At 32.7% G+C, this 72,089-nt stretch overlaps 1 protein-coding gene across 2 annotated transcripts; it reads left to right on the top strand.

The window, feature by feature from the left end:
• Positions 1 to 14,906: 14,906 nt before the first annotated feature.
• LOC124537882 (U8-agatoxin-Ao1a-like) lies at positions 14,907 to 69,564 on the top strand. Of its 2 annotated transcripts, none has more exons than XM_047114840.1 (4): positions 14,907 to 14,992; positions 67,626 to 67,737; positions 67,943 to 68,021; positions 68,482 to 69,564. In XM_047114840.1, exons 2-4 carry the CDS (start codon positions 67,653 to 67,655, stop codon positions 68,615 to 68,617), a joined length of 300 nt encoding a protein of 99 aa, XP_046970796.1. In that variant the 5' UTR covers positions 14,907 to 14,992; positions 67,626 to 67,652; the 3' UTR covers positions 68,618 to 69,564. The 2 variants fall into 2 exon arrangements, with proteins under 2 accessions (XP_046970796.1, XP_046970793.1); XM_047114837.1 differs by having other exon boundaries at positions 68,455 to 69,564.
• Positions 69,565 to 72,089: the final 2,525 nt, after the last annotated feature.

The following is a 72,089-nucleotide window of genomic DNA, read 5'->3' as shown; positions in this document are numbered from 1 at the left end:
TACTATATATATTCGTCTGCTGGATATCCGACTCGACAATCCGACATATTTAAATAAAATTATTATTTTTTGTCTTACTACGAAAAAACCTCTTTAGTAATTATCCGATTTTGAACACCTATGTCATTTGTTGATGGAACGTGGCAAGACTCTGAGTCTTGCCACGTTCAATGCTCCTGGAGTTCTACTTAATAGCAATTAATATTACATAATGTCAAAACCAAAGGAAAAGGGTACAATGGGACTGACGTATGAACCTGTGTTGGACAAAATAAATAAGAATAAAAAATTGATTATCCAATCGTCCAAAATGAATACTAGTAGAAATATAAAGCCTTAAGATTGTTGTATATTGAATTTATATACATACATTTATCTCTTTTTGATGTCAGTAATTTGATATTCGAAAGAAAAAGACAAAACATTGAAAAACCGCACAACGAATGTACGAATTTTATCAGTAAGGCGATATACAGCTATTTGCATTGGGTTATGTGCCTGCATTTTATGAAAATAGAAATTCAATTTGGCTTAAAGCACGTACGCGAAAGATAAATAAAAAAAGTATAAGCATATTTGCATTTAGGCTTAACGAAACCAATCTTCAGCCGTACCGTAATTGGGAAAAAACATCAGGAAATGAAATCTACTGTAGGCACTTCATAATTTAATCCTAGTTATTAAATTTATATTAAACTAGCTGTGCCCGCGACATTGTACGTGTTTGAATTTAACAAAAAATCAAATGTTTTTGTAGTAAATACGTTACTTCTTATAATATCAGTGTTCTGCCAGTGAAAGTTCCGTAGCTCCGTAGAAAGCGTAGTAGTAGCCGGAACAAACAGACATGAAAAATGTTATTTTGGTATATATATACCGTGTATGCATACACATGCATTGAGTAAAAAAATATTTAATATTACAAACAGACACTTCAATTTTGTTATATGTATAGATTCATTAATGGAGTTATAATTTCAAGGTGAATTATATAGAGAGATGAACCTAATATTAAATTAATTATCTTTTCTCAGCATCGATCAAATTATGATATATGTCATAATATGCTAGTCCGTCTTTCAAAACTCGAACGCAGAAACTAACAAACCGATTTCAATACGGATTTGCTATTGGACGGGGTGATTCATGAGGAAAGTTTTGGCAGATTGTTAATTGCGATTTTCATTCAAGGGTTTCGATAATTGTATTGACTGGGAGTCTGACTGACGTGTGCTGGGTTGATGAAGAATAATATGTAATACATACCCGAGGAAACTGTGTAACAGTGTGAAGTCTGTAAATATACCTTTTAGGCGAAAATTGTATTGATGAAAAACTCAATATGTTAATGATTAAGGCCTTTTTATGGCATAGGTGGCAAACGAGCAGGAGGCTCACCCGATGGAAAGTGACTAGCACCGTCCAACGACACCTGCAGCACCAGGGGACTTGCAGGTGCGTTGCCGGCCTTTAAGAAAGGAGTATGTTCTTTTCTTGAAGGTTCGCATGTTCTATCGGATCGGCTAAAGCTGGTTCCACAAAGTGGTTGTGCGAGGCAGAAAATGTCTAAGAAATAGCGCTGCTGTGGATTTTCGAAACTACGAATTTTGACGAGATACCACATGGTGGACTAATCACTGGAGTAAATCTTATGTGAATATTGAGTGTTGAGTTGTTGTGCCCATGCAAATTTCACTTTGTTTTTATTTGCTCTTTGATATGATAGAATTAATCTTATATTCGGTTCTTCGAACTTCATAAGTTTTGGCCTGAATATATATATCATTATAGTTGTTTCCATATTGAGAAACAATTTTAACTAATTATAACAAAATTGGGGACAGTCTGGCAAAGCTGAGTATGTATCAATCATTTTCATTAAAAGCTTATTAAAGCCTCTCGATGATTAAAAGGGGCCAAATAATTCGTTTCGCTGAGTAAGGAATATAACGCGCCGCGCTGCGTTGTGGAAAGTACCGCCGTTTTGAGGCGTTTCGCTGCATTTTATAATTTCCTTGTAGATATTTTTAGTACTAATTTTGACTCGAAGAAGTTACAAAGTTTGGTTGTGTTTCAATCGTTAGCTCTCGTCAAGATTTTACGTTAGAGCATATTAAACATCGGCTTGACATAGTGAATATATACTATGTTATTTGTAAAAATTAAAATAAATACTTTGAGGTATACCTACAATCGTCAAAAAGACAAATCTAAATATAGGGATTGTAATTGTTTGGAAAAGGCTTCTAATGTGGAATCCAGTGGTACCATAAAGAGTAAAGAAACGGCTTGTACTCTCGGGCCTGGCCTCCATGCTGTTCAAATCGCATTGATTGTTAGATATATATGGCAGAACTTTATTGCAATAAGACATATGCAAGTGTTCTTATAACGTTTTTCTTTACGGTCGAATACGAGATGAAGTAAAATAAAGCATTTAAAAATTACGTGGTGCTTGCTTAGTTTTGAGCTGCGGCATCAGTTAAGATGAGATATCTAGATCTGTCTTCGCCATAAAACACCAGAGATCTGCGTAAAGCGGTGCCAGGAACGTAAAAGAGAAAAGGGACTGGATCAATGAACGCCAATTTGTCTTACATCGAAATTCCACAATAACAATGGGATACACCAATTTGTTTTGTACTTTTCGTGTCACAGACGTAATAAATTACTTCGCGTTTAAATCTAACCCTTAACATTCATTACTAAATTTAGTAAAGGATTTTTTAATTCAAAAATTAATCGTTGGCGTATTGTTTGCTGATGATTCCAAATTAATTTAAAAGTTGTCAGGAAAACATTTAAGTATGATAATATAACAATGCATTATGGTTGATTCAAAACTGTAAGAAAAATTGCGCAGTATTCCTTATCTAATGTAATATTTCAAGTTAACTCTAAACTATTGTGACCTAAATCACTTTAGACTCAAAACTTAAGTGGAATCCCCATTTATCGTCTCTGAAAGAGAGAGTCAGCGCCGCAGCATACGCGGTTACAAAATTTAAACAACTAACTGATGTTGAAACTGCTCGATTAGTATGCTTTGGGTACTTTCATAGTATTATTTCTTACGGTATTTGGTTTTGGGGTAATACTATAGATATTGAAGCTCATCATCTCACACATTTATCTCAGAAAGAAGGAAGAATAAACATGGTTAGGGTTGGCAAATACGCCACTTGTTTGGTAAGGAGTGTATGATAAATTGGTACAGTAAGAAATATTAATTCCTTACATGATCAATATATCACTAAACTTGGGAACTTATGTAGTTTAGCGATATAAATTCAGACGAATATTTGCACGTTCTACCAACATGTTATATGATAGTGTTTTTAGTGATAGTGGGTCGATTTTTGTAAAGTCTGTATTGCTTTTTGCTCGGCCTTTTGGATAGCACAGAAACAAGGCAGTTTGATATGTATCCATTTCGGAAAAACGAAGAAATAAGTTTGATGATTGTTTTCTATCATTTTTCCTAACAATGAGAGACTAAAATAACGTTTGCACGTCTATGGAACACAACACGATGGCAGGCTTGTTTCAAAACATGACTATAAATTCGTTAGTGTCGACAAAACGTCTAAACAACGTAACGAATTTACTCGCTGGCGTTTGGTGATAGCTTTACAACATGCTGGACACGTATACATTGACACGAACATTCGATAATTATAAAGATCTCTCTGTTTTATTATATAAGTCAGAAGCTAAATTTCATAAAATAGAACGATACATTTCGGTCTTTCGAAACTTGACCGTTGGTTCAGGCAACTGTGATAATTACTGCTAAAATACTACTTTATAATTTGTTACTGACTAGCCTGCTGTTTTGTAGCGCAGTTATATACATACATATTATATTATTTTCATCTTATTATTTATACAGACATTCTTGTCCCTCTTTTTTAAGTTTTGTTTTTCGTATTATTTCATCTCATTACCAATACTAAATTGAATGGGGATGTATAAATTAAATTTTATCTTTGATCATTGTGTATCATTTATGTACAGAAATGTATAAATGTCATCACGACTCACGGGAATCCAACAATTCTAAGTAATGGTGTTAGTGGTAGAATATACGATAAGTACCCATTTATACTGGTATTTTGTACAAAACCTTAAGATTTTAGATAATATATAATAATATTAATAACAAAATCAAAATCTACGTATTCGTCCATATACGTATAGAATTCAGCATTAGAATTTTTAAACGATATAAAAAACAGTGATGTCGTTTGGTAAATTGAGACGAATGGTTTTGAATAATAAGGTCAATTCTAAGCTAATTTGACTTTGTCTCTTACGACCTTTTATTTCAATGGTCAAATAAGTAGTGACACCTCTCAAGGAGGATATCTTAACCCAGGTGTGGGAGACATTTGCAGGCTATTATTACAACTACATTCACATATTGTTATATAAAGGTCACGAATGACGTAATATCAACTCAATGCGTTATTATATCAAAAGGAATGCTATTTATACTTATTTACACCACGTTCAGAGGTGCAAAGAGGTGAAGTCTAAAAGACTAAAAGTCTGGGCGTGTAAATAAAAATGTAAAATAATTCTCATTGAAATGTCACCTTGAACTCAGTCTTTCACATCACAGAAGAAAATAAGTCGTATTTTGCGAAGGAAATCCATTAGTGTTATATGCATACTGAATAATAAAAATTAAACTATACTGTAAAAAAAATATTATATATATAAATTATGCTGAAGTCGCATTGGTAGTCATCTTGACTTTGGAGTAGGAAAAATATTTCCAAAACATACTCGTCTTATTGCCGTATCTGATATGAGAGCTGGTTCATTTATCTCCTAGAAAATCGGAATTTTGAATCGCAATTTTAGTTCTGGATGATAAACGAGGTAATGCTTCCTCCTTACCACGATTCCCTCGATGATTTATCTCGACATGATTGTGCTCTATGCGATCTCAAGCGATTGGGATGAGGATCTGAGGGTCTCCATATGTTTGTGAATGCTTTCTAAGCATTCTTTTTGCTTCTTCTACTTGCATTAACAATTTCATTAATTCGACTAATTTTATCTTTATTTGTCAAACCCCAGTTAAGTTATCTTCAGGAAAGAAAACCATCTCAGATGAATTATCTGTATTATGTATATATTATTGACACTCAATAACGCCAAATTATAATGTAATTTGAACAATGGTCGTTTTAACGTAGTGCATTTATAAACTAGGGGTAAATGGTTCTTAAATAGCAAGGAAAACATTTACCTGCTTGTTTTATAGTGAATTTTGGCATTCAAATATATGTGTCTTTTCGTCTGTTCGTTCCGGCTAATCTTTGGAATGGCTGTACCAATATTGACAGGAATTTCAGCTGATTTAATAAGAAGAATTTGATGCTACAACAATTACTTTTTTATTAAATTAGAACGCGCAAAAGGTTGCGGGCACAGCTGGTCTTATTGATAAATTAACAATTCTATTTCAATATTATTTAATATGTAACAGGTTGCTACGTTGGGTTGTCGTCTTTTCCATATCCCCGAAGATTGGCAGTAAAGTAAAGGTAAAGTGCAAACTCAAACTCAAATTCCTTTATTAAATATAGATGCATTACACTTATTTTTTTATGGTAAAATAAGACACTACCACCGGTTCGGAAAAAGGAAATTAGGTACAAATGGGCAATTTTGTATTTTTTATGATAAAATATTTATCAATACACCAGAAACACTTTTCTTCGTACTTGATAGGATTATCGCTTCGAATATTTTTTTAAAATTGTGAGTTTTTTCCTTTATAACAGAGAAAGAAAGACCTCAATATTGGTTAAAGCGCTTACGTTTAAGCTGTACAATATCTAAACAGATTAAATTCAATTTGGCTTAACGAAACTCGTATCGGACCTTAGCGTAATAGAAAATGAAATTAAATAATTAAATTCGGATGTATTTCATTAAACCGTTGTTTTTTATGAAATAATATTGAATTATCTGATGACCTTACAATATTACGTAATTATTATTGTTAAAGTTAAAGTGAATACATAATATGCTATGCATCTCCCGTTTTCGTTCACGTAAGCACTTTATTTACTTCACCAATACACGCTCCCGAATACAATTGAAAAATGACTACGCAATCGGTCCAAATTATTTTGAAGAAGTTTCATTACATTCACACGAACAAAATATTATAAATATATAAAGATGGATGTTTGTATATCTAATTCTTTTTATAGGAAAATGGACCTGATGGTGTAAAACGTCTGTGGTTAAGCTAGTTCTATATCAATATATAAAGTTAAAAAAAGAGCATGCGACGACGTTATTTTTGAACGTCTTCAGTGACTTCGAATGTGTCCCCGGAGACCAGAAACAAGAGGCCCCAGTTATTACGGAACTTCATCCATGAAAAAGTATGCCATAGGGACACTTAAAAATTAATGATCTTGATGGTCCTGCGAAATAGAATCTTCAATCAGAGACGCCAGGACGGAGAATAGCAGTGGATCAATAATAAGTCCATCAAATTTATACTAATATACGGATTTTTATTTAATTTGCAGCGCATTTTAATTACATTTGGTTGTTGATTGGTAAAACAATTCTATAACTTCGGAAATAAAATGACATACCCGAGAAGAACTAATGACAAAAATTAAACAGAATTATATATTTAACTATTAGGGTAGTTTGCTATTTAGTCGTTACGTTTATTAATAGCATTACCTTTTAGTACAAAAAGGCCTATCTGTTTTTTGATGCATTTTGGTTTTGGAGGAAATATATGGTACACTTTTTTATAAAGGATATATTTATGAAAATCTATACTCTGGCGTTGTGGCTTTGCGGTCAAATCACTGAAACGAATTTGATGTAGTTTGTCATGGAGCAAGCTTGATCTCTAAGAAAAGACATAAGCAGACATACTTTATTATACGGCGACAAATAGCAGTTAATATTTTCAGTATGCTTTTTAGTTATTATGTTGCATATTTGATAAATTATTAGCTAAACATCAATTGGAAGGTAATATTTATACACTACAAATTTTTATTGTAATATGTTTTTACTGTAAGCGATTATTGGCAAAGAAAAATGAGTTTGACTGTTATACGTCATATCCCCTGTGGGCAAATACACTGACTCAAATGACAACGACACTCAATGTCAATCTTTATATACTACAAAACAAATCGCTTATCAATTGATACTTTCGTTTGTTTAATTCCAATATGAAAAGTGAGTGAGCCGGTGTAACATCAGATACAATGGATAACCCCTTGACAGTTCATGATATATACCCTCAACAGTTGAATATGAAACAATAGCTGCTATTTAAATCCGCCCCTGCTAGACTCGATAATGTAACGGTTTGTCGAATTTATTCATCATAAAAAAGTGCTTAAATTAATTAAAAATGTGGACATCAGATGTTTTGCTTGTTTTAGTTAATATATTCCATAGTTTTATAGTAAATTAATTGTAGAAGTTATTAATACTAACGATCATTCTATGTTAAGCCTGGTATTCTGGACTACGTCACGGTAACACGCGAAAGCGATCCCGTGGCGCCCGCCAAAAAGCGGAGATGGTATTGGCGCTTTTTTAGTGGGTATTACGGTATACCGGTAAGTACCATGCCCCCCCCACTTTCCATCACGCTAACCCACTAAAAACCAGCGGTACCCTCTCCGTCTTTCGATGGACTCCATAGGATCGCTTGCGCATTCACGCCGTATCCACTGGCGCACCACACTCGTGGTAGGAGGTTGACTCCTCCCGCCGCGCTATCAGGTAGGTAATTACCGAAGCATCCGTGCCCGGTAAGTACCTTGATAACAGATATCATCAACAATCTATTGAAAAAAAAATTGCACCACACATTGACATTGGGGTAATAATATTCTAATGAAACATTTGATGTTACTTATGAAATGTTAAAATATTCATTCATGTATGTATATACCCATATTGTTCACTCTGCAATATTTATATAATAAAATTATCATACAACTCCAGTTGTATGATAATTTTATTATAATTGATGAGTTTTAAGTTAAAAAATACGAGCTTTTAACGTTAAACGTGATAAAACAATAACAAACCACGAACAACCTTTAAAAATAAAAAAAACAGTACTTCACAAAGCCGCGTATGTACGGTCACCCAATACGCACGTTTGTACAATGAAAACTAATCTTTATACCACTATTCATAAAGTATATATTGTAACTATTTTAATTTAGTTGACATTGCGTCGCGTATCTCGATCCAGCAACAAAGGCGAATCCCGCAAACAATTTCTCTCAAAGCTTAACAAAGAATGTGAATAGGGTGTTTGTTCGACCTTGCAGTGAATATTTGTAATATGTATATAGTTGCAATAAATCTCATGTATTACAGGGTAATGAATATTTTATTATTACAGTTATTAGACAAAATATATTTTCAAACGAAATTCCGTATGGCGCATAGGGTGTAGCGTTCAATATCGACCTTATTCAGTAATTCTGAGTCGCATACCGTGTCGGTAAACAGCATGATGTTCTTCTTTTTTTATTTTTAACGCAGGAAAAATCTTCATAGATACCCGACTCCTGGGGGGGATGACGGGTTATGTGAGATTGCACTCACTAAAAACCCTGCGATGGCCGCCAACAGCACGGAAACAGAGAGGCTGTGGGATCGCTTTCGCAGCACGTCCGCTGCCCCTCCCGTGCGTTGCTCCACTCGTGGCTGGCGAAGCCCGACTCAGGAGGGCGAAGATGATGGTCTCCGAAGAAAGAAAATATTTATTTTTAATTTACTTAATTTTTTTTTGTCCTTATCTTTTACTTTCATTTTTAATTAGTTGTCGCCCGTAGCTTCGCTTGCTCTTTAAGGAGTTGATAGTCATGTATTAAGCAAGAACGTAGCCTACTTCCTTCCTTGAAGTTTAAGTTTGCTAAAGCAATAGCATTGATGAAATTTGGTGTAAACACCAAATTTCATCAATACGGTTCATTGGTTTGACCGTGAAAGAGCGACAGACAGAGGTATTTTCACATTTATAATATTAGTATAGATTGTGAATTATGACCTTAGATGACCCAGTGGTTAGAAGGGAACGGAACGGAATTGCGGGTTAAAATCCAGGCAAGCACCACTATATATATGTGCTTAATTTGTGTATATAATTCATCTCGTGCTCGGCGGTGAAGGAAAACATCGTGAGGAAACCTGCATGTGTCTAATTTCTTCGAAATTCTGCCACATGTGCATTCCACCAACCCGCATTGGAACAGCGTGGTGGAATATGTTCCAAACCCTCTTCTTAATGAGAGAGGAGGCCTTAGCCCAGCAGTGGGAAATTTACAGGCTGTTACTTTACTTTACTTTTGTGAATTGTTGCTGTTTACCCTCTAGACTGCTCAAAATGTTTATCGATAAAAATATAATTGCGATATTCGAATTTAAAAGGTTATTCAGCCAATATAATTACGATGATACATGATACAATATTTATGCCATAAATCCCATGGCAGAGCTTTGATTAGATTCATCATCGTATCACGTATCACGTGACCTTTCATTTGTTAATTGGAAAAAATAATATTATACTTGATACTAAGACATTTTAGGAGTAATACTTTTAAACGAATTCAGTTTTTTTTTTTTTTATCTAAATGAAAGAGGTTTGCTGTAACACTACAGATATTGAAACTGTTTTTATTCTACAAAAAAGAGCTGTCCAGTCTATTTATAATATTGGAGCTCGAGTTTCCCTGAGGATGTTTTTAATAAAGTAGGAATACTTACAGTTAAAATATGCTTACAATAATACATTTTGTATAAAATAACGGAAGCCATGTTCCTGCAGCGGTTAGAAGTTCTGAATTTTCATGTGCTTTGTTTATGCTACCTATTGATCTCGTTCTTCCTTGTGAAGGAAAGTATTTTAAGGAAAACCGACAATTAATCAGCAGAGCGCAATACGCAAGAGCTGAGATAGCTCAATGGTTAGAACGCGTGCATCTTAACCGATGATTGCGGGTTCAAACCCAGGCAAGCACCACTACATATGTGCTTAATTTGTGTTTATAGTTCGTCTCGTGCTCGGCGGTGAAGCAATTCATCGTGAGGAATCCTTATTAGACATGCAGGTGTCTAATTTTATCGAAATTCTGCCACATGTGCATTCCACCAACCCGCATTGGAATGGCATGGTAGAATATATTCCAAATCCTCTCCTTAATAGGAGAGGAAGCCTTAGCCCAGCAGTGGGAAATTTACAGGCTGTTATTTTATTTTAAGTCCTTAAATGCATACAAATATGAATTCAAAATAGTATAAATCTTGACCGCTTGGAGTGGTGGCAAAAATGCTAACAGCATTTCACCATTGAATCGCAATTCCGATCCTCTGGGCAAAAAACGAACCAGCCCTCTGTCACCAGTGGAGGCATTAAGGCGAAGTGTTATACTTTTAATGAAGCTTTTTGCACTTCTACCAAGGGCCAAGTGTTTCAACAGTAAATGGGACAAATTATTAAAAATAATAATGACAAATTATTCGTAAAAAGTTTCTGCAGATTTTTTTAACTTGCCTACAAATGGACGGTAGCTTCAGTTTCAATATAATCTTATAATTTGATAATAAACGTGACTAAGCGCCTTCTTACATTATACAAAAGTCATATTTATGATATGAGTTGCTTAACATAGTCAGTAGAAAATACTATTTGGTAATCGTATTAAAATGTATGACGTAATATAAAGTATCCCGTATATTGGCGCCGTGACATATAATTCGCCACCCCTATTTTACCGCCATCCCTCTTGTAACGCTTTGCTTTCTCATTTTTCATGCGCACAGCTTAGGGTGGAATTTTCTTCCGTTATCTGTGTCTCATGTGCACAGCTTAGACTGGAAATTTCCGTTATCCTAACCTAGAAAAGGTTTTGTTGATCCGATTATTTTTAAGGTGAAAACGAATATAATGTATTGCAGGGGTGGGTCTTGGATAAACTTAAAATACGGCATTTAAAAGAGAAAAGCCGCTGAGTTTCTTTCACAGGTTCTTATCAGGTCTAAGATGTTTATTATCGAACCGGTGGTAGATTTTTGACAACTTTGCACTACGAAGTTAAATATATAACTGATTGATTGCAGCGTCAATATTATATTAAAATCACCTTCAAAAAAATTATATAACATAAATTATAAATATTAAAACAGTTTAAATGAAATTAAGAGCAGTACTTATTTATATACATCTTTATTCATAACTAGGCAGAAGTTTTTTTGTAATTCTTAACTGAAATAAATTACTAACCCAACATATTATGTATTATAAACTCATATCAGAATATGCAGCGCATTTCTGAGAAGCTTTTAGTATATAGCGTTATTATATAAGTACCTGCGCTTCCTAATTTCGAGCGCTTTTAATTAAAACGCAAGTTCGTGTTCATCTAAAATCATATTTAATAAAATCGATAGACGTAAAAGTATAAAAGTGAAACTGGATTATACGAAACAAAGACTGGATCTATATCTAGTGTTAAAAGTTAACGAGCCACAAATTGCATCTGAAGAAACAGTAATAATGTTAATAAAATACCTTTTCAGATAATTGAAGTTGGAAATATTGCTACGAGTATATTACGCAGGCTAAGGAATGAGGCACAGATGTAAAAACAGGCGTTACGAAAGCGATGCTCTAAATCTATACTCTTTGACAAAACGTGAGAGTCATACTCTAACACTTACTGTCTTTGTTATAAATATAGTCTATAAAAGTAATATAGCTTTTGTTATATGAATTTAATTGGTGATAGGGCTTTGTGCGAGCTAGTCAGGATAGGTACCACCCACTCATTAGATATTCTTTCGCTAAACAATATTACTCAATATTGTTATGTTCCAGTTTAAAGAGTGAGTGAGCCAGTGTAGAACTACAGGCACAAGGGACATAACATCTTAGTTCCCAAGGTTGGTCGCGTATTGGCGATGTAAGGAGTGGTTACTATTTCAACATGTCATATTGTCTATAAGCGGTGGTCAAAACTTAACATCAGTAGCCTATATGCTCGTCCAACAACCTTAGCCATAATGAATAAAAATATATAAATGTATGACCTCATTTTAGCTGTAATATAACAAATGCTTCTTTGATATAGCTGGTTTTGTTATAAAAATATAAAAAAAGGAAAGTAACTGCCTGTAAATCTCCCTTCCCGGCGAAGCCTCCTCTGTTCACGAACAAAGTTAGCAGCTTAACAGATCTGCTCCAATACAGTTTAGCTGTGGTAGATTTCAATACACCGTCACCGCCGAAAACATGATGAATTATAAACACGAATTCATCATATGATAATTTAAAGGTAAAATTGGAAACTATCATTCAACAACAACGACAATATCAAAAATAGCCTGCAAATCTCCCACTGCTGGGCTAAGGGATCCTCTCCCTATGATGAGAAGGTTTGGAACATAATCCTCCACACTGTTCCACTGCGGGTTGATGGTATTCACATGTGGCGGAATTTCTGTGAAATTAGACATGCAAGTTTCCTCACGATGTTTTCCTTCACTGCCGCGCTCGAGATGAATCATAAACATAAATTAAGCACATGAATATTCAATAGTACTAGCCTCGGTTTGAACCCGCAATCATCGGTTAAAATGCACGCGTTCTAACCACTGGGCCATCTCGGCTCGACCACCAATCATGAAACCATCATCAATAATTAATGTTCTAATGTATTAACTGTAGCTTAAAGTTAATTATTTTAATATTCCATTTAGTTTCTCGCTGTGTACCAAGTGTGTAGCAACTCTTATAATTGTGGGTGTGAAGGATTGATTATCGTAATTTAATTCTGTTATTGAATTTTATTATATTTACTATTGTGTGTATTTCATTAAACTCTCGGTTAATAAAAACAAATATTACCAAATATTTGTTTTTATTAAAGGTCAGTATTTTAATTATTGAAATTATGATATATCACACAAATTAAGCCTAATATAGTATACAACAACAACAGCCTGTAAATTTCCCACTACTGGGCTATGGTTTCTCCTCTTGACGAGATGATTTGGAATATATTCTACCACGCTTTACGAATGCGGGTTGGTGGAATAGTCATGTGGCAGAATTTCTATGCAATTAGACACATGCAGGGTTCCTCATGATGTTTTCCTTCACCGCCGAGCACGAGATAAGTTATAAACACAAATTAGGCACATTAATATTCAGCAGTGCTTGCCTGGGTTTGAACCTGCAATCATCGGTTAATATGCACGCATTCTAACCACTGGGCCATATATGCTCTATAATATAATATAGTATATAATAAAGGAATTGATTACTCCAACCGATAAAAATGAAAACGAGATGTTTGTTCCTTATTACTAAAGATTGTGATAAAACTTGCCTCAGATACACAAGCTTCATCTTCATCAAAGTTTCATTCTGGACCACCAAAAAAAAAAAAACAATGTTTTTGCTTTATCTACATCTACGTATACCCTTAATTTACTCGCGCGAAGTCAGGTTAAGTATATAGTAAATAAAAACTAGCTTGAGTTCGAATACTGGCCGTTAATAAAATGAAAATGGGAAATAAATTAAAAAGTTTCATAATCAAATCGTCGCCATCTGTCGCTTCGTGACATTTCCTCCAGTCGTTCAATATAAATAGTACTTTTCAATATATTCCTTTCCGCTGAGAATACATTAAAACCTTGTTAAAGCGAACTTTTTTAAATAAAACCGGCAAAGGTGTATTATTTTAAAGCCTTAAAAGTGGGTTTCGACGTCTTTTTGAGTAACGAATTTCGCCGGATGATTTATTTAACGCCCATAAATATACTTTTTGTGGACGATAAATCATTCTCATAAGAGATGACTATATTTACCTAAAAAAAATTATTTTATATTTTCCTACCTTAGAGTCATAGACTATATACATACAAGTATATTATCTGTGTAATACGAACAATATCTGTCATTATGTATAACTTCTCAAGGCGTTACATTTTTTTAATATATATACGCATATCCCACGCTGGTCCAAAGCGGGTTGGTACACATGTGTCCGAATTTCAATGAAATTATACACATGCAGGTTTCCTTACAATGTTTTCCTCCACCGAGCACGAGATGAATTATAAACATGAAAATTCAGTAGTGCCTGGGCTTGAACTCGAAATCGTCGGTTACGATACACGCGTTCTAACCACTGGGCCATCTCGCTTAAATTTTACCTTATTAAGTATGATAGTAATGTTTATCACTTGAAGAGTAAATTAAAGCGCTAAACGTTAGTGTTGTATCCGCTTAAGTATTTTTCAGTAGACGGGCGGTGGCGTAGATGACGACTAATAATATTTTGTTGACAACCCGCGGTGGTGTGACAGAGACGGTGTCGAATTAATATCTCTCAGAGCTGTTAGAACCACGTATTATTATTATTATTTTTTACATATCAATGTTTTTAAATATATGTTAATGGTTATATGTCTGATTTATAATAAAAAAGAAACTTTTCTGACTTAAGAGTTATTTTTTTTTAAATTAATGAATAATTAATGAAAAAAAATTGCTTAATAATTGCCGAAGAATGATCACAGTGCCTGCAATTGGAGAGGCCTATGTCCTATGGACGAACATGGGCTGTTGAAGATGATCATGAATAGTTCCATTTTTCAAAGGGTCAATAAAATATTTTCTTATTATTTGACAGCAAATCAAACGTCTCATATAGGAAACTCATATATATGTCTTATCACATTACGGAAGATTATCTGTTTATTATTTATTGTCACACTAATATTGACTAATAATATTAAATGAACAGCTCTCTATAGATCCGCCTACCGCCTTCGTGTTGGGGTTAGGGCGGACGTATAAGGGCGGACGCGGCGCTTCGCCACTCACTCGCGACTCAACTCGCCTCCCGACCACTCGGGGTGGCGTCGGACTCCGAACGACACTACGACCGCGCGCGTACGTATCAACATTTTTCTAATGTTCTAATTTTAAATTTATTTTTTTAAATTGTATGTGGTGTTTTTTTGTTGTTATGTGACAGATCGGTGGGCTCTGTGTGAACGGATAACGCGAGCGTTATTTTATTACGTTTACAAAATAACGTTATATCTTTCGGTAATATTGCCTAAGGGCTGTTCGAGATGTTTTTTGATTGGTTCGTATACTTCAGTGGCTTAAGAGGAATAGGAAATTGTCACCGAATGTGTTCGTTTTTTTATATTATTGTGCTCATTCTGTGTGAGCTTAAAGGTTAAAACGTTCAAACTCCGTTACATATTTCGTTATTTGACAAGTTATTGTAGATGTAATCCAAATTAATTTTAATATTTAAATAAAATAAAAAAATATTTAATTCAATGTTGCACGTTACTAATTCGTAACATTATTTTTAAAATGTTGCCATCACGAAACGTGTAAAACATTTATTAATATTATGTTCGTATAATTTGTTAAATAAAAATATCGTACTAATTAATGATACCCACGACTCTCTGAAGGTCAGCACTTTAATTGGTGACTTGAGAGAGCATAATATTTCGTTGTTTTTTTAGTTGAAAATATTTAAATAACTTCCAAATAGGTTTTAGTTTTTCACGATTTCTCTTAAACCTTAATTATGCTGACAGCGAAATTATATTTAAACATATCTAGTGAATAAGCATTATTTAAATTGATTACACTCTTTCAAAATATGAATTACAATTTTACACGTATTACAATTTGAGAAGGGGTACTCGAGTTATATTAGCTACATTTATCTAGAATTAGCCTATGTGTAATTCCTAACTATAATCTATTTCTGTGCCAAAATTCATTCAGATCCGTCCAGCCGTTCTAACGTAATTAAGTATCAAACCGTACATCACAAACTTTAGCATTCAACATACGTACCACAAGATTACCTAGTAAGATTATCTTATACCTTCGGAATTATCTCTTCAGATATGTTAATATCTATCGTTGTTATATGTCGGTATTATAATTAACTGTTTAACATATTATATTATAACTTGTATATTTATTATATTTAACAAATACATATACTGAACGTAATTGCCATATTATCTTTATTACGATTTTTTTACACATATTTTATTTTTTCTATAGTCAAAGTCAGACAGTATTCTAAGAACGAACCTATAGCTAAAGTTTTTCAAATATATTTTGGAAATTCCATTGAATTTCATTTCAAATTATATATCTTTTTTTTTCTATTGTAATATTACAAAGTTCAAGAAGATATATTGTTATTAGGATAAAGTATTGAATGTGAATCTTCTTGATAGTAATAAATATCGTATTCCGAAAGCATATAGGTAAATAATCTTTTATAATTGCGTATTAACTAAAAATAATAATATAAAAACTTTTTAACTATATTAATAAAAGTACTTTTGTTGAAATACGGATTCATATAAAATACATTTGGTTGAAACTATCATAAAATCATTAAAAAATATGTATAATTCACCCATATTATATTATACAAATCTAGATATATAAATAGTCAAAAAACAGATCTGTTATTTTAACACCTCTATTAGCTGTTTTTTTTTTAATTTAATTCGAAAACATTGTCCATAAAAAAAATGAATGTTTCAAAATTGAAAATTTAAAGATGTTTTTTTCCTCACAATAATGACTGTGGTTGAATTTCGATAACTGGTCTAGCTATATTTAAATCTAAGACTATATATTATAGCTATATATGAATGATTTATATCCCTTCCAATTTGAGTGCTGACGTCACCAGTTCATCAAAGTCCAATGTTACCGCAGGTGTTCTTTATACGGTCTAGGTGTGTATAATGTGGAAAGAGGTCTCATCAGAGCGAAGTGAAGATGCAAGACAGTATATCTTTGCTTATTAGACATGCACCGAAACATGAGATGCGCTAGTTTGCAGAGAGCTATATTAGAAAGACAATTATTTTTTCGTTCTTGGTATAGGGCTTGCTGTAGATTTAAGTCAAGTCAAGGTAAACTCAACTAAATCAACATAGTCTATGAGAGAATTTCTAATTAAAAAAAAGCGATTTCAAAAACAGGTCTCTGACTATTCCTATGAAGGAACATATCGCGAGGAAGCCTGCACATTTTGTTTAAAAATTTGCCCAATGTATATCCATCAAACCTCATAGTAATATTTAAACAATAACTCCACAAGAGAAGGTAGGGAGTAGATCATAGTGTAGAAAAATTTAAACTTGAATATTTCTGGCCAGCATTTCCGTTTTTTATATAACCACTTATAAGTCTTTAATAGTCTACTATTACTAGCTATCCTGATCGTTTGTATTCAATCCAATTTACAAATAAGTGTGTGCACAAATATATGACTGAAATCCTATATCAGACACAGGACTTGATATATCTTAAATTATATTTTAAAGTCCACTTTTGACCCTTTTGAAACACTCATGTTTGGGCTATTCTTGAGATAGTTTTTTTAAAGAATAGTCATGATTTTTACGGGTCTGACTCAAAATTCGAACCTAAGATCTCATGAACTGGTAACCCATAAATTACTCATTACTTGACGCAGGACATCGTATAGTTTGCACAGTTAGTTTTGATAGTTGCATCTCAGCATGCGAATAAACAAAAACATAACTAACTATTTGACCTACATCTTGATCAACTCATTTTAAATCAAAATATGATTTATTAAAACACCGTAAAGTTTATCCATGTAGGCTGACTTTATTACATTTTTTTCAATGTTAAAGTACATGCGATGCTTTACGAGCACTTAGTGTAATAACCCCACTGGAGCTTGGCGACAGATAAACATTTGCGCTATTGTAGGCTTTATTGTATTGAAATTAAAGACCACTATTGCATATATTATTTGTGGTATTGACAATAGTAACGGACCAATAAATAAGGACTGAGTGGATTACACACACATGCATTAGTACAGCTATAAGTATATGCCAGTGCAAATGTGTGCATTCGTAGTCTTACATTTAGTGTAGTGTTAGTGAAATGCTCTGAATGCTTGCATGTACAGTCAGAATAAGAAACCTTCGTCAGTTTTCAAATTCATTCCTTTATCAAATCTTCACCTCTTAGTACCTTTTGAATCTAAACATCAAATCATTGCGACGCAACTTGTAATTCTCGATCGGTAAAGCAGATTATCGCTCATACTGTGCACACCAAAATAGATCTTAAGGTGACGAACCTTTTCTTACTCCGACTATACACTGTTTCCAAAGCTGCAAATCGCAAATTTTAAAGACGATTTGTTCTCCTGCTAGTCTGTCATCTTCTGGAATTACCATTTGGCTATCCCAATTTAATGTAGCAAATGGCACTTGACCAATACGAGTATTGTGTTACAACAAACAATTCTATCGATTGACCACAATATCAACAGACTCGACAGAGGCCGATAGAAGCCGAACGACTTGGTAGAGAAGCAAATCTAGTTGACAAAACTGTTGGTCATCAAATTTTATTACATTTTTGAAATTTTGAATAATTACACGCAACTGCAACTTCATTTAAATTGTCACTGTACTAGTGCATTGTAATTTTAATTGCGTTTCCGCATTAAACTTCTTGTCCTTTGTGTTGTTAATTATACAAATTAATTCATTGTTTGTAATGTAATTTCAAAATTAATTATTTTAATTTCATGTTAGAACTAGTAGTAACTTTGTCTGTCTAGCTGTCGCTCTTTCACGACCAAACCGCTGAACCGAATTTGATGAAATTTGGTATGAAGGAAACTTGAACTCCGAGAAAGGACATAGGACATATATATATATATGTTTTGTAAATTATCCGATGCCAAAATAATACAACACTCGCATTAAGATAAATTATTAAAATAATAAAGTGGATTTTTTACGAGTTAATTATATTATATAGACTTTGATTTCATATAAATCACGTAAAAATAATGATCATTTTTTATTTTAAAGGCATTACGGTGCCTTTAAACCAAATAGTCGAATCGCTTGAAACATTTCGACATTGTTTAATACTTTGAACTCGAACGCATTGCTGGAATACCTTGTGCGTTGTATTCGATACACGGCTTTTGATTCAAATTTCGAATATAAATAACAAAAGATTGTTATTTTTTTTTTTTCAATAATACACCGAAAAATTTATTGTCTTTCCAATTATTCCCCGTTATTACGAACTGTACCTATTGCATGTGGATAGTTTTTATCTTTCAATAATGAGTTACGTAGTGTTTGAGCTATGTATAACTTCGAAGATACCACAAAATTGTTAGTAATTAGATCGTTTAATTTATTTTATATGTAAATACGTTTTTGTTTTTCATTTTAAATTTATAATGAATGATATATAAAGGGTCGTTTGATGCTTCTCGTTTACAATTATAGAATTTAGGAAGTCAGGAAATGCATAATTTTGTTTTCCACCTATAGATTTAGGTGAAAAACAAAATGAAGCAGTTCCTGACTATATTAACATTTTCTTAAAAATAAATTTTTCAACCTTCTATTATTTCACTCTATGTAATTTTATTCAAATCGTTCCACTAGTTTAGCTGTAAAATACTGTCATAATTGTGTAATCGCTAGGACCGATTTTAATGGAACTTTCACTGGCAGAAAGCTGTTGTCATAATTAACTTATAACTCCAACAATAACTTTCTTGTTAAATTCAAACACGCACAATGTCGCGGGCTCATCTAGTAAATTATACTCGATTGAACTTTTAACTGTAAACAAAAGATTAATTACAATTGTCTTAAATAAATACTTATACTAACATTAAGGAATTCCAACCCTTTGTAAGAATGTCTTTGAATTGAATTTATTGAGCAATATATAATTGCAAAATATCAAATACAAACGGATAGTAATCTAATCCGGATCTTGAGTGATAGTCCAATTAAAATTTCAAATCCAATCGACATTTCAATTTGAGCTTTGTTATCTCGGCGAAGAGTTTAATTTCTAATAACGAAGTTAGTTCAGTTATTACAAATGGTAATCCCCCTTTGAAACAAAACATATTGATAAAACTTATGTATTATGTTTGTTGTTGTAGTTTAATTTAAAATGATGTAATATGTTTCAGCCGCTTAATAAATGTAGGTTGTTACATTTTTTATTACATTATTGTTTAATAAAAGCAGGTTCTTGTTTAATTGTGTTAAATCGTCTTGGTAACTAAAGATAGTCTGGTTTCGTATATAAATATTAATAAAAATAATTTGACGAGGCACTTGGCAATAATAATGCCTACCACATTTTATTTACCGCCACAAAAGTACACATATTATTTAAGCAATATAAACATTTAGAATAATTAATTTTAAATATAAATGTCTCAGAATTTGAAACCCAAGGCAGATAGAGCGCACTGAACATTAATTTCCTGTTTATCGATAAACTCGCTGAAGGTCTATTCGACCTTGTAAGTTGTGAGGTTCAGATGTTTGCTGAAATGGAGACGCACCTTAACTTCAGGCGTGGCTTGGTCACACAAGATACATAAACCGACATATCGGCTGTCGGTTAGCATATATGTATTATTACGTAATATATGCACGATAGTTCCACGACTGCATTATTTTTGGCTGTGTGGGAATTGTGGTGACATGCGCCATTATCCCATCGATTATCAGAATAAGGGCATATAAAGTTCAGCTTGATGAATCAAGATGGCCTAGTGGCTAGGACGCGTGAATCTTAACCAATGACTTCGGATTCAAGCCCAGATAAGCACTACTGAATATTCATGAGCTCAATTTATGTTTATAATTCAGCTCGTTCTCGGCGATGATGTAAAGCATCGTGAGGAAACCTGCATGTGTCAATGATTATAAATAGTCTCTCATGAGACGTATCGAAGTGAAACTTGGGATCCTTCAAGAAAAGAGTGAATGTTTATTTTTAAAATCGTACGCCGAAGACTTTTATATTTCCCTTTATGATATGCCAAAAGTTCCGTGAAGATGTCTTAAGTTCAATTTGTCAAATCTTTTACGTCATAAGTCAACAGCGACATACGACAAATGATAACATATCTCAGCTTGTAACATTAAGCTGTCATAATAAGATGTATGGTAGCAAACGTCTCTAAACTTTGAAGATCTTTACCGTAACAATTTGGAAATATTGTAATCCTAAGTCTTCCCTTCTTTTCGACACGTAGGTACCACCCACTCAACAGTTATTCTACCGCCAAATAACAGTGCTCAGTATTGTTGTGTTCCGGTTTGAAGAGTGAGTGAGCCAGTGTAACTACAGGCACAAGGGACATAACATTTTAGTTCCCAAAGTTGGTGGCACATTGACGATTTAAGGAATAGTTAATATTTCTTACAGCGTCATTGTCAACCTACACCAACCTATACCATAAAAAAAAAAAAACAAAACACCGTCAATTCACATGACATATAAGAACATAAAAAATCATGGATTCTTACGCGATTACAAGCATGCCATCTCTGTTTCAACCGATCTCAACATTCTATTGACTCTTAAATAATTACCCACAACTTCAAAATTGAAGACGTGACCGTTACAGCATATTGGAAATGAGAGAGTAAGGATGACGCTAGAACTGACTATATATAGGTCGTACAAAAGTAATTTATGAGCTATTCTCCATTTGGTCTTGCAGTTCTGGATCTGTGCCAGGTCGTTCTGTATTTGAAGGGTGCTTTGGAGACTTATTTTTGAATTCAATTTTTACTATATTGCAAATTAATTTTATTTGCTAACCGCTAAATGACAATTTATTTAACAATGAGTCTAAGTCAGAAAACTTCATTCAATAGGTATGACACACGCTTATTGATTGAATATAGCTTTATTGTTTCAACTTCGTAAACGTCTCAAACCTGAGAAACCGCATCAATATTATATATATGAGCAAAACTCAAAATAACACGAGTTACTCTTTATTCATTGATCTTGACCATGCCGTCGTTTTTCCCTTCTTACTAACGTTTGACCTTTGTTTTGCCTGATGTTAAGCATCGACACAGTTTCCCTTTACCTAAAAGATACGAATATATGTTCGTAAAAGATGGTGAAGCAACACATCATGAGGAAACCTGCATATTTCTAATTTCATCGAAATTCTGCCACATGTGCATTCAAAACCTTAGGATCTGTGATCTTATATTATAGCTATTAGACTAAAGAGGCACTCATCATTATAAACATAACAATACCATCTTTGCTGTACATTTTTTAGTAGTCAGGTTTACTGATCATTTCGATTTACTAATTATATATTAATAATTGACGTTTTTAACTATATACAAGTATAAAACAGAAGCTATTTTCCCCTTTAAATGGCAATCCTTATCTTCTGGGTTAAAATGTATTTAATCGTGTAAACAGTGGAGGCAATATGGCGAGGTGTTATACTTTTAATTAAGGCTGTTACACTAGTACTCTAAGCTTCAAGTGTTTCAACTGCAAATAAAACAAAGGCTTAGAATAAGAGACCAAAGAGAATGAATATATTAATTATATAAAGCGTTATCCAAAACCGTAATAAATATTTAGCTATATTTTACTGATATATCAGAACTTTTTTTGTAATAAGAATGCTTAAAAGAGTAATTACTGAGTTTAATAACAGTCAAAGCAGTAATAAAAATGTCAATACAGTGTTGAAACTTTGATATGTCGATTCAAAATTGCTTTCATAAGCCTTTAAATGATAACTATTTGATTTGTTTTAATTAAGTAATGCAATGAGTACTATGTATATTCTTATTCTATAAATGTAATTAAATAGTGTGACAACAAATAAGATCCGCTGAGCTTCTTTCGCCAGTTCTTCTTAGGTCAGGGTGTTTCCTTTTCCAAAGCGGTGATTAATTTGACCATCAATAAGTAATTGAAATGCTTCTATATTGAATAAATAATTTGAGTTTGAGTGCAAAAACACTTTAGCACTTATTGTGTTACTACGCTTTGTCGTCTTTTGAAACTGACTTACTTACTGAAATGATCATTATGTTTGTGGCATACATATCACCAGGGTCAGATAAAAACATAGGGTATATAAACGTGACCTCTTACGCGTGGGTAGTAAGTGCCTACGACTTTTTTCCTCAGACAAAATAATTTCGATGAAATTACATTAGTTCTTAATATTTTGGGGAGGGTATAAATAATCTTGAATAAATGTTTCAAGATAAAACTTTGATTATTTATATGTACCCAAAAACAACTCTAAAATATTAAAGAAACGAGATCCCATTTATAGATAAAAAACTTATTTAGTGGGCTCTATTTTAAATATAATATACATTACAGTTTTGCTTTAACTTTATCTGTTTGTATGAGTTAAGTCTTGGAATTGAATTTTGAGCCAGTACTGCTTAATTTTTTCAGATACTTGTAATTATTGTTAACAAGCGTTTATTGTATACATAAAGTTTATTTATTTATTTTATAAATAAATAAATAATTAATAATAAGTATGAGATACATCATTTTACTTGGTGGTAGGACTTTGTGCAAGCCCGTCTGGGTAGGTACCACCCACTCATCAGTTATTCTACCGCCAAACAACAGTACTCAGTATTGTTGTGTTCCGGTCTGAAGGGTGAGTGAGCCAGTGTAACTACAGGCACAAGGGACATAACATCTTAGTTCCCAAGGTTGGTGGCACATTGACGATGTAAGGAATAGTTAATAATTCTTACAGCGTTAATGTCTATGGGCGATGGTGACCATTTACCATCAGGTGGCCCATATGCTCGTCCGCGAATCTATACCATAAAAAAAAAATATATGTTGATCTGAATCTAATGTAAGTAGCTAAAGCACTTGCGTTATTGCAAATCAGAAGTAACGACGGTACCACAAACACCCAGACCCAAGACAACATAGAAAACTAATGATAATCTACTGATATTCGATTCGAATCGAATCCGGGACCTCGGAATGGCGTACCCATGCAAACCGGTGTACACACCATTTGACCATTCATTAAATAAAAGCTTTACGAATAATTTTAATTTGTAAATTAATATTACTCATAATAATTTTTATATCTGCAAAAGGTCATTGTAAAGGAAAGTATTAATCCTTTATAGAAGAAAATACATAATTTAAATTTCTATACTCGAAGTACATTTCGGCTTACAAATAGCGGAGTAACGTAAGCCCTAGATTATGTATGGCTTATCTGTGAGTCGATATAACAGCTGAAAACGTATAAAGTGTAGGCGCGACGAGTATTGGTACGTCATAACAAAATTTCATTAAATATATTAACTTTTATTTTAGATTTTTGCTAAAGTATAAAGTGACAGTCAGGAAATGACTGTTAGATGTAATGAATAGAAATTGAAAAATTAAAAAAAAAGCAAATTAACTAAAAACTAAAAAAAAATTAAACAATAAATAAATTTAGGTACTTAGAATTTCTTCAGTAAAGCATCAAAATACATTGAACTCACACGTATATTTCAGGGGGTTGGAACGGGCAAAGAAAAAGGTCATACCTCGTATGCTAAAAAAATGAGCTCCTAGGTGTCATAATTCGGAAAATCCATCGAGGTTTAAGCTAAAATCCTTGCAAAACTTGGCATCGTTAAGAATGTTTATGTATACTCGGTACATATACCAAAATAACATTTTTAAATTTTTATCGTTCTGTCTATTTGTTCCCGTTAATCTCTGGAACGGCTAGACCGATTTTGATGGGACTTTCAGTGATAAATAGCTGATGTAATAAAGATTTTAGAATTATACATAAAATAATAATAAATTACGATATATTGTCAAAATACTGTCTAGTACTGCCCACAGACCTCTTGCATGCCACCACTCGTACGTCACGACGGGTGCGACTTACCAACGACTTACTAAAGCTTGATTAATAAGTTATAGGAAGTCACGGGCACAGCTAGTTTGTAAGTAAATGGCATCCATGTAAAACATACGAACCCCCTAATACGTCACAAATATTCCGTATATATTTACTTATTTTTTTAAGACACTTCTTCTGTATCTTAAGATCCTCGGTAAAAGGATTTCTGAAAGTAGGGTTAGAAGCTAATTTCCAGAAAAAAGCTATACTTTTATACAAAATATCTTAAGAAAATGAAAAATATTTTTACAAAACATGTTCGGTAGAAAATGTAGTTTGTGAAAAAAGTTACGACAGTTATACCCCAGAGGGCATCTGGCAGTTCAGCGACGATAATTCATTTTCGATGGGCAGAAAGTACCCAAACTTTATCAGACACGGTTTGGTAACTCTGTAGTAAACTACAAATTCAATGAAACAAAATATTGGAAGCAGGCACGTGCTTGATTAAACAAATATTATGTTTTTGGTATCAATTTTTATGTAACCTAATAAATAATGTGGCTCTTGTTTGTACGCTATAAGCAACGATATTGTAGCCTGGAATGCCCATAAAAATCTTCCTAGACTAATAATTTATTAAAGAACGATGTATTAGTAGTACAATAGCTAGAAAATCTTATTATATTTTTCGCTTAGATTTTCTTAATACGTTCAGGTTTCTTCGTGATATTTTTCTTCACCGCCAAGCACGACAAAAATTACTAACAAATTTACATGAAAATCGGGTTTTGTACAAGCCCATTTGGGTAGATGCAGTGGAGCAATACTCAGTATTGTTGCGTTACAGTTTGAAACTGGTCTAATACAGACAGGCATATTTAAAAAAAAAAATAGACGTGAGCCGAGGTGGCCCAGTGGTTAGAACGCGTGCATCTTAACCGATGACTACGGGTTCAAACCCAAGCAAGCACCACTATATATATGTGCTTAATTTGTGTTTATAATTCATCTCGTGCTCAGCGCTGACGGAAAACATCATGAGGAAACCTGCATGCAATTTTATCGAAATTTTGCCACCTGTGCATTCCACCAACCCAATGAATATGTTCCAAGCCCTCTCCTAAATGGGAGAGGAGGCCTTAGCCCAGCAGTGGGTAATTTACTGGCTGTTTCTTTACTTTTACTTTACTATTACATACATATGGTACCTACATAGCATAATCCTTCTCAAGGAGGGTAGTATATTAATTATATGAGGGTTGATTATGACATATATGGGAAGTAGTGACCACTCACAAATTGTCCACCAAATGATATGACATAAATAAATTGGCACTGGAAAACTCATCAGTGCTTCTGTGGGGTCATGTAATCATCGGCTAAGGTTCACATTCCCATGCTTTAGCTTCTAAATCATCTCAATTCTGATTGATAGTCAAGGTGGTTCAATGACATGGTCTTAAGATAAGGGGCTGATAAATATCTCAGCACAATTCACTTCACTGTAACTTGTAAGCTCATCTACCTAAGTGAGTTCTATAGGTAGATCAATGAAAACATTTTGCAATGTAAAATAAACACAGATTTTGTAATAGACATTACTGTTGGTTTTGTAATTAAAAGGTATATTGAGAACCGCCGAATACGAAGCAGATATGCAAATAACATAGATTTGCATATTACATGTAAAATTTAATCAAACTTCCGTGTGAAATAGCTTTGAGGATTTTATTCAACGTTACGTTCGAAGTAAAATTAATCTTTTGTCGCCGAATCTGTTTAATATGCGTTTAGTTTTGTTCGTTTTATGTCTCTGTTAACTATTATTGGAAAACTAGGAGCTAGTTTTGTAATAATATAGCGAAACCTTAGCTGGTAGATGTTTTCTCAGAAAATTGATGATCTAACACATCATTTAAATCGGATTTTTGATAAGCGTATTTAAACAAACTCTTCCATTTTATAGAAAAATAAATGTAGAAGATTGACAAATTATAACTACACATGTTGGTAAATACGTCAGTACTGTATCAACTGTCTCGAGATGAAAAAGAAATATGTGTAATCGTGACTCCTTTGGCTTTTGACTTTTCTAATCCCAACCGAAACTTAAAAGCTGAAATAGCATTGATTATATTCGTTTCAAAAATATCTTCGTAACAGTTATCGTGGATGTTAGTAGTGTAGCTTAAAACACTGTACATATACGGGCTTATTGTTATTCAGATACAAAAGCGAATATTAAAAAGTCACATCTCACAAAGCATTATAATTTAAAAAAAGGCATAAAAGTTTTCACATTAAAATTATATAAATAAATTCGTTTATTAGATGATCATTATGACTATTATGTAAGTTATTGAATACATTAAAAGAAAGAAAAAGAAGTGGAGTAGAGTAATCTGAATGAAGAGTAAGATTAATAATTTCCCTATGATTTATATTCAGTTGATTTCATGGTAAGATTTATAATTCAAATCCATCAAGATTTAGATAAGCTTTTTCTCGTGCAAAGGCATGAAATCCTTACAAATTTTTAATAAAAACGTATCGGGAACGAGTACTTTATATCTCAGACATTGATGCAATTAATTTTGAACTTGGAAGATGAAATCACATGTTTATATAAGTACTAGCATCGCACGGGTACTTTATATATTGACTAAATTACGTACAATCTTTATAAATTGTAGCCTTTGCGTTATTCTGATGTATGCCCTATATTACTGTGAAATTTCACCCAAATCCGTCCAGTAGTTTTTTCGTGAAAGCATAACAAACATCCTGACAAAGTTTTGCATTTACTATATTAGTAGGATTAGTAGACCTTCTTTAATCTATTCTAAAAATGTGATTATTTGCCAAAAAACTCAGAGCAGCTCAAATTTCATAGTTCGTGCTTTGAAAGTATATAGCCATTGGTCTTGCACCTAAGTTCTTTCATGTCCTGATAGAACCGTTATCTGATTCATAAAATTACAGGCGCTTATTCCCATATTTATGAATCATGATGTCGCCCATAAAAATTGCTTTAACTAGACTCCCTGCCTCCTCCCTCCTTCCTCCTTCCTAAAACGCTGGCAACTCACCTGGTAGCCCGCTGGTACTGCTGATGTCCATGGGCGGTGGTAGTCACTTTCCATCAGGTAAGCCTCCTGCTCGTTTGCCACCTAACACGTAAAAAGAATAAAATATAACGAGTCCCGAGTATTTCTTTTTCATAGCATTGATATTAATGAAATTCCAGATATACGTATAATTTTCACAATTTATCAATAACATTAAATTTTGTTTCGAGTTGTTACCACAAATAGCATAATAGTATAGCTTATTAAAAATTTCATTAAATCCAATAGGAAACAAACCAAGAAACCAATAGAGCAATACAAATATTTTTAAAAAATTAATAATCGAACAAATTCGATAGCGAATGAACGAAAGAACAAACAATGCAATCGCTCGGGTTCTGAGTACATTGAAAAGGAATTGCCCTTATTTATCGATAGTGGATGGAACACAGAAATTCACTCAGTATCTTTGCAATATCAAAATCAAAATATTCTTTATTCAAGTAGGCACATAAAAGCACTTTTGTATCCTCATGTACATTGGTTGCAGTATTGGATCTAATTTATAGTTATCATTGATTCGGATAGTTAGATTCTATCAATAAGAGCAGTAGTTACAGTATTCCACCATTTGAAATAAATAGCCTCAAAGTCAATAAATACTAAGCGTGATAGTATTGACTTTTTATCTATATAGTCTTGTGTGAAGTAATATGCCTTATTTTCTTGCCAACACAATTACAAGAAAAATATACTTTTTTTTTAAATTTTAAATCAGTAGTTAGTCCTGTTGGTATATTAACAAGTTCCAATGTATAATATGAAATTGACACTCGGTGTTATAATTTTTTTATAAGCCAAAAAATTTAGCTTAATTTATTAAGTTCCTTGTCTTTAAACCCACTGACCCAAATAAGTACTAGAATATTTTGCTAAGCTATCGAAATAATAGGTAATTATACTTCGAATACCTTTATTTGTACGCCATCAATACTTTACAATTGGGGTAAGACTTTCATTCGATTCGATTCGAAACTCCCTTTTACTTGTTTGTCCTTTTTTCGTAAAAAAACAGCTCATTATTGTTCCACTTCTGGGTAGATTTCATCTTCTTTTGATAGGTTTTGAAGTATTTTACACCACGCTTTTATAATGCTTTACAATTTTGATATTTTTACGGTATTTTTTACCTTTTTTCAACCAATACTTTTGGGTTAACTCACGATGTTTCCGCATCACCAAATATGAGATGAACAAACACAAATTTAGCACAGTAAAATTTAATGGTTCGACCTAACTCAATCGTTGGTACTTTACCTTATTTTTATCGTCGAGCATGAATGTTATATCAGAGCATTTCAGTGACACTCTTTTGATTCACTTAAGACGGGTCATCTTTGTCGTAAAGAATGACAAGTTGATATTCGGTTTTCTTTTAGTAAAATATACCATTTTCATTTTATCTTCAGCAAATGGAATTGTATAGGTATAACAAACGACGCTTTGGTAAACCTAAAAGCTATAGTAAAAGCTTTTACTATCTGAAAGGCTGGCCTTAGAAAATAATGAACCTTATCTTAGTGATCGATCAAGTTACTCGTCCATTTTCCTTCGTTGTATCCAAGAATGTCATATCTAAACAAACACATATGTATATATGTATGTATATACCTACTATAGCAATGCAATGCAACTGATATTAAATATTATTTTATTACATTAATACATACATACTTATTTCTTTAAACTAACTGCGTCACTCATTACAGATACTATTTAATTAATCTGTTATTTGTGGCTTTTAAACCAAGTTAAACTAAAATTTGGCGTTTGCGATGTTTTAAAAATAAAAAAAGTAATCGTTGTCTATTATATCGTAAATATATTTTTTTCAATTTTTTTTAGTTCACCTACACTACATATTTTGACGGATTAACATCGGTAGCCTAGCCAGTAACTGATTTGATGACCGTGACGTCATTATGAGGCTGATTTTATATTGACTCATATTAAAGATAAATATTTTATTTAAATTTTATATTTCTCCTATAGTATTCGGGGGATATAGTACATACATATTAACTTGTACATATCAAATAGGTAACAATGACGCAAAAGAAAAGATAAATTTAATTTTTAAACTTTCTCGATCATAACAATTTGCATGAAGTTCGAATAATTTTATAAGTAACTAAAAAACGTGGAACGCATTTAAAAAGTTCACTGACTGTTACCTCGCAAAGAGATCTCGTAATGAAAAATATTTCTTTCCGAGATTTCTCGGCGAATTTAATTCAATTCCAACGATTCGTTCACTGAGACATTTTTCAAATTCCTGTCCAAGTTTACTTTGAAACATTCCAAAAACTTTCAAATAAATGTAATTTATTTTATTAGCTTCCACCCGCGACTCCACATGCTAATAATTAACTGGCTGGAAGGTAACGTATGTGTGAATATTTATTAAAACCTACCTGACTATCATATTTAGTCAGATTATTGAAGTAACTATATTGACTATGTTATGTTTCGTTCAATTTTCATCAATAGCCATAAATATAACTTATAAAGTGGGACAATTAGTATCGTTGTTGTTGTCGTTCTCAAAAATATCAAAAACTGGTTGAATTCAGCGTCATAATGAAAATCTTTATTCCATATAGGTACGCGTTACACTTATTTATTATTTATAAAAAATCTAGAAACAAATGGGTGTTTTATCTTGCTGGATTCCACTGATCTCTCCTACTGGTTGAAGCATGAGGACTAAAATGCCAATATTCTCCAATCGGTTGGACCTCAAAGAGAAATACACATACTCCTACTATTGGATTTCCCGTACATTATAAAGAAAACATTTGTACCCTGGGCATTATAATCGTGTGTCAACACTGCCTAGCCAATCAAGAGAACCTTTTCTAATACATAATATTACGACTTTAAAAACAAAATTAATATTTATCTGATTTTGGAAGATTTTAGGACTACACAGTCCATACATATCATAAAATTGGAGTGTTTGTTTGTAATATTGAAATGTCCACTTTTATACTAAATGCATATATACACGGTCTGTCTATCTGTTGGACCCGGCTAATCTCTTGAATGGATAGACCGATTTTGACGGAAATGTCACTGACAGAAAGTTGATGCGCTAAGGAGTAACTAAGCTTACAAAAATTACAATTATGTAAAATTCAAACGCACACAAAATTGCGAGCACAGTAGAATATATAATTTCAAACGGCCCTAAAGATTCCCTAAACCAGTTATCATAAACGTTATCAACGCTATGCTGGATCAGTTAATGATCACATTCATCCTTTATGTATAAGGGAAGCATTTATAATCAAAATGTAATGAGGGTTAAACCGCGGAGCACAGATAACATTTATTTTACACTATGTGTTTGATCGGGAATGAGTTCGCTTTGAGAAAATATTTTGGCGTTAAATGGCTAGGTTCCGTTTATTGCGTTAGGCCGTAGACTATAACTTCACTTTACGACCTTAAGGAGTGGAGCAGTAACCATAAAAGTCAATATGGTAAATTGTATGAAACAGAAGTGTGTTCCTAACATTGCAATACATATTTACTATATATTGATATTTAAAATTGCTAGGCAGTTTCGTAAATGACCATAAACATTCGCGCTGTAAGAACTATTTCACAAACTTTACAACCTATACGTCTGCTGAGTTTCTTTCGCCGGTTTTTCGCAGGTCCGAGGTGTTAAATTACGAAGAGGTGGTAAAATCAAAATCAAACAAAATTTTATTCAAGTGGGCTTTTAAAAGCACTTTTAAATCGTCATTTAACAATTAAGTGAATTTACCACCGGTTGAGAAAGTAGATTCTACCGAGAAGAACCGGCAAGTAACTCAGTATTTACTCTTTTCCAACATTAAAAAATTAGAATCATATTAGTTAAATACAGTTATATACATATGTATGTAATGTATCCTGCCTGGACTTCAACAGGTATTAAATTCTACGCTTTTTATCATCTACAAAATCTTGTATTGAATAATATGCCCTTTTATATATATAAGTCGATCTCTGCTATTGTAATAATCACATAGTAATACAGGCTTCAAAAATAACATACTGTATAGTTAAAATTAGTATATACGTTACATATAACTAATAATGAATCATCCTTAATTAACTATTTTGTTAGCATCAGATTCGAAGTTTAATTAACTTCGCTTAGGAAATTGGAGCGTATTGTAATTAGGGCGATATCGTGAACAAATTTCTAAAATCGATAACCATTATTAGCTAAAGTATGGACGCTTTTTTATTTAATGTTTATTTGTAACCCTCATTGCACATTAATGTAAAAGGATGCAAAGATGATTGTTATAGAAAAATTATTTTATCGGGCAGTGTAAGTGTGTGTATTAGTAATAGTTTTTCTATAAATTATAGATAGAAATGTATATAAAATGTCAATTATTAGTGCAACACAGAAACAAGTAATAATTATATAGTTTTTTTTAAATAATAGCACTAATACTTAGCAATACATTAATAATATTACAATACTATAGATATAAGTGTAATTCTTCATTATTCTTGAATTATTCAATTAATGCATAAGAAACAGATGAGATAATTCAAAAAATACTTACAGATAAAAATGGCACTCCTGTCGAATATAGATTCATTGACGTTGAAGTTATACATAAATTGTTTGTTTGTTTTATTTATTGTACACCACACAGAAAAATAAAAATAAATGATACATTAATTCGGCCTTAATAGACAATACAATTTTGGTGACCTTATCGCTACATAACGATCTCTTCTAGAAATTGTTGTCAATATGTGAGAAATAAACTTAATCAAGTAGGCTCTGACATACTAGTTACGATAAGTAAGGCCATTAATATGTTTCATGAAATTGCCGACATAATAAGACCATATTAAAATGCACTCAACGATTTGTTGAGAGCGGTTCTTACCGAGTAATGGAAATTATATTTCGGGGTTTTAAAATTGCTTGCAATCTAGGCTCGTAGCGGCGTCGCGTAGGAATTTTAATTTCAAACAAAATTCCTTCTAAAACGTAAACATTAAATGAATTTAAACTACATAATAATCTCAATTATTAATCCAGTCATTGTCTTACCCATTAATATAATTCGTCTTATATCGTCAGAGTCGAGTTGGCCCAGTGGTTAGAACTCGTGCATCTTAACCGATGATTGCGGGTTCAAACCCAGGCAAGCACCACTGATTCATGTGCTTAATTTGTCTTTATAATTCATCTCATGCTCAGCGTTGAAGGAAAACATCGTGAGGAAACCTGCATCTGATAAATTTCATAGAAATCCTGCCACATGTGTATTCCACCAAGCCGCATTGGAACATCGCGGTGGAATATGTTCCAAACCTTTTCCTCAAAGGGAGAGGAGGCCTTTAGCCCAGCAGTGGGAATTTAAAGACTGTCGTTGTTGTTGTTGTTGTTGTTGTATATCGTATTGTGGTTTTATAATATAAATGATTTAGTTAGCGCGTATATTCAAATTGACAGAACTTCCGCTTAGCCGGACAACATCAATGACAAGTAACTGAGTAGGAAATATTATGCTGCAATGGTCTCTGTTTAAACATGGATGCACTTTGTATTCCTGTCGCTCTTATAGTCCGATGAGTCAACAAACCCACACGGTCGGAGAGACTTCAGGCATAATATGCAAAGTAAGGTAAGGCAAACAACTTGACGTGATTTTCCGGGACTTTAAGTAATGCCTTCTATCTAGAGCTAGAACACTACTGTGTGTTTCTTGTTAGAAGAATCAAGTTATGCTGTTTCTTCTTTCTTTTCGGTGACTTCTACTATTATTTTATGATTAAAGTGTTTTTAGAAGTACTGATCTCAGCATCTTTTGAATCATCGTCATCATCAGCCAATCTTCATTTACTGCTGGACATATCACTTTTCTAAAATACGCCAATGCTTTCAATTTTCCGCCGTCATCTTTCGCTTATGTCGATATAATTGGATTTGAAATTGTTCGGTCATTTTTACAAGGAAGGAAAGCAAAAACAGTGTACTAAGGAGTTTTATTTGGAGGAAATATTGACACATTTTTGGCGACCTTTTTATGCACAAGCAAATTTGATTCTTATCATACAATTACAAGATATAATTTCGATCGCCGTCAAGACCATTTATTTCAATCCATTCAGTTCGAAACATTTCCTTGAGATGGCCTTTTCAGCGTCAGCAACTAAATAAATTTTCTGCTAACGATCGAAGTATTTGTTTAAGAAGTCTTAATGATTATTTATTTATACTCCATAAAACAATTTCGAGAGAACAAATGAGAAAATATTTAAAACTTTTTTGATGTATTATATTATGTTTATTTAATATATAATTAAACATTAATATAGCTGGTTATGATTGTTTACATTTACCTTAAAACTGATTTAGGGATCTGCCTCGGTCAAGTCGTGCTTACGAAATTAATAATTAATTATAAAAATGTATACGTTATTTATAATTGCTTATTTGTGTAGTGGCTAGCTAATAAAACTGTAGAAATCGAGACCGAGATCAAAGACCAAGCTCGTTGGCTTTAAAAATAAACTCACTATAAAATTCAAATATTGGACATATCTGTATTTCGTTCACTACAATCCTGCCCAGCTTTACGCAATTAGAAAGGCAGTCTTACAATGAGCTAAAGTTAAGTGACTAGTGCCAATAGACATAGTACGAGTACTGTGAAAATTGTTTAGAAATAATCGACGATGTAAGGCATCGTCAACTAAGATGTTACCTTTCTTACACTTACACTGGCTTACCCACGATTCAATCTGGAACACTACATTATTAATACGTGATTTGATTTGGGGTACGTGTGTGGTACCCGCCAGATGAGCTTGCACAAGATCTACGAAGTAAAAAGTAAATTCCGGCTTCGAATTTAGAAGCAAGGAATGGATTCGAGTATAAAACGCAAACGTTAATTGAATTCGGGTTCTAGAGTGTTCGATTTGATTGAACATAAAGTCATTAATCTGGCTGCTGAAATTTACCTCAAATAACTATTCAAGTCCGTCACAAGCTTTGTTTTCATGTTGCTGTAGTAGAAAAGCAATTACGTAATCTAAATTCATCTAATGTAATATCATAAATGCGAAAGTAAGTTTATTTTTCTTTCTTTATTTAGTGTCTTAACACGTTGGCAGAGGCATATTTCTTTTTTTTTGCGGTTCGGTGTGGCGTTTAAGTCTTCATTACAAACCGTAACGTTTAAGAAACTAAAACTTGATGCGAGGATTTGATGTGATCGAATTTTATTTCATCTCTGCGGTTCACGATCTAAGAGACCCTGTGTTGTAGTAGGTACACCATAGCATTCTGTTTTCAATAGGCATAATGAAAATAGATTTATCACTTTCCTTCACTTTATCAAATGTTACACATCGCACGGCTAATAAATTTAAATTTTTCTAGACGCATCATGTAGTATTATTTAATAGTATTAGTATTCTGTATCACATTTTGACTGTATTTTGGCTAATCCTAAAGACAAAGTTACAGTGTAGGACTTATTATAATTCTTAAGTTTAAAGTGTGTTTATTATATTGATGGTTAACATATACTGAAAGTACATCATTGCACTGAGCAAGATTCAGTATCGAATAGTAAATAGCTTGATAGTATATATCCTATAGCCTTCCAAGATAAATGGGCTATCTAATGCTGAAATAATTTCTCATATCGGACCCATATGTCCCGTAGATAGAGTTTTATAATATTAGCATAGTTTCGGTCTATCGACATTACAAGCGTGAGTTGTACATTCCTGTAAATTAATCAGTTAATATTCTTGGTACAAATATCTCATTTTAAAAATTTCATTAATTCCTTAATTCCCTGGTGTCCGGTGTTATTTATGTCCAGCCTGGAACGCCATCAATCTGACAGGGCTTTACAGTTCTCATATATGGGTCGTGCTTTTGTCAGGCAGCGTCCTCATTTTACACGTCACACACGAATGGCCAGTTAGCCATGATTAAATGCACTTCACATTGTTTTATAATCCTTTATTGTAGCGAAAAGCGATTTGTTATGTCAGCTCTATGTTGACAGTTTTGTTTTTTATATCAAAATCAAAATATACGTTGTTCAGCTTTTAAAAACATTTGTCAAGATTACATCACCGCCAACAGGCATTGTTTTACAATATTTAATCTAATATAACGCTACTTTTGTCCATCTCTTGGACGGTGGTTCCTACCCAGAGAATAATGGCAACATTATGTACTTAAGATATGATAAATTTCTGTAACATTTCTTTGTATGTAATATGGTAGATAAACTGTCAAATTTTTAATTTACAGTATTCATTATATGTAGATAGAAAATAGATCAATGTTTATTGTAAAAGTTAATCAAATCTACTAGTTCGGAGAACTTACTAAAGAAATTTTTTCATTTGGTTTCACAATATCCTCCTGATTACGTTTTATCTTTAATGGATCTTTTGTATTCCATATCCTCCTAAGCCTCCTGAGACCCCTTTTCTGTAAGTGCATATTCAAAATCTACTGTAAGTGTTTTCATATTTTGATGGACCTCTTGGTTATTTTTCAAACCCACATTGTATCCATTTATTTTTGAACTAAAACATTGATTTAGAAATATTACATTGTATTGTATTTTTTACTCTATAAACTGACTTATGTAACACTTACACACTGGTTCTGGGATCCGTCACAATAATTGATTTTAAAAATAGTAATATATTTTTCTTAGGAACTATAAATTTATTTGTATGTATGTATTTAATTTAAGAATAATGTGTTCCTTACCGAACTTCCTCGGTAGAATTAACATTTCGAATCAAATAAGTTAGAATCAATTGATTTATAAAACATGTTTATTCAATAGTACTTACAAAAAAAAGTATTTATAATATTCGGTGTATGTATTTTAGTAATTATTAGACTAAATCTAGGTTGATTAGTTTATTAAAGTAAGGTATAAACTCTGCCTTAAAATCAACGTATATTAATAATACGCTTTTTATCTGTTTTTTATAATGAACGGGGTGGATGTTTTCAGAGAAATTTCTTTCTTAATATAAACGTTGAGTAGCAAGCCGCCATTACTTTGCATTTTATAATATTTCAGCTTCGTCTTATTTACGTAGATTCTTCTTTTGTTTAATTAAATAAAAAAAAAGGAATTCTAATATTGTTATATCAACATTAAAAGACTTATTTCTACGAAATTTTGATTCGTACAAATATGATTCAAATGTTTTATGTTATAACACACAAAATAATTGAATTTGAAACTAAAATTTATTCTTCATTCAAATAGGCGATGATAAGAAGTTTCGAATCAACTTGTTGCAAGATCCAAGAGTAGAGTTGTCGAAGTTATTCCTTCTCTTTTAGACGAGTATTTACAACAAAAGGACATTTACAGACTGACACGTGTTTCCACCCGCGGTTTCCGGTTTCTGGTGTGATAGAGAAGGGGGAAGCTTGTTAGTCGTGTAATTTGAAATGTCAACGCTAAGTAAAATATTTATATTATATCGTTCAGGCAATATTATGTTCTATTATTTAAGGTGAGGTGTCGTGTCAGTGCATAAAAGGTAACACTGAGAACGTTTTATGTAATACGTGTGGATGCGCTAGAAAATTTCCAAGCAATTTGCTTGAAATAAGTACCCATATTTTACATTCAGGGTAAGACGCTCAGAAAATTTACATTTTTCAAGTTTCGAGATTGTTCTCTGTTTTACGTTTTATTATGAGTAAAAAAATATAAATATAAATTTAGATTCGGTTAAAGCTTAAGAGATATAACTTTAATTTATTTTAAAGTTCCTCAAGACACTGATGACAAGTTTATCGTTTACTTAATCAATCGACATTATAACATATATTCTAAGTATTAATATTTAAAATTATGATTTATTTTTAGTACAAGATTTATTGAAACTATAATTTCTTATAATAGACACATTTAAAGAAAATTTAATTGCTTTCATTGTCGAAGAATGCGTAATTAGGAAAAATAAAAATTTCATTTTTCGCCTTTACCTTTGACAACATCCCGACGCTAACAAAAGTTTATCTGATGTTTTATTTTTTATTAAATTTGCTAATTATTTATAATATCAAATAAATTAATTCAAATAAAAAAATATATCACAAAGAATAGAAAACTGGGTAAATCATTGTGTTTCTCTAAAGAGGACGTTTCATTTGATTAGTGTTCAAGCGTCTCTACACATATAAAGAAAATATATATTAGCAAAAATTGTAGAAAGTAACAAAAAAGTTATTCATGCGTTTTGGTAAAAAGTAATACCTATATATGTTGTCTTGGATATAATTGCTTTGAATACCGACTAAAAATAATCGTAATATGTAACCTGTTTTAGAGATATTCAAATATAATTCTTATTTCAAAGGTTTTTAGTTTAGTTTACAGAGAAATCATCGAAAAAAAATGAATAATTCTATTCAATTAATTTTACGCAATATTTAGTCATATGATTCTGAAATTGGTGTCTTACTAATAATGATTTTTTTTATTGATCTAAAAAAACAATGGTTCCTAACACACAATGGTATTTACTTTAGGCAGAGGGAGTGAAAGCTTCTTGAGAATATTCCCAGAATATGAAGAGCCCCTTGATATCCGTATCAACGCTGCTATAAACATAATCTTAATTAAAATTGGTTGCTAAGCTACCAATTATTATGATCATTATAATAACAGTAGATTTAATTATGGATTTGATTATTTATTAACCGACATTAAAAATTTCATCAGTTTTGGACTTCCCTAACTGCCGTATATATTTTATTAATAGTTCGCATATGATGTAGTTTCAATGATTCTTTTGGTTTTTATAAAATTGAGCGGTTATACATATGTATATCAATTTAACCGGATTTTATTTTTAGGAATATCGTCACGGGATTTATGGTTATGGAAAGAACTATAATCAAAGAAAATCATTAAATAAATATGAATATGGGATTGAAATATATAAAAACTCTGCATTTTTGCCACACCAGGTAATCTCGTTATTTTTGGCATACGTTTGGGATTAGACAGTTATATGAAGGCGTCAAGTGGGTTATCGTGCATATGAGTCGGTATGACATTAACGTAACAACATTGTTGAAAGCTGAAATTATCAGTATTTGCTTTTAATGCCCATCGTTAGTCAAGTAGTTCATTATGGTAAAACTTTACCCAGGTGCTCTAAAGGCCGAGTCAGTAAAAATGAATAGGTTTGCCTGTCAAAAACTTCGCGGTGCCATTTTGCACCTCGCAAAGTCGATTAATCGTATCTTACAACCCTTGTCCTTCATGTCCCTCCTGAAGCCTACTTGAATAAAGTATATTTTGATTTTTGAATTTGGTAGAGTCGGATCTTCATCAGACAATGAGAAATAGAAAATAGAGAGAGCACCTATGTACGTTTACTTACATAAATTTTATTTTATTTTATTTTCATTAGGACAACCAACAGTAGATACAATATCGCATACAAAAAATAAATTATATTTCAAAAATATCAAGATATAATCTACTATTTACAGTTAGTCTCATCGTGCATTAGAATATTATTGAAAATATAAATTAAATATTTTTTAAACTGAAATTATATAATAAATAATAAAATCACACTATTAAAATTTAGCACAAATAAAATTCTTTACAATACAATAATCTACGACGACCTCCGTGGTCGAGTGGTGTGTACACCGGTTTTCATGGGTACGCCACTCCGAGGTCCCGGGTTCGATTCCCGCCCGAGTCAATGTCATGTCACAGATTATCATTAGTTTTCTATGTTGTCTTGGGTTTGGGTGTTTGTGGTACCGTCGTTACTTCTGATTTTCCATAACACAAGTGGTTTAGCTACTTACTTTGGGATCAGAGTAATGTATATGATGTTGTTGTCTCATCCATAACGTCGGAGTAGTTAGCCAGTTTTCGTGAAATAAAATTTATAAGAAAGACGCTTATATTGGAAATAGTTTTAGTTATTAGTAAATCTATCGTAATTAGATTTATACACTTACACTGGTAAGTAAGCATCTAATGAGTAACCATGTCACGTATTGGTATTTACAATTAATTAATTTGATAAACATGTCAGTAGCGCTTATAATTAATTAAATTCCGCGAGTAACGCGCGTGATTTTCATAACAATTCATTATGTAATTATGCTTATATAATGATTAACTAAATACAATAGTGATGCCTTAATTAGATATGACATTTAAGCTTATAACAGAATATCTTTATATGAAAGTGGATGTTCGTTGATGGGTTTGGGTTCAACTGATACTATCGTTATTTACGTCACCAATTCAACTAATTGTTATGAATGTTGGAATACTTACAAATTTCCACAATTTTTAATATATATATCTGCCCTAAACTGAAGTATTATGCTGTCAAGATTTAAGCATGTAAGGTCCTTTTCACACCATTTTCTTAAACTACCTGAAAAGCTTTGGATGATTTCATCAAAATCAAAATAAACTTTATTCAAATATACAAGCACTTTTGAATCGTCATTTTGCAATTAGGTGAAGCTACTACCGATTCGGAAAGTAGATTCCACCGAGAAGAAACTCATTAGTTACTCTTTTTTAACATTTAAATGAAATTATAAAATTTAATGGGAACCCAACTATGATATCTTAGATGTCATATCCCTTGAGCGTACATCTTAATCCAGTCATGCTCGAAATTAGTGTCAGGTTTAAAACTCACCTGCAATTAAGGTAAAGGTCTTATTATAAATGACTGTTTGCTCTTCCAGTTAGTAAGCAGTTTTCTAAGTAAGAATAGTCCAATGCCCTAAATTATTAAGGTATTACTGATAGAGCTGAGGCCCAGTGGCTAGAATGCGTGAATCTTAACCGACGATTGCGGATTGAAACCCAGGCAAGCACCACTATATATGTATGTGCTTAATTTGTGTTTATATTTCACTTGTTCTCGGCGGTGAAGGAAAACATCGCAAGTAAACCTGCATGTGTCTAATTTCATCGAAATTCTGCCAAATGTTCATTCCACCAACCCGCATTGGAACAGCGTGATGGAATATGTTCCAAACCCTCCTTAATAGAAGAGGAGGCCTTATCCCAGCAGTGGGAAATTTACAGGCTGTTACTTTTACTTTACTTTACTAATATTTACCCATTCTTTAAAGCTTATCAATTGTGTGACATGACATAGCCTAAGTGGTCAGGATCGAGCTTGAGACATTTTAAAACGCTAGGCTGCTCGAAAAAAATTGCGCAATTAATGTATACAGACATATATCTTAACATTTCACAAACCATGAATGACAGTTAAAGTAACAGTCTGTATCTGCCCTACTACTGGGTAAAGGACAACTGACTTTCTTTCACCAGGCTACTCCAATGATATCAGTATCGACTCATGTGGCATAATTTCATCCAACTAATAGTTTCCTCACTACTTCTGATTGTTTTCGTTCATCATCAACATCAAACATGAGGAAAATAATAAGCAAAGTTGTGTTCATGCAAACTTTGTAATGGTTTTCCAGGTTTTTTTCTTTTTTTTTATAGAATAGATTGGCGGACGAGCATATGGGCCACCTGATGGTAAGTGATCACCCATAGATGCTGTAAGCAATATTAACTATTCCTTACATCGTCAATGTGCCACCAACCTTGGGAACTAAGATGCTACGTCCCTTGTGCCTGTAGTCACACTGGCTCACTCACCCTTCAAACCGGAAAAAAATAATACTGCGTACTGTTGTTTAGCGGTAGAATATCTGATGAGTGGGTGGCACCTACCCAGGCGGGCGTGCACAAAGCCCTACCATCAAGTAACTTTAATTTTATCATTCATTAATTTCTGATTAATATTCCAATCACTTCGAATGTAGGTAATTTTCTAAATAAGAATCCGATACAAGAAATAACTAATTTATAATACATACATATATACTTAACGTATTCAATTCGTACGAAATATTTTTAAAGAACCGAAAAAATTTGATATTTTTTATAAAATATTATACATTATTTTGGATGTGTGGTAAATTTCTAAAGCATTGCTGAGCTAGCACGTCTCAACGGAACGACTTTCGTGTCAACATAATTGAAGATTAAAAACAATTTTATTGTTACACTAAAGTTTTTTATAATGTATATATTTTGATATTTGCCTCTCAGTGTTAGTAAAAAAGTTAATAAACAAGTCACGTGATATCTTTATTGCTTTTAACGTGACTTTACGAGCTCTCGTTAGATTTATTAAAAATGATAAGCGCCCACTTTTTTCGTGCATATTATGATATAAGTATAGTATGACCCAACTTAGATGTAGCATCGGCAAATTCAACAAAACCGATTACTGTCGATTTATATAACCAATAGAAATAGCTCCCTATCGCGCCATTCGACGCTATTCGTCGCTAAAAAATATCTCCGAATTCGTCAGTTCAACCCGAGAAAGCAAGTCCATGCAAATATGATATTACAAGTTATTACGTTTATGTAAAGATCATATTCACATCTATACATATAATAAAATTGGAGTGTCTGTTCGTAATATTAAAATAGCCCTTTTTTACTGAATGCATATGTATCTATACACGATACATATACCAAAATAACATTTTTTACAATTTTTATCTGTCTGTCTGTTTGTTCCGGCTTTCACTGGCAGATAACTGATATAATAAGGAGTAACTTAGTCTACATTTTTTTTGTTAAATTCAAACGCGTACGACGTCGCGGTTACAGCTAGTCAGAAATAAATATTCATAATTTGGGGGAGCGTACTTAATTCGGATGTGATCGGTTTTACGAATTTTGCCGATGCTACATCTGAGTTTTGTCGTACTATATACTTGTAGTTCTTTTGCCCTTGGAAACCCTATTAATGTACAAGGTCAAAATTGTCTTAAATCATCGTTTGTAACATTACGGTGGACGTGTAGATGATAGTTTTAGAATTGTTTGTTTGACTTTTATATTGGGTCGTTTTGGGAGCGTGGAATAAAATTACCCGACCCTTGAGTGCTGGAAGATACAAAGGGTCGAATCAAAAGTTTGATAAGCTATCAATATACGATACCTGTTTTGTTTTTTTTATATAATTTATAAACTTATTTATATTTCTTTTTATTGGTCTGGAAGACATGGCTAATTAACCATAAGTCCGCACATTTTATTACTTTTGAAATCAATTTTTTTTTGTATTTACCTTATTACTAAATTCGTTTATATTTTTATTTGTGTTTAATCCTAAGCTTATTTTGTTTGTGCTATCTAATTTTAGACGAAATTAAAGCATATTTCATTTTGATTTATTCATTCATATTTCCTCTAAATTTGGGTAAATGTCTTTTATTTTTCCGTTTTTTTTTTTCTATTTGGAATTGTATAGTGTAGTGTAGTGGTAGTGTGGTGATTTTATGTCTCCTTTACACTCTTACTATTGATTAAATGCAACTTCAATATTACATAGTTACATAATTAATACAAATTTGCGTCTTTGTAAAACAGATGTAAACTTCGCTAAACATTTTTATGCTAAGTAAAAGCAAATAGCAGTTGCAAGCCTTGTTTATAGAAAGCTCCATATAATGTTCTTAGCGTATAGGCGCTTAAATCGGTACGATAATGTGGACCCAACGTACCGGCAAATGTATTCAAGTTAGTTGGCGGCATGCTTGGGTATGTCGGACAATACTGGCAAGTTTAATAAATTGTGCCGCCATTACGAAATTCAGACGGAAGGTCAAATTTTGTTTCATCATTCATAATTTTGGTTTTTTTATTAGATAGAATAATTCGAAAGGAAGTTTTTGTATATTTATTTATTTTAGTATAATTTTAGAAGTTTCTAATGTGAATAAATAAACAAATTGTGTAGTACAATTAATTACGTTACATCCGTGCGTAGACGTGGCCGGTCGCTAGCCTTACATAAGCTATTGTCTTTAAACAAAAAATAGATTTAATTCAATATACTTGATATTGAAAATCATCGTACTGGTTAAGCTATTGAAAAGTGGCATTTACTTGGTGGCAGTGCCTTGTGCGAGCCCGTCTGGGTATGTACCACCCACTCATCAGTTATTCCACCGCCAAATAACAGTACTCAGTATTGTTGTGCTCCGGTTTGAATGGTGAGTGAGCCAATGTAACTACAGGCACAAGGGACATAACATCTTAGTTTCCAAGATTGGTAGCACATTGACGATGTAAGGAATAGTTAATATTTCTCACAGCGTCATTTTCTATGGGTGATGGTGACCATTAATCATCGGGTGGTCCATATGCACGTACGCCAATTTCTACCAAAAAAAAATTGCAACATATTACATTGGTTAGCTATAAAAAATATTTTTGAAATACTTACGACTTTATAATTTTTAGCTATTAGTATTTCAAACTGGACAATTTTAATGAACGGCTTTTAGTCACAAGTCTCAATATCAACACCTTAAGCGCCTTTGTAAATCTTAATCACATCTTGACCTTTTGTTTTACAAAGGGTTCATTTAATTCGATATGATTTATTCTCGAACTTTGCTTATCTCGTTATTTGACGAGAGTCCATTTTCCATTTAAATTTTAAGTTATTTCATTACTTTCATCGTCTCGTCTAGTAATCTTTCTTTGGTTAAAATATATTTCAGGATAATTCTTTTAGTTAAAAGAGACTAGAGTTACAGACAGCTGGTCTTGAACTGTACGTAACTCATATTATAAGTGCGTTATTGAGTGCTGTTTATCTGGTATTATTTTTGACAATCAATGATAAATAATATTTAAATAGTATTATATTTCACTGATTATTATTAAATTTCGCTCACATGTTCCTCGCGACAACAGAAAGAGACAAAAAAGACAGTTTATCTACAATTCCCCTCGCACACACGCACAGACACACACATAAACAGACATGAGCAAAGCTTAAATTTAATATCAAAACAAAATCATTAGAATTACATATGTGAGTGATTTATTAGCTATTCCGAATCTTATTCAGCACATAATTATTTTAGATTCCGCTCTGTAAATCGTAATTACGAGAATACGAAAAGTCAATTAATTGAAACGTGTAATTAACTAAAATAGAATAAATTTGTTCCTTATAAAGGAAGAATACTCGAATTTTCTTACAATGTTATTCTTAGTTTAACGTAAGAATGAAAATGGTTCAGTGGATAGGACTCTGATCTTTATCGAATTTTGTTTATTATAGAAAGTCAGACTGGCAAAGGTGATAACTAAGCGGTGATTACTGCTCAAGGATTTTAGCACTATACGACATATTAACGACCTTCACATCATCTTGGAAACTAGGATGGCGTATCCATTGGCTCTGTTGCATTTTTTAAAATTTTAATTAGCTTTTAAATACTTTTATTATAGTATTTTATCTTTTATATGACTTTATATCAATTATTGTATAATTTAGCCTTTAACATTTTATTTTACATAGTCTTTAAAATTTTATTTTAGTTAGTCGCGATTGCCTAAAGTAAAGTAAAGTAACAGCCTGTAAATTTCCCACTGGTGGGATAAGGCCTCCTCTCCAAATAAGGAAAAGGGTTGGAACATATTCCACCACACTGTTCCAAAGCGGGTTGGTGGAATGCACATGTGGCAGAATTTCGACGTAATTAGACACATGCAGGTTTCCTCACGATGTTTTCCTTCACCGACAAGCATGATATGAATTATAAACACAAATTAAGCACATATAGTGCATGAAGTGGTACTTGCCTGGGCTTAAACCCGAAATCATCGGTTAAGATGCACGCGTTCTAACCACTCGGCCATCTCAGCTCATCTTGTCTAAAGCTACCATAAAAGAGCTTTGGATCAGGTTTATGTTTTGTCAGATATAATGTTTACCGTGTTAAATTATTTACATGTCCTTCAGCGATCGTTTATTATAAAATGCGTGCTCTATACAGGTTTAAATAACTTTGACGGTTTTTTTTAAACCTTTTATACAAAGTGTAGAATGTTTTCTGTAATCCTGTTGTAAAAGCGTATACATTGTCCGACAAAAGAATCACTAGTATAACCGGTTTCCAGGAGAAAAATGGTTCTTTTTTGTGTCTTAAAGCGTATCCATCACAATTTTGAAAAGAAATCCTCTTAATGTTTGCAAAGATACATATTTTAATCACCCTATTATTTTAAGCACGTTATTAAATAAAGTGTATGTGTATTATATGTTATATGAACATATTACTTTCTTCAAACATTCTCCTCAGTCTATAGGAAATGAGCTTCAAATTAAATGTTTTGTTTAATATATTGTTGAGGTACGCCATTTATCATTGTTAAAGACACCTTAGAAAAAATAATCCAGTTATTCTGACATTATGATTTAATATTTTTGGCCGAAAACAGGAATACATTGCCAAATAAAAAAGAAGTTTATTAATTAATTCAAAAAAAGAACATTTATTTTTAAGCATAAGTCGCCATGCACGAGATCTTTTAATTCAACTCATTGAATACAAGTAGGTACGAGCTGTTTATTACTAATAATAATCTACACATATCAAACCTTCATTATATGATATTGATATCGGAAAGCTGTTATCCATACTTTTGATAGCAACTGATAAAGTTTTCAGCCGCATATTGCGGTAAATATTAGTTGCTTTGCAATCAAAACAACTAGGAATCCATTATCTACACAATCTATCTTTGTAGGAATGATAACATCTGGAATATCGACGATACTGATTGCACTATGTTAAAATATTCAACAAAATTGAATATTCCGTTCGTCGAATAATACGGATATGCTTCTTGATTATAGCCGCATACTTGAAACTGTATTGTATGTCTATTTGCTTTGATTACTTTTACTAGTGGGTTGCCCGGGAAAATTTGCGTTTACTCAAAATATTTTTTAAAAAATTTAAAACCTATGACTCATCTAAACTACAAGTTACTCATCTACATTGTACAAGAACATGAAATCTTTTATAGATGTTTTTTTTTTCTTTTCTCTTTATTGTTGTAGGTATATTTTTATTTCATAATTGCATGTTACATTTGTTTTTCCTGTTAAAATTTGTTACTCTTTTTTTATCTTTTGTATTTATTTAATTTGTAAATGTATGTGTTCCCGAATAAACCGTATTCTATACTATTCTATTCTATTCTAGTACATTTCTCTAACGGGTCTGTAACTTCTTTCCGCTGTCTAAAATTATTTTTTTTGTAAAATAGCAACAATTTAGTAAAAATCAATCTAGAAAAATCTTTAATATCCTGCACATTCCTGGACTACGGCTAGAGCTCTTCAAAATGAGACCATGATCGTTCTTTTTTTTATGTGCAGCTCTCGTCATATAATCCCTTGGACAATTTGCTTACGCTAATAATATATAAGGTAGACTATCAAAGCAGAGAACGCGTGAAAAAATATATGCGTGTATTTAGTGGCCAGTTGTCGTTAGCTGTCACGCACACTAAGATAATAAAGTTGCGTCATTTGTTTTAGTTATTTTGCATTGCGATACTATATCTAGTTAAAAATAAACCGATTTAGAATAAATCACGGAGGCAGACATATCGCCGTATTATGTTTATTTATAGCCGTGTACCCGTTGCTTAAATTAATGATAACAATACAAAGTATTGTTATTCGGCGTTAGAATTACTAGAGAGTGGGGATACCCAATCTCTCCCTAATTTTCTATAACCACCACCAATTTCTTTATGTTTTACATGACTTTACTATAGCAGATCAAAGCACTATTAAAAGCAATATATTTAATAAAACATATATATTCAATGCAGAGAATTAATAAGCTGAATAAATTTAGAAATAAAAAAATGATTATTACCTCACCAATTTTATGGTTTTATAAATAAATCTAGCATTAAGTAAATGTGAATAATGTTCATAAAGAAGTGCCATTTGTCCGTTATAACAAGTTACCTGTAAGGTGTGTAATTAAACCTCAAGATTTGATCTCAAGCCAGATGCTAACATTCGTCGACCACTTTGCAAATGAGGATCAAAAGCCGTGAACCGTGAAATAGGCCTCAGGGAGGGCTTCTTAAAGACCGGGTTTGTTAATCTACCTTCATTAAAACTTGACTGTATTTGATACAACGTTTTCATCGCGAGTTTTTTGCTTATAATCCATACTAATATTATAAATGTCAAAGTGTCTGTATTGCTTTCACGCCAAAACTACTGGACCGATTCAAATGAAATTTGGTACACAAATAGTCGATCAAAAGGGTGAAAAAGGACATTTTGAACAGAAAGGGGGAATTATCCCTTTTTATATCAATCATCAACTTGATATTTTTAGTTAATTTGTAAATATATTCATATTCTACGCGAGCAAAGCGGGTTACAGCTGGGACAATAAATTTTTGATAAAATCACATGAAATAAAACTTGATAAACCTGAAGAATGTGAGGTCTTGGCTTTGATTTCTTATCGGCAAATATAAGCTAATCTGTTCTTCTGATAAGAAATAAGAAAATTCCTCGCTTTAGAAATAATGTTAGTTTTGCATCTAATCTCACTTCGGTCGTGTCGAATTTCCGTCGAATCGAATTGTGACAGAACATCTGTATTTGCACTCACAATCGTTCATTGGGATAGGTACTACGCGGATAGCTTCGATAACTTGGCTTCAAGGATTGAAGCTATAGCCAGACGAATAAAACATGTTAAACGCTTTTCAGTAAATTAACCCAAGTAGAAACAACAACATCTGAAGCTATAACTTCCGCTAATGATTTGGGAATGCCGAAAGGTCTATTTTTGGAGTAAAGACGATTTGCTTTGTCTACAGTTCCAACGCTTGCAATTACTCAATAACGGCCTCTAATTGATGCAAGCAGTTCGCAATCAGTTTGATAAGGATCGTGAAGCGTGAAATAGAGATGTAGGTTGGAACAAAGAGCAGGGTTTAATTACGTCCATGAATCGATCTGTTAACGACAGAACAGCACACTTGATGTTAATCAGTTCTGGGACTATAAATATATACTGAGTCACTCATGAAAATTGAGCCCGGGATTTTTAGACTAAGACTCATGAATATTTTTAAGGTGATTTGAGTCAAGATATCCAGTGTGAATATGTGAATCTCAAATACAAGTTCTGCCGAATTTTTCACGTGAATTTTTGTTTATTTTTTATCTCGTGCTCGTTGGGGACGAAAAACATAGTGAGGGATCTACTAAGCGGATTAAAAACTGTCACGTGTCGATTCAGCGATCCGCATCAAAGCTCTTGAAATAAGTTCCAAACTTTCTGTAAAAAAGAAGAATTGGCTGACTTCGATGGAATATTAACAAATATACGTTACAAAATGTTCATACTTCAACTTCACTTTTCAATTATTTGAAATAAAACCCGAACATAATGACAATACAAATATACTATAGAAAATAGTATGACTATAATTTAATTTCGCGTAATACCAATAAACACGAATTTAGATATCTGTTTTTCCGAAATTATTAATGTAAAATATTTGATGAGTGGGTGGTTTGCGTAAAATTCAACAAGTTGATATACAACCACGTAAATATAATAAAAATCAAAAAGGCCATTGATACAATTAAGAGTTAATATTTAAACAGCAACGAATGCAAACAGTAATCAATCAGATTGCAAATGAGAATCACGAGCTATGAACCGTGAAATAGGCCTCCGCAGTGAGTCTCCTTAAAGCTATTGACTTTAATTACTTTCATTGAGAGATTGACTTGAAAACATTAATTGCACAGACCCACTTCGAGATTGTATAGAGTTAATTCATTTCATATCCTCGTGTAACATAATGAGCTATTAATTGTTAAGTTCATTAGCCATATAGTGCAATGTAATTATGTTAATGAGTAATTGTTGTTTGTTTTTTCTTTTATTCTTTAATTTTTGTTGGATTATTTTTTTCTACATTTAAATTGTTGTTCGTTATTAATCCATATTGGCTATATGAATGCGAAAGAACCAAAATTGATGGATTTATAATAAACAAGCTTGTTGAATTCCAAGAAAGACTGAATGACAAGGACATGACTAGATTAAAGGACAAGAGGTTGATTATTACTATGAAGAGGTGTTGTCTGTTGCCAAAAATACAATGATAAGTATAAACAATAGTTTAATAAAAAAATGGATAGATTTTGTTTGATTTGACAAGTTTATAACCTAAGATATACAGTACTAAAAATACAGGTTTAACGAAAAGTCTTCAGGCGTTTAGTTCATACGAATTTAGGCTCGATTTCCTATTAATTATTAATTCACTACATGTTGACGCGTTGTTGTGTTCAGTCAATGTAACCACTTACCTGCTGGCCCGTTCAATCATATGTATAACGAGGAGTTAGGTATCAGGCCCATTGGTTAGAACACGTGCATCTTAACCGATGATTTCGGGTTCAAACCCAGACAAGCACTACTATCTACATATATGTCCTTAATTCGTGTTTATAATTCATCTCGTGCTCGGCGGTGAATGAAAACATCGTGAAGAAACCTTGCATGTGTCTAATTTAATAGAAATTCTGCCACATGTGCATTCCACCAAACCGCATTGGTACAGCGTGGTGGAATAAGTTCCAAACCCTCCTTAATAGAAGAGGAGGCCTGAAATGAAAATGAATGAAAACATAGTCAGGAAACCTGCATGTGTCTAATTTCATTGAAATTCTTCCACATGTGAATTCTAAGTTAAATATGTTTCAAGCCCACTCCTTAATGGGAGAGGAGGGCATTAGCCCCGCAGTGGGAAATTTACAGGGTCTTACTTTAATTTTTTGTTATCAGGCATGACGATATTCGAAATATTATTCTATTCGTTCACATTCGTATTCTCTTTTTTCGATATTCCCTGAAATAAGACTTTTTGGCTGTCGTGTGTTCTACGTCATATATTTATGTATGTCTACGATAGAGCAATGTCCCACTGTTGGTACTGAGGCTTCAAAACCTTTTGAAAAAAGGCTTGGACATTATTCCACAACTCTAAAGGAAAACCACGCATTATGGTTTTCAAATATATAACAGAGTATATTACACCCAGTCATTTGTGTTGTTGCGGTCTGCGTCTGGTCTGGATATGAATCAATTGAGACTATTATGTGCGGACGAAATGGGAGTATTGGTTATTATTATGCAGCAATATTGTCCACAACTGGCACACGAAGCGACCATTGACATAGATCGCTAGAAAAAGCTGAGATACGATTGCTTTGGATAAGTGCCAAGAAATTATTTGTATGCGAATATACAGATACTAAGAGACAGGACTATCTATTCACTCTGTTCACCGCGACCCTTTGCGCATTTCTATTTTCCTGAAATTCCCCAATTTTGTCGAAATTCCCATTATTTTTTTGATGTTCTTATTCAAATCTATAGCTGTCTCTATGTGAAATTTTAGTATTATTGATACAGTTTTACAGTCATAATATGGTAACAACGAGAGATATAGTGTGGTATTTAAAATATAACAAGTATTCGCCCGCGGGTTCGTTCGCAGTTTAGTGTATTGCTTGTCATGTGTTAGGCAAAAGAAAGCCAAGTATTTGACCTCTGTTTTTGTTTGGCCTTTATTGGAGTTCATATTTTCTTCATACTAAATTTCATGAAATTCATTTCAGCCTTTGGTCGTAAAAGAGCGACACACAGGCAGATGGAGTAACTGTCACATTATTGCATTGATATAGTAATATAGATGATATAGATTTTAATACGTTACAAGGATACCATTAAATTGTTTACGGCTAAGATTTTTATGAATCAAACGTCGTTCCTTTTGCTTGGCTATTAAGGAATTTTCACATTGTATATCGATAAGAATCCTAAAATAAGTTTGTGTTCATTTAAGATTGCGATATACTAAATTTGTATTTTTTATTTATGATATAGTTAGACGGACAAGCAAATGGTCACCACCGTCCATAGACAAGGGCACTGTAAGAAATGCGAACGTTTTATCGTTAATAGTTTTACCACCCTTCTTCGAAACTAAGATGTTATGTCTCTTGTGCCTGTTGTTACTGTCTAACCCTTCAACCGGAACACATTGACACTGTATACAGTACAGTACTAACTTACTGTTTGGCGGTAGAATATCTGATGAGAGAAAGTGATGCTATCTATCTAGACGAACTAAAAAGTTTATAATCGTACCAAGTAAAAAAATTATAATCGTTATTAAAATTAAAACATTATAATAAAATCTGTATGTATCCGGTGAAGCTGTACCACATGATAATTTAACAATCCGCAGTGAAGTGACTGAAGTAGTACATTTACTCATATGACTTTTATATCGGCAAACTTTTATTGAACCTCAAAGCCTTTACAAGCGCACACGGCCACATTTATGGAAGACAATTTGACGTTATTTTATGAATACAAGTAGCTAATAAAAAACGTTACTTACAAATAAGAGGCATCGTTTGAATTCTGATCTTATTTTTTTAACTCAACGCAATAAAGTAAGACTTGCGAAGGGTTTTATAAAACAAATGAAGGTTCCTTCAATATTTTTGAATTATTTTTGTTATATTAATAGGATTTTAATGCCATTTTTATTTTATCTTCATATTATTGTAGTCTCTTTTATAATACAAAAAATTTTGACGCCACTTGTAAAGGTGTTTTTAGAATTCCTTAACGTATTTTTTAAATTTTGCTCTTGGTCTAGATGCGATTTGCAATTCAATTTAGAAATACTCTTACCAACATTCCACGTGGTCATCATTTGCACAGAAACAGTTATTAATGTTTTGTATATAATATAAGCTTATTTTTAATAATTCTTATATTAATAAATACATTTTATGTAAGTTTATATTTTTATTTTAAATCATTTGAGCGTCCATTTAAGAGTACATCATTTCAACGAGGTTTTTAACGCTATAGTTACTCATAGCGCGCGACATATTAATATCATGCAGTTATAACTCAGTTTCGTAGTATAACTTAACTACGGAACAACTAACCGTGACTGGACACGGATTTACTGGAATAAAGTTTGTAATAGGAAAAGTTACTTTTATTAAAAAATATCTGTGGCATATAATTTGATATTTGTGTAGTTTATATATGTATTTACGGAGTCGCAACGGATAGCCGTTGCGACTTTTGGCAGAATTTTGATGAAATTACACACATGCAGGTTTCCTCACAATGTTTCACCACCGAGCACGAGGTAAATTACCACGTGAATATTCAGTGGTGCTTGCCTGGGTTTGAATTCGCAGTCATCGGTTAATATGCACGTTCTAACCACTGGGCTATTTCAGATGGCTCAGAAAGGTCGAAGCCCATTAAACCCTAAAACTATAACAAACCTTATTTCGAATTAGTGATAGGGCTATTTTATTTGATATTTCATCAGCTTAAAATTACCCAATTTTAAGATTAATTCTAATGATCTCTGCTACCCTTTCGTTATCTCTGTAAACAGCTTACACAAAATCCAAAGCTTTAGATTTATAAGCGTAACTTTATAATTATACGGATTATATTACATTTAAATACCGTTGTAGATATCAAAACTTAATTAGACTATTTTAATGAATTTAATATCTATTAATTAAATCATGCCTTGGATTTTTGTGTAATATTATTATTTAATTTCTTTACACTAATAACTTAGGCAATGTTTCGTCCTCTTCTTTCATATTATCGGTATAAAAAATCAGAGATTTTCTAGGAACATAAACATTTACCAATAACACAATTTGTGAGTTATAAACATACAACTCTCAGTATTGTTGTGTTCCGGTTTGAAGGGTGAGTGAGCCAGTGTAACTAGCACAAGGGACATAAAATCTTAGTTCCCATGGTTGGTGGCACATTGACGATGTAAGGAATAGTTAATATTTCTAACAGCGTCATTGTCTATGGGTGATGGTGACCACTTACCATCAGGTGGTCCATATGCTCGTCCAACAACCTATACCATAAAAAAAACATTTTGATGTGTCATCTTTTTTCTCGCTTGTGCAATCTATGGGAGTGTTTTCGTAGAAAGGGACGGAAGTGTGTAACAGGAAGCTGTGGAAGAGCGCACTATTTGATTTGGCCAATGAGGGCGCGCTACTAGAGTTGATCGTCTAATGCTACCTACTCGTTCTCCTAGAGTATATAATATTAATGTTGCTTAGTACCGACATTACCATTTATTGATTTGTTCGATTTTATATATTACATGGTGCACTTCAAGTCATGCTCGCATTGTTTTTAAATATAAATCAATGAATTATTAAGTGCTACACATATTTTATATGACAATTGTGTATAGATTCATCTTTGTAGAGTTTCTAGGAGCTTGTTAAAGTCTTCTTGATTGGCTTATTAATCACACCGCCTCATAAAATAACACAATGATTAATCCTAAACATTTTTGTGAACGTTTTTTGTGAGCGCATAATATATATTACATAATCACAGATGTTCGTGTTTCAAATATATAGACTTTGATTTCAAATTGTAATGTAATTAATGCTAACATTTGAGCAAGGTGTTTGAAAAGTTAAACACAATCAGTATCGCACGTCAGGCATTATTTAGTAAATGATTATAAATAAAGTACGTCTAATGCCTTAATCACAGAATGTTGTTGAAATGTGAATATTGTACATATTGTTTAATCCACAATGAGCCATGTTAAGCCTCCGTCTGTTGCACAGAGACAACAATATCCATAGAACAGAGAGTGCGATAGAAGTAATACATATTTATAGGAAGCAAAACTCGCTTATTGAAAAATAGGCAAAATCTTCACATATTTTTATTAACAATTTTATGAATTACAAAATTCAACAAACAATGAATTGTTAATGAATGTAACAATTTTTAACACGCTCTTCATGAAATGACATCTATACGTTAGGAAAGCCGAGAAGCAAAAGTTCTTTGAGTAGGCAACGTCACGGCGACGTATTTAAATTATGCTCGATATACTATGTTATTATTATTACAAATGTGAGGATAATTATATAAGAAGTGAAGTATTTATTTGCACTATACACAGAACACCTAAAATAAATACACCAGACAGTAAAGTCATTTCCATAGAATAGTCTTCACTTCAAACTTATAGTAGTTTTATTTATTCATTTGGGAAACAAACACTTATAATTACATCTAATAGTAAAAAAAATATAAATATAAAATTTCCACTTAAAATTAATACAAACAAATGTCATATAAAATAAAAAATAAAAACGAAAACAGAAAGAACAAAATGCAAGTGTAACAGTTACATTAAATTATTCTTATAAGCATGTAATGACTAATATGATTGTTATGACCATGATACAGAGGTAATGATTTCTTTAATCATCAAGATACGGGATACCTACAGCAATTTCTTATCGGACATGACTAACGAACAATACTTTATCAGAGCTTCAATATTTATTCAAGAACGAATGAAAATGTAATTTATCATCCCTCTGTTCAAAATTCCAAGTCATATTTTTTCAGCACTTTTCTTAAATCTTCATTAGCGACTTATTGTTTCTTCGTAACCGAATCCCCTCATTATATTTTTTTATAAAAAGTTCGTGTTTTCTTTAAAGCTTAGTAAAACTGATAGTAAATCCTTTGACAAAAAAATGGACTAGGTGTAGTTTAAGCGAGTGCTTCATTTTATATCTGTGGCTTAAATAAAATCATTACAATCATTGATTTTTCGGAATGGAAGACTTGGAGAAAAAAACTCGGCAGTTTTTTTTGTCAATTTGTGATTTCGAAATATGAGAGTTCATTTGTTTGTTTGCTAGGTAATTAGGTAAATATAAAAGGAAATATTAATCTATATATTTTTTTTATTATTATTTATTTCTTAAATGCTTAAATATATACAAATATGAACTAAAACTGGTTACTGTAACAATCTTGACCGCGTGGAATGGTGGCAAGAATGCTAGCAGCATTTCCCCGTTGAATCGCAATTCCGATCCTCTGGGCAAAAAACGAACCAGCCCTCCTGTGACCAGTGGAGGCAATGAGGCGAGGTGTTATTATGTTTTAATTATTATCTATATAATAATTAAAACATGATGAGTCATGAAACCCTATTCCATATAAATCATTATACATGCTTTTATTAGATAGCAATAATACTGGATCTATTTATTGAAATGGTATTAAATTAAAAAAAATATATAAAACAATAATAAGTTCCATAATATTAAATACTAAATATAGTAGAGAATGTCTAAATTATCAGTATTATATATAAAAACCTTTGTGCCAAATTACTCTAGCTTTAAAGATCTAAGCATAGATAAGGACAGACAGCGGTAAGCGACTTTGTTTTATATTATGTAATAATAATTGAAATGGAATAAAATGTATTTATGTCATTAAAACCATGATGCACTGTATTCATCAGTATTGCGGAGGCTGTATTAACAGATAAAACCTTACCAATTTCACGGAACAAATGAATTGAAGGATCATTTAATTTGAAACACTGTGGGTTACTCTGAAAATTTACTCATTTACATATATTCGTTTAAATATTAACCTTATTTGTTTTTTTTTTTTTAATAATAGTAATATGGCCTGTAAGTTTTTACATCAGGCTAAGCTCTTATCTCGGTTTGAGAACCATTAATAGAGCTCATTACTCAAGACAGCTTCATCGCGCGTTATTTTATTGTCATTTGACACATGCTGATTTTGCGATGTACTTCCTCAATACGGATCGAAAGCTGTGTGTTTCAACGGTAGAGCTATCCTGAGGTGGTAAGAGTGACGTCACGCTAGCACGACCTTGCGATTTTGTGGCAAAGGAGCGAGTTTGTTTCGCTGGTTTTAATTATTCTGACACACTGATTACTGGAGAGATTTACAATTTTTCTGGCGAGGTGGCTGTTTGGCACCCCATCGCAAACCAGTCTGTTGTATTCCATAGGGTCTCCTGTAAGAGGACATACATGAACTTACGCGTACTTTTGAGCCAGATCTTCTCTTTTTAATGGTCTTCAAAGCATTGATTTTTTATTAAGTATTGGCAAAAGAACCGATTGAAGAAAATTCGAGTCGAGATGGCCCAGTGGTTACAACGAGTGCATCTTAACCGATGATTGCGGGTTCAAACCCAGGCAAGCACCGCTGTTTCATGTGCTTAATTTGTCTTTATAACTTATCTCGTGCTCAGCGGTGAAGGAAAACACCGTGAGGAAACCGGCATGTGACAAATTTCATAGAAATTCTGCCACATGTGCAAACCTTCTCCTCAAAGGGAGAGGAGGCCTTTAGCCCAGCAGTGGGAATTTACAGGCTGTTGTTGTTGTTGTTAAAGAAAATAGTATCTACAATTGGCCACTAGGTTTCGCACACTTCTCTGAAGTTTAATTACAAGTCAAACGTAGCTGCTAAAGTAACTTTCATTCACAATTTTCTTTTTACAAAACTAAAACTGGGACGTTTGTTTAATATAAACTTTATTAAAACTAATTAACTGAAATTACAACTCGTAAGTATCATTAGCAACGAATTTAGTATCCTATAAATATACTCTCTCTTCTAAAGATACCTATTTATGTTGATTTTTTCGAAAGAATTTGCAAAGGTTATCCCTGTCTCTCTGTACGTATTAATGCGGTGCCTTTCAATACCCATGGAAACTATTCATAATAGCAACCATATTCACACAGCTTTTAGCGTCCTTGTTCATATTCGAACACATAAGCCGATAATCGAAAAAAAAATGCTATTAATACAAAAGGCCCTTAATTCCTTAAGATTCTGAGTAGAACGAGATCTTCAGATCAATCAAATAACTGAAGCGTGGTACTGGTGGCTCCGGATCTATTTTCTTTCCGCAAACTAATATCTCTTTGACCTACTTCAAAAGGAAATTCGCCATTTCGTTTACTGAAAGTATTTGGTAAGAATTAACTAGGAGTCCAACAATGGCTTCAGGGCAAGGGTTAACGAACTTTGCTTCGAACACGTGTAATTTTTTTTTCGTTTAACTTTATAGTATTTACTTTGTGGTTATTTTTTTCATGGTAGTTTGAATTGGTATCAATGTTAAGTTACTTGATTTAAGAATAATTGTTTCTCATTTTTAACTTTACAATACATGTATAGCTTTATACTAGCAAGTATAAAGTTATCTATATATGTACGAATTACTATACTAACATTAGGATTTTAAATATACACAAATACGAATAAAAATAGTTACTGTATAAATCTTGACCGCGTGGAATGGTGGCAAGAATGCTAGCAGCATTGACGCGATGAGTCGCAATTCCGATCTTTTAGGAAAAAACGAATCAGCCCTTCTGTCACCAGTGGAGGCAATAAGGTGAAGTGTTATACTTTAATGAAGCTTTTTACCCCACTAGTCCAAGGGCCAAGTGTTTTGACAGAAAATGCGACATAAGTATTATTTTATATAAGATACGATTATTAGTTCGTTTTTTTACATCAGCTTTTTGAAATATGTACGCATACGTCTATAATATATACGCAAATAACATCTTTGTTGTCTTGTCTTGTCTTGTCTTGTCTCCCATATATGTACTTGGTTCTTTTCCATGATAGCGGATACGTTTAATTTGTTGTTTATTTGTCATATAGACTCTATAAAAGATACATACTGAAATGATGTATATCATACCTGTAATATATCAAATACTGAACTATTATAATTAATACTAGTACTAGTAATATATCAAGTACTTTCGGGATATATTATATTTAATTGTACTTAACTGTTCAGAGCTGTCTTTCAAATGGTGGAAAAGAGTAACTTTTGATTTTTTCATCGGTCCTTCTACAGTTATGTAAAATGGCGACCCAAGACTGAATATAAAATTTTATTTGAATAAATTATAATTTGATACTGATATTTGGATGCCAAATAAATCAATTGCATACAAGTATACATATCTTTGATACAAATTGTGAAAATCGACGTTCTTTGTATTTATTATATTATATATTTAATATTCATAAATATTAAATATAAAATTTTCCTTAACCCAAATGAGCTTATTTTGCCGATAAAAACAAATTATATAATTATAACAATAACTAGGTAAATTAAATGATTATATAATATTACTTGCGGTACGAGCAAATGGTTATTGTCCTTTAATGGCCGTCTGTTTCTCGAATTATCAGTAATTTGTTTCTCGGCTGAGCCAACAGCTGAGGGCCGATAATAGCCTTCAACCCTTTATAATACTCTCGTGGCAAACACGGCCCGGTTTACATCTTGCGTACTACATTTATTAATTCAAATACACACTTTTATTTTATTCTGTACTTTAATATGTGTTTATTAAATTATTTTCATTTGAAACAAATTTTACAGCTACTAAAAATGTATATAAAACGAATATAGCTTAAAATTATAAATAAAGAACCAGCATTACATCAGCTAACTGACAGTAAAAGTCCCGTCAAAACTTGTCCAGCCATTCTAGATATTAGCCGGAATAAATAGACAGATAGATAGAGGGACTAACATTCAGACAGACACAAATATTAAAAAAAAATTTTTTTGGTATATATACCGTGAATACATACATATGGATTAAGTAAAAGGCGGTTTTTTGTAGTTAGTTGTCGATACTTATAATAGTGTTAACGACATGCTTACCACGCATACCTGTCCTAACAAAAAAGAATTAACCAAGGTAACTTGGGATCTGCGACCTTATAACAAGACTAACGAGGCAAGTACCCCGGGCCAATAAAAAGTTATTGAGTTCGAGTCTGGACTTTGGAAGCGTGTATACTCCCGTACGTAATTGGCTGGTTTCCCGAGAGGCGAACGTGGTCGAAACCGATCAGTATGACATCATCATCAGCTTGTAATCTATACATATATGTAATGACAAAATTAGAGTGTTTGTAATATTAAAATTCGTAGTCCTACAAAAAAAAATATTCATACTAATATTATAAATGAGAAAGTAACTTTGTCTGTTTGTCTGTCTCGCTTTCACATCAATACTGGACCGATTTAAATGAAATTTGGTATACAAAATAGTTTAGAGCCTGATTAAAGTCATAGGGTATTTTTGGAAACAAAGAGGTAAGACCTGTTTGCTACCAATCATCAACTTAATATTTTAAATTAATTTGTAAATATATTCATATTCTACGCGAGCAAAGCAAAGGTAGCAGCTAGTTTTGCTAGGTGTACCTTGTATACATACATATGCATTTGGCAAAAAGCGTTTATTTTAATATTACAAACAGACACTACAAATTTATTATATGTATAGATGTGGTTAAGACTAGAGTAAGGGGATGGGCTGATTGTGAGTAGTCATTATCGCCCATAGTCTTAACTCTGTAATAAATATTAATTATACCTTAGATCACCAATATACCACTAACCATGAAAACTAAGATGTTCCTTCCAGCTTATTACATTAGCCTTCATCTTCAACAACTATACTTTGTCAACGTTTAATTTATTTATTTACATAGGAATTATTAACCTTATTTATTTTATCGTATACAAACTAGTATTCGCCAGTTTCTTCACGTGTGAGGCAAAAAAGTAGCTTAGTCTTTTCTTGGAGTTCAAGATTGCTTCATACCAAAATATATCAAATTCGGTTCAGCGGTTTGGACGTAAAAGATCGACACACCGCAGACAGAGTCACTTTCACATTTATAATAATATTATAGATAAGATTTAAAAATAAGTGGAGGCAATAAGGCGATGTACATAGTTTTATTGAAAGCTTTTGCGCTGCTGCTCCAAGGTTCAAGTATTTCAATAGCAAAATGGGACCAAAACACCACATTATTGTTAAATTGTCGGTGAGTATGACCCACGAACATTGGTTTCCAAAATACAATGTGTACCCAATTTTATCGATATAATTTAACACTTTCATGTTCAAGGACTTGGTAAAGTTTGAGTTCGTATTAAAAGCAAAGTTCATGAGTTACATTTGAGTTTAGTGTTTAAGTGCGTAGACCACTATTTGTCATTTCATATTTGTGTTGGTGAGTTTCATGAGATCTTCGCTCGTGGCCTATAGTATCCTGTACGCATTTTTTATGGTATAGGTTAGCGGACGAGTATATGGGCCACCTGATAGTAAGTGGTCACCATTATCCATAGACAATGATGCTTTAAGAAATATTAACTATTTCTTACAACGCCAATGTGCCACCAACCTTGGAAACTAAGATGTTATGTCTTGTGCCTTTACTCACTCACCCTTCAAACCGGAACACAGCAATACTGAGTACTGTTATGTAGCGGTAGAATAACTGATGATTTGGTGGTACCTACCCTGACGAGCTTGCACAAAGCCCTACCAACAGGAAGGCATTGGTAATAAGCTCCAAAGATTATCCATAAAAGAAGAGGCTATAATGTAGCACTTGGTGATTTACAAACATATAGAGTTACTTTCACATTTATAAAATTAGTATAGATAAATACCTGTTACAACATTTATAGGCTAAGTTTATATATGTACGTTACATTTGATGAGCTACTAAATAATAAAAATGATAGATGAAACAAGATCATCTATACTAGCTACTTATAGCTTTCCAGTTCATCCGTTCGAAACAACCAGCTGAAGTAAATAAACACGATTTGAAGGGGAAAATATTGGAAATGCCATATAAACTAACTGCAATGGAAATATAATTTTGATATACTTGTTAAGTCAATAGTTAAAATTTAAAGGCGGAAACTGTATCAGATGATATACTTGTCAAGTAAATAGTTAAAATTTAAACTGCGTTCTTACTTATATAATAATACTAGCTACGCCCGCGATTTCGTGCTATTAGAGCTCTCATTATAAACACATTGTCATAAGGTAAACAATTATTTATTGGGTAGCCTATTCTGGCTTTACGCGTGGACATGAGATTTTTTTATATTTTTATTCTTACTTTTTTCTGATATACTTAACAATTTTGCGTTATTTTTTAACTTATTTGCACAATAACCTTAATAAACTACATACCTACATTTTCCTTATGATTCCTTCTGTCTGTTAGTAAAAAGTGCATGAAAATCCGCTTAGTAGTTTTGGAGTTTATCGCGAACATATACAGATAAACTTTGTTTTATTTTATAATATGTATGTAGTGATAAAAAAAATGTGTGTTATAACTTACTTTGGTAATGCTTAATATTTAGGTCTAAAATAATGTTCCTTAGCTTTTCTTTTGACACCTCTCATTTATTTTCTGGAACGTTCTCTAACCTGTTTTAAGAATTCAATCTTTTATCATCTTTATATTGTTTGTATTTCCGAGTTTTATTATCCGCGCGCATTTGAATTCGTTAGCACAGCTAGTTTTAAATAGATAGACGCCCTCCACAAACCTCTACCACAGTGTAGCCAATCACCAAAACTGATAGAAGTCAAACTCATATTGTTTATAAATTATTTATGTTTACAAAATATATTGACTATTCTAAATGAATATTTCATAAAAGCCTAATGAAGATATTTCATTATATTCATAAAGAACCTCGTTTTGAAGCTTCAATAGTAGCAAAGTCATCGCGTTGTTAAGCATGTTGAGCTAATGGCCTCATGACTCGACAACTCGGTTTGACATTTTTATTAGATTTCAGAATAAGACTGACGTGTAAATTAATTTAACGGTTCATACTAGTTACAAACCACTCGTTTCTCGGAGTATTTTTTTATATATAGATTTAACGTTAGGGATATTATTTTTTTATTAATACATAAATGTGTAACCATTGCCAATAATAATTCGATTACAAAAAGTACGTTGAAAGTTGCAACTGAGTTCTTTTACGAGGCTTATAACTAACTAGTAGAAATCGTTACGTAAGGAAAAAGGTTTTACTACTATCTATACTAAGCAGATTTTTTAACAAAAAAATATATCGTTGGAAACGGATGTCTGTATGATTCCTGAACAAAACACTGGCTCATTAACCATCTCAACCGGCTTACATTTCGCATTACATTTCGACGGAAAACTAACATTCTCTAGTTAAACAAATTAATGTATCCTCTGTGTTTCTATTGAAAATATCACGTCCATTAACACTAAAGTGATAACATAACATATTTATAACTTGGTGATTATAAATATGTGGAATCACAGGTGGGTTTAACCCCATTCATCAGATAATCAACCAGCAAACAGCAATACTTAGTAGTGTAGTGTAGTTGTAATATACGAGGAACATAACACATGGTTTATAGCATGGCATAGTGGCAACGTAAGGAACGGTTAATAATTCTTACACAGCCTATGTCTATGGGTAGTGGTGGCCACTTCGTTCGTCCGCCTAATATATATAATAACTACAGCCACAAGATGTATAAATCTTAGTTCTTATTGATGACGTAAGTAACAGTTAAAACTGCTTACCGCGCTATTGTCAATGGACGGTGGTGAACACTTGATTATAGAGTTTACGTCAAAGTATATTTATCGTACTTATTATCCGTGTTATGACAATATTTAATCAAACAAAATAATCATTTATTAATTACATATGTTACACGAAATGATAAATAATCATATCCCCTGCTACTGACTCGAATCTTCACGAAATTGAGTGTTTGTATTTCAATTAAATATGGAAATTGCTGAGTAAATCCTAACTCGGAATTCAATCAAAATGTTCTATTTCCGTTAACGTAAGCTCGAATCAAAGCTCAGCGGCTTCGGAGAATATGTCGGCGAGATTCATAAGGTACCTTCCTTATTTGATTTGTTATTTAAAGTCATATATTTAATGTCCGTCCTTGATTTTGCTTATCACCTACTTACTGGTAGTTATGATTCTTCATTAAAGTGTATAAAACAAAATCGATTACCGCTATCTATCTTAAAAATACACTTTTTTAATTGGTGGGCTTTGTGCAAGCCCGTTTGGGTAGGTACCACCCACTCATCAGTCATTCTACCGCCAAATAACAGTACTTAGTATTGTTGTGTTCCGGTTTGAAGGGTGAGTGAGCCAGTGTAACAGGCACAAGGGACATAACATCTTAGTTCCCAAGGTTGGTGGCACATTGAAGATGTAAGGAATAGTTAATATTTCTTACAGTTTCATTGTCTATGGGTGATGGTGACCACTTATCATTAGGTGACCCATATGCTCGTTCGCCAACCTATACCATAAAAAAAACACAACTAATTTTGATGCAATATTTTTTAATAGATAGATTGATTCAAGAATGTTTATTTGTATAATACATGCACAATATAGTAGAGAAATACAGATAATTTTAGTTTCTAAAGTAATGTCGAAAGAGGTAGCGGTTTGTATTGTCTATTGACTGTAATTGTTGTAAGACAATGTATACATATAATGTATATTAGTTCTGTGAGAAGCCGGGACGGATAGTAACTAAATAAAACGGTAACCATTACGAAAACCCTCAGTACGAAATTTATTTTACTTTGGGTAATCAAGAGTTCATTTCCTAAGACATGCAACAAACTCATAAGCCCTCATCGTTATACATTTTATAGAGTAATTCGGATACTCGGACGAAATACTTCGGAACGAACTCACGTCATCCTAATCCAATTTGATTTACAAGTAGGGAAAGGGTCTCGTGACATAACTGACTCTTCAGATATACGCCAGCGAGGAGACGGTTATTTCTAAGTTAAACACTTCAAATACATATGTAAGGATTCATCGAAGCTTGGTATACCGTGAATTGTATGAGTTTTACACAGATAATAAAATGTTTACTTTTATTCACTGTTACACGAATATAACTTGAATATATTGGCAAGACGCAAAATTAAAATACACTTTATTCAAGTAGGCAACAAGCACGTTTGAATCGTCATATAATATTTAATAAGTGAAGCTAACTCTAGCAATGCCATTCGCACAGATTATATTATAACGCACAAGAATAAAAAGAATTAACTCTCTTTATATCACTTTCATTCGATGTGATGGTGATATAGTACGATTGGAGATATATTTTCTTATGATATTGTTTTGGGGAAACTCAAATGATCTATTTGACTGTGATCACTCAAATATTGACCGCTCTCTCTTTCTTTCTTAATACACCATCAATCTTGACAAGAAATATGACCCTTGTGCTTATAGTTACATTGGCTCACCCAACATCCATACCGGAGCACAATAATACCAATTTTGCTATGACGATAAGATATCTGATCTGTGTGTGGTACCTACCCGAGGGTGCACAAAATCCTAGCACCAAATATTGATTGAAGCATATAAAACCTATTTACGCTACGAATAGTTCATCCATTACTATTTAATCTTCCACATAAATTACAAAAAAAAGTGAGTCCATAACATATCCAAACAAAACATTTCGGATAATCTATATAAGTTACCAAGTGGACATTTTTAAGCTATCGTATAAAACGGATTTACATAAACCTACTTTCAGCAAATGTTCCAAAGATAAGATTTTTCTTTATTAAAATTTATCGCATACATACCCTTAACTTTTAACAGCGATAAACTTTAACACAAATTGTTCGATCGATCAAAGAAGTTACTGAAATTATAATGGATTATGTAACAAATCTTTGGCTTAGCTTATATCAGTAAAGTTTTTTTATTTTTCATTGTTTCTACATGTTTTGTATACTATTTTTTTTTACCTTTATTTTATTTATTTTTTTCAACCGACTTCAATAAGGAGGAGGTTATCAATTCCTCTGTATTTTTTTTATGTTAAAAATATATTTAGTGTTAAAAACAAACTCATATTAATATCGACCAAGTACTTTCTCACAACCCGTTTTGTTTGAGGTCTTCGTTATTTGTTAATTTGATTCGGCAAACATTTGGAAATATGACTGGCGTATTTTTCACTACCATTCGGGGGATCCAGTCGTATAAATGTGTTTTGTGTTAAGGGTTTATAAGGGTTAAGAAACTCCCGGTTAAGAAAGTGAGCCAACGATAATCTCTCTTTAAAAACCGTAGCCAAACATAACTTTCGATAAAAGAATAAAATTTAAATGTAAAATCAAAAATCTTGAATTCGGAAATTATCGCACGCTGAGAATAGAAGAAAGAAAGAAAGAGAAAATGTTCTTGTCTTACATCTTTTGAAAAACAAAAAATGATAATTACTTTAGAAGTTATGCGCGAACATATGAACATACATCAATATATTCGTCAAAATAAAAACCATTCCTTTTACTTCGCTGTAATCGCACAAGAAAGGAATAAAAACAATAGAACACGAGTTACAGCAATAAAATGTAAAATACACTGAATTTGTTGAAGCTTCCTCTGCATAAAAACAGCCGTCGGCTTCACCGCAATCATAATAAAACAAAATGGTGTGAACTTGAAAATCAAGAATCCAATTGCGCGATCGACTTTGATTACTTTAACATTCGATAAGATATACGTTAAGGAGAAACGAACGAGCGAAGGAGAGGAGAAACAAGTGGAAATACGATTTAAATTTTATCTTGTATAAATTGTATGGTTTTACATTTTTATTGGGGAGTATTCGATCCTGTAATAAAATTGAAACTTTTACAGTTGATACTGATCATGTTTAAAGCGTTGTCAAAAGTTGAGCAATATCAATCGGTAATAATAATATAAACGATGAATAAATATTTGTACATATGTATAGAGTAGGTCAACAATAGCCTATAAATATCCCACTGCTGGGCTAAGGCTCCTCTGCCCTTGAGAAGGTTTGGAACATATTTCACCACGCTGTTACAATGCGAGTTTTTAAAATACACATGTAGCAAATTTTCTATGAAATTAGACACATGCAGGTTTCCTCATGATGTTTTCCTTCACCGCTGAGCACGAGATGAATTATAAACACAAATTAAGCACATACATATTCAGTGGTGCTTTCCTGGGTTTAACCCGTAATCATCGGTTCATACTACACATCGGTTCGGTATCAGCCTGATATGGTCAATCATGAATGGTTACTATTTTTTTGTAACTGGTCAATGTATAGGACTAACGTAAATGAATTAAGAATTTCAAGGTAATTGGAAAACTTCGGCGACTCAAATTAACCTTAGAGATTGGATCTTAAATTATTTTCATTAGTCAAGATTATCGCAATCGGTAAATTAATATCGGTCAATATCCAGAATACAATTGGGGAAATATCTTTTATATAGCTTCAGTAACCAAGTGTTTTCTCTTCAACGATCAAAATTTAGGTGCTCCTTGTGATATTTTTGTACTGCTAAGCAATTATTGATCAATTACTAAAAATAGCTGGCCATGTTTTGACCAAACAGATCAAATTTCATGATGTTGGCTGCTTTCAATTATATCAAGCCAATACAGACTAATTCGAACACAACAAGAGCACTTTTATTGGTATGGTTCGTTTCCGTTACTTCCATTATACACTAAATATTAATAAAAAAAGCCCCCCAGCCGCGTCTGTCTGTCTGTATATTCACGATGACCTCCAAAACCACTGAACGGATTTTCATGCGGTTTTCACTAATATACAGAAGTATTTATAAGTAGGGTTTATGTACATATATAATTGAAATAGAACGAAAATTGTAAAACTTGTTGGAAAAAAGCAACAAAAAATATAAATATAAGCGAAGCCGAGACAAGTCGCTAGTTTAATAAATATATTAAGTTGCTTTATTTGAAGCCTTATGATTGTTTTTACTTCTTACTCTTTGGTATTGTTGTCTCTGGTTTACATAGAATATTATTTACAGGTGAGCAGCGGTTGGCGCTTGGGCAGCATGCCGCGCACCAGCGCAGTTATGCTGGTGCTAGCGGCTTTTCTGTTGGCAGACCAGTGCTCTTATGCTTCATACATTGACCCAGGTATCCACTCATATATTTTTCAACTAATGATTTAACACATACTTACCTAATATATTTATTATTATGCCGTTAATTTCCAAAGTTAATAATCTTGATAAGATGATATTTGCCACTTCATTTAATGTAGGAAAAATAAAAATTTTGCAAAATCATAAATGTATATTTTTATTTGTTATGTTCCTATTAATAATTTTATGTTTTGCAGGTGACGATGATATCGAAATAAACGGATCCGATTACGACGAAGACCCGACTGACCTTCAGTTGTTGCAAGATGTGGGCAAGTGAGTTTCACACAATATACTCGTTTATTACAGGATAGGAATCGTAAATGAATCATGGATTACCAGTAAATATAAATTTTAATTAGCTATAGTCTCAATTCGAGGAAAGTTTATCAAGCTGAATTACGCCTGTTTTTACTTCAAATTGGTTGGCAGGATAACGAAAAAATGACCTGTCCAGTGAAGATAGTTATTGGCATTGTAATAAATATTGAGCATCAAATACATCACCAATGCGGCACCAACCGAGACCAGCACCAACTAAGATGTTATGTCTTTTGCAACTTTTTTTATTCTGGCTCGCTGAACCAAAGTGCTGTCTGGCAGATCGACTTAAACTCGAACCAGTATATGGTTTCCAATTTTGAACTTGTCCTGTGAATGTGACAACACGGACATAAACTTAGGCTAGCATTCGATGATGTGGTTTCAGACGTTCGTCGCTGATCTACGTTTTCAGGCGTGCGTGTATTCGGCGGGGAGGGAACTGCGACCATCGGCCAGGCGACTGTTGTCACTCCTCCTCTTGCCGCTGCAATCTATGGGGGTCCAATTGCCGCTGCCAGCGCATGGGCCTCTTCCAGAAATGGGGGTGAAACAGTCCTAATCATTGCAGCGGCGTAATCACCACCGAGTATCGCCGCACCAAACGACCATAGCGTTTTATCACGGACCCGTTGCGTTACTAGCTTCTATCTTTAACTTCTCTTTCACTTGATATCTTTCATAACTAAACATTTTAAATCGAAAACAGGGATGTAGATTTTAGTTCGGATATATTTTTGGACCATTTTTACTAAATTTGTAGTTCTTGTCTAAAAATAATTAATTTCGTTACGTTAAATTTACTGTCTCTTTTCAATATTTTGTTTTGTCTAATTGAGCCGAGTGTCCGCTTACATGGTTGGGCAATCACCCAGCCTTATTGCCCAATCAGTACGCTTCGACGCTATGCTCGGCCAATTAGAAACCGATACTGCTTGTAGCACTGGATTCTTGGACAATCTATTTATGTTCCATTTTCATTTCTGCCAACGAACCCATCGCAACGAAGCAGTCTTTATTCTATTGCAATGTATGTATGTAGAGTTAAGTAAGCTTAAAGTAGAGATCAGTAGCTAATTGGTGGTAAACTTATGTCAATAGGAAGTAGAGAAACTACAGATTAGAAAAATATAAATGTAACTTTTAAAATAAATGTTCTAGTCATTTAAGAGACTATCGGTAAAAAGAAACTTGGTGAAGGACGCTATTGTAAGCCTTTATATGACATAACGCGACTTATTTGCGATTGGCAACTTAGTGTTTTAAAATACTTATTAATGTGTCAAAATATAATTCTTATATAATAAATAAAACGAATCTTTAATGTACTTTATGCGTCTCTCAGACAGGGGACATGGTATTGCAGCCTAGTAGAATCATCTATATGTAGTTTCTTATATAATATACGTTCCTGATAATGGAATATTATTGTATTATTACTAATATTGGAATATGGAAAAGATATATTATTATTGTACTAATAAATGTTTATGGATGACATCAGTCTTTGTTATTTACAGCCTGAATAATAATTAATTGTTAATCAAAGTAATAAATAAATGTATGCTGGCATGCGTAGTGCTAGAGTGGATTAGTCAAAATAAATCAAGTGAGCCCAATTTGTGGGCTGATTGGCTATTCATGAATTCCACTGTCCTTATCCCTGCCATATCGGATCAGCTACACCAAATTAGTTCATTCGGAATTACGTTTATTTCCAAAGTTTCATACGTGACTCTTAGATAAGATTGACTTCGTAGATTTGTTTATATTTTGATTTGAAATTTGAATCGATTTTAATTGTACATTGGATCTTTTTTGTTTTTAAATTTAGAATAAACAACTGTAATATGTTAATAAGCAGCAAAGTTACATTTTACAAAACTCAAATGACGCACCAGTAACACGTCACCAACCTTGGTAACTAAACTGACTTACAGTCTAACTACAGACACAACGATCAGTATCAATCTACAAATCAGAACATTCGACAATACTGCTTTGTGGCTGCTGGCAACATTAATGACAAATTTAATTAAAGTTCTGACATAAATACTATGTCTTATTGACATTAATACTTAACGGTATCACATAGACACTATGGAAGTATCTTAGTGTCCTTCTGAACTCCTTAATTCAGCAGAACAGCAGCAGCAGCCTAACATAAATAAAAAAAATTGAATGAAATTATTTTTGCGGTAAAATCACGAGAGATTCTTAGAGATGATGATGACATATTTCATCAAACTAGTCCCTAATATTAATGTATATGCCTTAAATATTTAAAGGACCAAATGGAGAATAAATCAAAATAATTTATTTAAGTAGGCTTTTAAAAGCGTTTTTTTTATCATATAGGTTGGCGGACGAGCATATGGGCCACCTGATGGTAAGTGGTCACCCATAGACAATGACGCTGTAAGAAATATTAACTATTCCTTACATCGCCAATGCGCCACCAACCTTGGGAACCAAGATGCTATGTTCCTTGAGCCTGTAGTTACACTGGCTCACTCATCCTCCAAACTGGAACACGACAATACTGCGTACTGTTGTTTGGCGGTAGCCCTACCACCAAGCCTACGATATCTTTGTCACAGTTCACACAGGTTTTTTTATTACGATTGTATAAATGCTATTGGACCTACTATTATTACTTTGCGTCACAGGGTAAGGGGTGGGTATATTACAAGACTCCACCTTGATATTTGAGTCTTCTCGAACTTGAATGACGTCGAACCTAAACGAAAATACCTATCAGATTGCAGTTTAGCTCAGGTGTGGCCGGTAGGTAAAAAAACGTCCATGCTCGTAGCACTATGACATCATTTAAATTACATGCTCTTAGTAAACGTATTTATTAATAGCTCATATAAAATTTTGTGACAGTCATTATGGGACGATAGCTGCACACGAAAAAATTGGCTATGGTCTCATTTTGAAGACTTCTCGTAGATGTACAAAAAAGTAATGAGGATTCTTGATTATTTTCTAAATTGTAACAATTTAACAAAAAAAATGACTTAAAGCAGCACAAATAGTTATTGGTCTGTTAGAGAACGGTTCTAGGGCTGTATAAGACACAAAAAAACATAACGTTTCATAATTTTGGCCCCAAATGGATTTGAGAAAGATTTTTTTTAATTTTGGATTTGAGAAAGATTCTCGACATCTTTTGATTTAATGAAAATGTTTACTTCTTGCTCTACATAGCAAAAGACAGGCGTGAATTTATTAACTAGCATTTTGAGAAAAGTAAAAATCTATAAATATCCAAAGTCTGGGCTAAATGTTGGATGTAATGCTTTCATTTGAACTATGCTAGTTACCTGACGATATTTTCAATCATTGCCAATCACATGTTAATTCAAATCAAAAAATAATGCAGATGTAATATATTCTTCAATGAAGATTGACGAATCCTTATCACTGAGCCATCTTAACTTTGAATGACTATGAAATGCTAATTTTTATGTCGCAAAAATATACGGCAACAAAAAATCTACAAAAGTAAGTAAAATGAAAAACTAAATGAAATAAAATTATCTGATTGCTAGTTACTTAATAAGATTTCAGGCGCGTGCCCTTCAGGTCTGGAGTATACCCTGAAAAATGAAATAATAAAACTGAAACGCAATTTTGGAAAACTATCACGTTCCCGATCATCTTGGATAGAGATTTTCTTATCTCCTAATGTAAGATAAATATTAGACGTTTAAACACAGATTATTTCTATTTATTTATTTGGAATTTCCAAACATTTATTTACTAAAATAGTTTAGTAACTCTGTACACGCAACTCCGTTTTTGCGACCAAACCACTGAACGTGCTTGGATGAAATTTGACATGTAGCAAAATTTAATACACGAACTAGGGACGACCAACTTCTAAAACACGAGCACCGTCACAGGTGACAGCTAGTACTTCATATTTGAAAAAAAAACATAAATTGAATGGTCGAACAATGTATAAAAGCTAATAGACCAATTTTGATGACACTTTTAACGAGAATCTCTTGAAGT

The sequence above is a fragment of the Vanessa cardui genome, chromosome 19 (assembly GCF_905220365.1).
Source record: "Vanessa cardui chromosome 19, ilVanCard2.1, whole genome shotgun sequence".
NCBI lineage: Eukaryota > Metazoa > Arthropoda > Insecta > Lepidoptera > Nymphalidae > Vanessa > Vanessa cardui.
The sequence above is the reverse complement of the archived record's forward strand: the minus strand, read 5'-3'. Positions and strand labels throughout refer to the sequence as shown.

What these genes read in the sequence shown, in the direction of transcription:
- LOC124537882 (XM_047114837.1), top strand. Translation starts at nt 67,653, where the DNA reads ATGCCGCGCACCAGCGCAGTTATGCTGGTGCTAGCGGCTTTTCTGTTG. An exon ending in TGCTTCATACATTGACCCAG is followed by an intron (nt 67,738 to 67,942) that starts GTATCCACTCAT and finishes TATGTTTTGCAG; the next exon opens with GTGACGATGATATCGAAATA. An exon ending in TTGTTGCAAGATGTGGGCAA is followed by an intron (nt 68,022 to 68,454) that starts GTGAGTTTCACA and finishes ATGTGGTTTCAG; the next exon opens with ACGTTCGTCGCTGATCTACG.